Genomic DNA, 72,089 nt, shown 5'->3' with positions numbered 1-72,089 from the left:
TTACAGAAATTGATAACTCAGGCTAGAAATAAGATAGAAATATGAAACTGGTGTTGAATTGTTTACAAAATATAAAAGTTTTTGTCTGTGTTAGGTTTGTTCTGTTTTACAAAGTCTCAATTTTTTTTGTTTTAGGTTTGTAGTACGTAAGTAAGAAGCCCAATAAGCCATGCCAACCAACCAGGAGAAGGCACACTGTGTCCTGTGGTACCATGAGACACGATCACCAACCACGGTGTAGAGACAGTTCCAGACAACATTTGGGAGGACTCCACCTGATGTCAAAAGCATTAAAGCCTGGTATGAGAAGTTCAAGAACACAGGGTCTTTTGCTGACCTTCCGAGGTCTGGTCGACCAAGAACCTCAGAAGACACGGTGGAGGCTGTGCGGCAGTCTTTTCTGAGAAGTCCTAAGAAATCGGTGCGCAGGGCCTCACGTGAATTACGGATGCCAAAAAGCTCTATCCATGACATTTTACACAAACGTTTATTGTTTCGTGCTTACAAAGTGCAACTCGTTCAGGCCTTGTTGCCCGACGACGGTACACGTCGATGTGACTTTGCGGTCGAAATGCTATCACGTATTGAGGACGATAATGGTTATCTCAGAAGAATTGCCTTTTCCGACGAAGCGACATTCTTTGTCAGTGGAGTAGTGAATCGCCTTAATGTACGCATTTGGGGTTCAGAACCCACCAGGGAGGTCAGGGAGTTCACCAGAGGCAGTCCAAAGGTGAATGTTTGGTGCGCGTTATTGCACGATCGAATTATCGGGCCATTCTTCTTCGCTGAGGATACCATCACATCTGCAGTGTTCCTGGATATGTTGCAGCTGTATGCTGTTCCTCAGCTGCTTCAGTATCGCCCCGATGTCGTTTTTCAGCAAGACGGTGCACCACCTCATTGGGGTTTGGACGTCCATGCCTATCTCGATAGGATATTTCCTGGGCGATGGATTGGTCGTGATGGACCAACAGCTTGGCCTCCACGCTCTCCTGACATAACCCCATTAGACTTCTTTTTATGGGGTTATGTCAAGGATGAGGTCTACCGAACACGTGTACCAGATCTTGAAACCCTGCAGCAACGAATAACCACAGTCGTTGCATCGATCCCTCCAGTGATGTTGGCTAATGTGTGGATGGAAATTGAATATCGCCTAGATGTGCTACGTGCTACCAAGGGTGCTCATGTGGAAGTGTACTGGTGTGACCAAAACTTTTATAGTTTGTAAATAATTCAACACCAGTTTCATATTTCTATCTTATTTCTAGCCTGAGTTATCAATTTCTGTAATCAGGGGAGGACTTCTCGGACACCCTGTATTACTAAAAGTACATATGTTGTACTCCCACATAGATTTCTTCCCAGAAAAATTCGGAGCAGTCATTGGTGAACGTGGGAAACATTTCTACCAAGTTATATCTATGATGGAGAAACGATATCAGGGCTACTGGAGCAAGTCTGCTCTTGCCGATTGTTGTTGGACGGAAAATTCCCAATTTTACTCCAATTTCCCCTTTTCTCGTACAACACACACACACACACACACACACACACACACACACACGTACTGTATTATCATGATACCATTTGAAATACAGTTTTATTCTGAAGAGAATGACGTATAAGTCATGATACTCAAATAAATAATACTGTTCGTTTTCATTGATTTTATAGTTCTCACTTTTTCCTATATGAAATTTGGTATTGTCTAGCAGAACTGAGAAGTATTTTTCCGTCACAACTATTGTAGGTATTACAATGAAACTTGTCACATGTATTACTTATAAACTACAGTAGTTTTAGAGGTATATTATATTTGGGTGCCTTTAGTCGGGGCCGTACCAGGGGGTGCTACATTTGAAAAAAAAAAGGGATTTTTGGACGGGAAATTCCCAATTTTACCTTAACTTTCCCTCTTCTTACACATCATGTACACATACGCATAGTATCATTTGCAAGCTTGGCTTATTATGAAGTGAATTACATATGAACCAAGATAATCAGATGAACAGAATTGAGGCAATAGCTATTTAAGTGAAAGACCAAATAGAAAATTCAAGAATCTAACTGTTAACACTGCATAACACACATTTCTATCGATTACACTTAAATTCGAACCAATTCATCATTTTTATTTTTATTTTCGTATTCAGCATTCTCATTTGCATAAGAAAATGTACTTTTCTCTTCCGAAGTATGAAAAAAGTTAAAATTTGTTGTCCAGTGCTATCAAAGGAATAGAACAGGTGATAATCAGACGGTGCATTGTCCAGGGAATAAGGCGGATGCATTAATGTTCCCAATCCAAGAGGTAGAATGTTGTCCCGAGTCATCCTATCCAAGTGGAGCTTAGCGTTGTCCTGTAACAGGAGGACCCCTTTGCGATTCAAAAGTGCTGGCTCCAGAGTTTTGAGTTTTTCTTGAACAGCCATGCTGACAGTGCACAGTCGCCATGATGCTCTGACCAACTGGCAGCAGTTCCGAATGCACAATGCCGCGAGCAGTACTTCTTCTGGTGCAGTGCTGGTTTCGGCTATTTTTGAACCGGATCATGGGATGCTAACCAATGATGACGGCGCCGTGGAACTTCGTAAAGGACCCACTTCTCATCACATCTAAACACTCTGTCCAGAAATGATTCGTTCCTCAGACGAGACAGCAAAGAAACACAGGTGTCTATCCGAATTGTCTTCTGATCCTTAGTCAAATCATGTGGGACCCTTTGACCCAACTTGTAGTGCTTCCCAAGTTAATGGAGGTGCTGGAGAATGGTTTCTTCACCCAGACTGAATTGTAGTTCCAGTTCCTCACATGTCTGGCCACTGTTCGCCTCAACTGCTGCCTGAAGATCATTTTGTACATGCGTTGGTCTTCCGGCACGTGGTGCGTATTCGAGTGTTTCGTCATCGTCCTCAAACGTCTTAAAGCACCGCTGCACTGTCCAAGTAGTCACCACACCCTCACCAAAGGCCTATTATATCTTCTGCCCCGCTGCAACGGCGTTTGACCCCAGTTTGAACTCGTATAGCATACACGCCCTTGTGACGTTCTGTTGAGGTCCCATGTTCACTCAGTCCTTACGCAAGTTCACGGTGTAGCTGAACAGCCTCAACCAGCTATTATGTTGGATATACCAACACCAACAACTGACTTTCGCCTTATCTCCATTCGCATTCAACTCACGGTGAAAGGACCAACTGAAGACAGACCTCCACCAAAAGCAACATAACTTTCTTGGTTACCTTTATACCAGGGAAACAAGAAAGTTCGTGCCCTTTTTAACCTTCTTGGTTACCTTTATATCAGGGAAACAAGAAAGTTCGTGCCCTTTTTAACCACACCCGCGCCCATTTGGCTGCTTCGGCGACATCTGTCGCCGTAGCATGAAAGTTTTGACTGTTTGGGGAAGCTTATTCATTGGCGCATCAGCCACGGTGAATGCAATAACGCACTTGTTAGTGTGGTGTGTAAAAATCGGTCGTGATCATGCCAGTGTCAAATGAAGTTCTTAGAGCTTGTTTGCTTTACCAGTTTAAATTGGGGACAAATGGTGCAGAAGCAGCTAGAAAAATATGTGTTGCGTTCGGAGAGGGTGTAATAAGTAAACGTACCGCACAAAAATGGTTCCAGACCTTTTCAACTGGTGACGAGACCTTGCAAAATAAGCCTCGCTCTAGGAGGTCTAAATCAGTGGAAATGGACCACCTGAAGACATCTATTGAAGATGATTCCAGTCAAACATGTGAGGAACTTGCTCACCGATTCGAGGTAAGCAGGGAAACCATTCAGGCAAGTCTGCATCAGTTGAGGAAGACCTGGAAACTGGGTCAGTGGGTCCCTCACCAGCTGACCGCTACGAGCCAAGTTCTAAAGACTGAATATCTGTTCATCTTTGTTGACGAGACACAAAATCTGTCCAATTTTGGACCGTATATTAACTTGTGACGAGAAGTGGGTAATGTATGACAATAAAAAACGGTCATACCATTGGCTATCACCGAATGATCCGAAGCAGCGTTGCCAACATGTACGATAATTATCGAATCATACGATAATTTTGACACTTGTACGATGTACGATAGCTGCTGTACGATAACAGGAAAGTGTACGATAATTTAACAACAATTGGTAAGAAGCAAAGATAATCCTGGAGATATTTGAAATTTGAAAGAAATTTCATTCATGCTTGAAAAAGAATATGAATTGTGCAACATATGTGACAGGATTACTTAAAACATTACAAGAACGACCAACATCTCGAGAAGGCAAATAATGCTGGAAAATTAAAATTAATTTAATTTTTTTTATTACACTGTTAGCTACATTTTACATTTACCGTAGTTTAAAATCATAAAACCAAATGACTTGTTTACTCATGTTTATTATTACTAGGTAATTGGTTAAACGGATAACTGCAATTTTGAACACCGATACTGTATGAGATAAAACACACTGTAAAATTGATCCAAACTTTTACTAGTATTTGTACTGCAGACACGTGATCTCACCTGTAATCAAACTGGGAACTACGACCAGGTACACAGCAAACCGATTCAGAATGGGTAATTACTAGCTACTTAATGTAGATAAGGCTTCACAAGTAAATATATGAAATGTTGAAGAAATATATTTTTTGATAGACTGGTAAAGAATTAATCCTCAATCTTATTTCCTATTCAGATTGTTAAATATAGTTTTAGCTGCAAACGTTCATGTTTATTGTTGTTATTATTATTATTATTATTATTATTATTATTATTATTATTATTATTATTATTATTAATAATAATAATAATAATAATAATAATAATAATAATAATAAAGCCTGATATTGAGACTGGAAACAAAAGATACGATAATTTTACAACAAAAACGATAATTTTAAGTGCTACGTACGATAATATCTTCTGATCAGGTTGGCAACGCTGATCCGAAGCGTTTGACTGCAAAACCGAACATCCGTCAACGCAAGGTTTTGCTCTGTGTTTGGTGGACTACAAACGGTATCGTGCACTACGAATTCTTAGAACGTGGTAACACAATTACCAAAAATGTGTACTCATCACAACTGAGAACGGTAGCCACCAAACTGACCCAGAAACAGCCAGCACTAGTGAACAGAAGAGGTGTGCTCTATCACCAGGACAACGGCGCCCTCACACCGCAAAACAGACGCTGGAGATAATCTCATAACTTGGTTGGGAGCCTCTACTTCATCCTCCCTACTCCCCAGATGTCGCCCCTTCGGATTGCCATTTATTATTGGCCATGGACAACTTTATGCGTGGCAGGCAGTTCAAGACTGAGCAAGACGTCAAAAATGCAGTTGCTGAGATTTCCGAGTCTTGGGAACAAATATTCAAAAAAAAAAAAAAAAAAAACTGGCATTTACAAGCTTGTTGAGCGCTGGAAGAAGACTGTAGAAGCAAATGGAGACTATTTTGCCGAATAAATAAACCGCTAAAACGCTGTAATTGACATTTTTCTTTCATAGTGTAAAAGCGCACGAACTTTCTTGCTTCACTAGTAATTACATTAAATACATATACTAATTACATTACTAGAGTTACATTTCGTACTTTACAAAACAGCCTTTCTTGCTTTCCTGCTAGCAAATGCATCTGTGATATCACTAAAGTTTAGCTGAAGGGTCAGAGTAGACTCCATTATAAGAGTTTCCTTTTCTGATAACACAGGTCTGCATTATTTCGGTTATGTGTTGTTTTTCAACATTGGACGATGGATGTCTATGTATCTTGGTGCGCTTACTCCAAACATGATCTTAGTTTGTGTCCATCACGTCAGAATTGTTTCGATATCGCAAGTATCACAATGTGTTATATGTCTAAAAGCATCACAAATATGAGACGTATGGATAGATATTAGGACATAGAAAATATTGCGATCTGTTTGTTTATGATAACAACGAATCCTTTGCAACATAAACCGGCAGGAGCAGCACTTGCATAATTAAACGTTGTGCACACTGCAAGTGTTAGTGCTGGTGCAACCGTGTATCTCGCGTATTTCGGTGTACAAGTAGGATATCAAGACAAAACTTGGGCACCCCATTATGTTTGCCATTCATGTGTTGAAGGACTAAGACGGTGGTTAATGGAAGAACAATAGGCTTTCAGATTTCGCGTTCCGAAGGTGTGGCGCGAGCCACAAAATCACAGTGCGACGTTTATTCAACCAATGTTTACGGTTTCAATATCAAGACTAAAAGGAATATCGTCTATCCAAAGTGTCATTGGCGTCATGTCCTGTCCCTCATGGACCAGACGTGTCCGTGCTAGTGCAACTAGAACATTTGCCTAATGTAGGTGGTTCCGAAAATGAAGAATGTGAAGTCACCGACGAGAACGACTCTTTCGAACCTGGCAATCTGCTACACAACCATTTACACAATCGGAACTGAACGATGTAATTCGCGACTTACACCTCACCAAACAGGGGACAGAACTATTTGCTTCCAGGCCAAAAGAAAAGAATTTGCTCGCAACTGGAACTTCGTTGTCCTGGTTCAGGCACAGAGAACAACAATTTCTTCCAGACTTGTCGGAAGAAGGAGACTCACAAGTAAGGGACCATATGGTTGTCGCGCAAATCAGATGCAGACATACGCCATCTGATTGAGCATGAAAAGATATGGAGAACACAGAAATTTAAGGTGCTAAGGGCCATAGGGAGCAGAGCGAGGAAAGAGGAAACATTGAATGTCGGCAAAATTGAAGAAAGTCAGGAATGACGGGAAAAGTTAATTTTTTGCAAACAGGGAAAGAAAGTCAACCAAAAGAAAGTAACTAAACATAACAAGGGCATCAAGGACGAAGAAAGATCATAATCAGGATTACCACCCGGACCGCAGTGTTGCCAGCGCTGCATAACATTGATATGGAAGATATAGCACAGTATAGCAATTCATGCACAAGGAAAAATATTAGTAACACAAAAGATAATTGAAAAGACTTTGTACACGTGCGTAAAAAGGTTTAACGATAGTCGTGAGTGAATGATGTACATGAGGGAGGACAAATATAGACATGAAAGTGAAGGAGGTACGCATGATAACACAAAAACGAAAGTGTTTGGGAGCATCGTTCCATGATGATGATGATGATGATCGGTGTTCTGCCCGAAGGCAGGTTTTGACCTGAAGGTCCCTGGGCTGGATGAACCCATGTGGTTTGCTATTGCCTTCCATGGGATGATAATGACGTATAAAAACGGGAGCTACAGTTTAACGAGGGATCCGAACCTTTTGTCCCCACCGGGTGATTGGGATGGACGGTACATTGTTTCCACACATGTATGTTCTTGTTTCGGAACCCAGTGGTAACTTTCCAGCGCTCATGGTCGCTGAATTCCCCAATGTGAAAGCATATGCAAGCAGATCAGCGAATATGACCAAACGGGATTTGCAAATCTTCCTGGAAGAAGTTTTGTGGCCCGATCTTCAGGGTAAGGATCGTGTTTTGCTTTTGGTTGACTCCTGGACTCCAAACAAGGACACTCTGACACTCTTTACAACATGACAGTTCCTGACGGTGTTCAGTTCTACAAAAAGCTGATTCCTCCGAAATGTAAGGCCTTATACAGCCTGCAGATGTGTTCTTCTTTCGTCCATTCTAAAACATGATGAAGTTCATCACAGATACGTTAGTGTTCTCCAGTATTAATGTGTGGCAACGTGAGAACTTTCTCCGCCTTCAGTCATTTGTTCATTACCAGTTTTCCTCTAGGCGATTCCAAAAGATGACACGCTTTGCGTTTTTCAAATGTGGCTACTCCAATGAACATCCTGGACAGTTTGAAACACCTTCCGCATATTGCTTTGAAAAAGGACTGACAGAGGAATGCTTCAGAGACGTGTGTGACCAGCTTGCTTTCATCCCCTGTGCTCACTGCGAGAAATGTTTGTGTGTTGATCACGCATTCGTTCGTGATCTTCACGTCAACTGCAATTAAACTACAAATGGTGCGTACTGTTCTCTATTTTCCTCCATTTGTATTCACGCGGGTGTAATATTCACTCACGATTACGTTAAACCTTTTTACGTACGTGTACAGTCTTTTTAATTGTCTTTTGTGTTACTAATATTTTTCCTTGTGCATGAATTGCTATACTGTGCTATATCTTCCATATCAATGTTATGCAGCGCTGGCAACGCTGCGGTCCGGATGGCAACCCTGATTATGATCTTTCTTCGTCCTTGATGCCCTTGTTATGTTTAGTTTCTTTCTTTTGATTGATTTTCTTTCCCTGTTTGCACGAAATTAACTTTTCCCGTCATTTCTGACTTTCTCCAATTTTGCCGACATTCAATGTTTCCTCTTTCCTCGCTCTGCTCCCTATGGCCCTTAGCACCTTAAATTTCTGTGTTCTCCACATCTTTTCATGCTCAATCAGATGGCGTATGTCTGCATCTGATTTGCGCGACAACCATATGGTCCCTTACTTGTCAGTATTCTGCAATGATGTCTATGGGCTGTTTCAGACATTTAATATTTCGTACGAAAGCACTGATTGGAGACTATTGATTTATCAGTAGAAACGAAGCCTAACAGTTAGCCTGCTTCACAACAAAAACAGGTATGCGTTAATACCCATAGGACATTCTGTACACATACAAGAACGTTACAAAAATTTATCATTTGTACTCCAGAAAATGAAATATGATGATCATCAATGGGTCATGTGTGGTGATTTTAAGGTAATATCGATTATGCAACTACGCCATTAAGTCGAATATTTGTGATATTTTCCGACATATACTACATTTGATACATTGGCATTTGCAAACAAGTCTGACGTGATGGAAACAAACTAAGGTCCGTTTTGGATTAAGCGCACCAAGATACATAGGAATCCATCATCAAATGTTGAAAAACACAACCATTGCAGGCTAGTGTAATCTTTGTTGAGTCATCGATTACAGAAGGGCGCTTTTATATATGTCCTTTTTATAATTTTGAAATAGTTAAACTAGTGCTTCTATAATCAAAGTCAGTCCGCCGCTCAGGCTAATACAGTGCGTAAAGTTTTAACTTATTGCCTTGACCTTCGTTTATTATTTACAATTTAGGAAGCTAACCATTTTCATTCCATGGGCTGTGTTTGCTTTTTGTAAGCGACATTTCTGTTGGACACTGTGCTACTGCTTCCTCTTTCTTCTCAGAAGGAAAACGTTTTTTTTTAGTAGAGGAAGTAAGTTAAACTATTTTTTTCTGTATTTTGTGCAAGCATATAGCAAAAGAGTCAAAAAACTAAAAAAAACTAACAATGAAACATCATAAATAAATAAACATTAAACAATATCCAGGTAAACATGTCTTTAAAAAAAATACGGAAAAATGTAGCATTTTTTTCTGTAGCACAAGGGTTATATCATTATCTGTATTCGCTGAGCCACTGAGAAGTCCGGGCCCCCGGTTAAAAGCCCCGGCTCCCCCACCCTTCATCGGTTCTGGCAACTACTAGGCTTAAATATTCATAAATGGAAGCCACTATTTAATAATTTATTCGATAAGCTTCAGAATGGAAGATAGGCTTACCTCTTTGCAGTCAGTGACGTCAGTCTTCATGAAGAGTAGCCGTTAATTCTTGCTTTCCTGGCAAGCACATCCACTTTACAGCTTCGTCCGCAGTTAGAGAAAGCAGTGCTAGATTACTTAATCTATTTTGGCCGATTGTTCTTCTCACATTTTTTTCTTTCTATTAATTTCAATTTTGAGAACGACCTCTCCACAGAACTGACAGAGACAGGGAGCGTCGAAAACAGCAAATACGCGGTAATAAGTTCTGAAAAGCTAGACGGTGCTCTTTCCTCGCTAAGCAGTTAGCGTACGCGCCTAGCGGACCCGGGTTCGAGCCCCAGCGGGAGCTCATATGTTTCGGATTGCACGTTAATCAGTAGGTTCCTCTCACATAGTCTCACTGCTGAAAGGAAAATTAAACTCAAAATCAACTCAATCAACTCAACTGAAAAGCTAGACGGAAATGACTTACATTTCACCTATGAAAACCTTGTTGTGTCGAAAACAGAATTCTGAATATTTAACATAGATAGCCGAAAAATGGGGAGATTGGGAGAACATTGCCGAATAATACAAAAGTGAAAAGCATGTTGACCTACTAGGAGGTAGGGTAAAGGAATTGTCGCCATATCCCCCCCCATTGGGGGTTTCGCGTCATAGTATATACGTCCCTGGATGTAAACCCTCTTCTTTTCCCTTAGTCGTTTACTAATAGGCATATTCGGTCAGGGTCGTACCCACACGAGTGTTCCCCAGGGTCTGCATCACTCCGGAAATCTTCGTAACTCGACTAACATTTGTACACTTTATTAACACAAGTGTACTTCTTCTTTTACAGAGAAATGATTCTTGTACCCCTGAGATCTGATTTTACACTTTATCTGCACTCTTTGTTTTCTTGTAATAATAATAATAATAATAATAATAATAATAATAATAATAATAATAATAATAATAATAATAATAATAATAATAATAATAATAATCTAGCTCTTCCATTTTTCTGAAAAATTAAGTTGCAGTAATTAAGAATTACTTATCATCTTTTGAATACAGAGTAACAAAGGCCTAATAATACTGTACATGGACGTACTGCACCTCCTCTCCAAAAAACTTCGAACCCCTCCGTAACCACAAAATTCATAAACATATTCTTTAATATTAGAAGTCGCACACGGAGTGTGTCCACTGCAAACAATTTCCAAACCTAAACCACAGCTTGTTGTTATATCAAACTATGTCTATGTAGTATTGAACGGACATTATTGTGCAGACAAAAAGGCGATGTTACTGTAAAATACTTCATCATATATTTTCAGAAAAAAAAATGATAAAACTAGAATGTTTTTATAAGAGAAAAAGTACAGTTGAAGTGTAAGATCAAATTTTCATGCTGCATCAATCCTTGTTCTGTTAAACATGTACCGCCTTATGCAGAGTCGTTTTGACGTATGATTACCGTCATACTAATGGTCTGAATACTACAGGAACCTTATGTTAGTCGAACTCTTTAGTATGACACTAATCATGCGTGAAAATGACTCTGCATACCGCCCGTATAGTTTTAATGAAAAATGCACAAATTTATGTTGAGTTAGGAAGTTTTTGGTTGTGCAGACCCGACACACCTCCTCCCCGTGGATGTGCAGTTGAAAAGAAGCTAGACTAAGGTTTTCTGCCGTGAAACTTATTTCAACTTTTCAGGAAACAAGCACCAATGAACCTATACAGTATTCATCTGTCGGTAGCAAATATTAATAACAGATGACTTCTTCATAACGTTTTACTGCAGAGTGCTGCCACCAATGTACTTTCTGTGTACTAAACAGCTGAAATGCATATCGTCGTCATAACGTCTACAACATTATTATAACACTTTAACCCTATAAATTGTTCATACTCAGGGCGGATTAAGGGGGGCTTAGGGGGCTATACCCCGTGCCTAAAGGTGGACAGGGGCCTCCACCCTGATCGATATCTCAACTGGCTACCTAAAAAGAACCAAGAAGATACTATCATCGTCATAAAATAAAAAATAAATAAAATGAACAAACATATGAAGCATTCCCGTAACTTTTCTACTGTACTTTCACAGAAATGTACGTATTAGGTGAAGTCAGCAGAGGCCACATATTTTTCTATCCCCTGGCCTACAGATTGGTTAATTCAGTCCTGCTTATGCCCTTAAACAGTGATGACCTCAGAGGGTGGGCAAGGGTGGCGAGAGCTTCCCTAATGGCTTCTGCTCCCCCCCCCCCCGACTCCTACAATCGCGAAACATTCTAAATATGGTGTTTTATAAGTCAGTATCATAAGAAATCTCATTGTCAGATTGTACTATCCATGGCTTTACTATGTGGAAGATTAGTGCTCAAGCTTTCTTCTTTGACTGTCTGGTTATACACATATATATTCTGTTTTCTAATTTAGCGCTTCTCCCGGTAAATTTTAGTTCTTTCTTATGATTTTTAGTTTCCAACAGTGAGAATATGCAACATTTTAGATCTGATTCAACTGAAAACGGAACTTTCATTCTGCCTAGGAAACAAGAATTGTAAATTTGGTCCATTTGTTTTCTTCGCATTGGATCAACCTCGATTAGAAACAAAAGAAAGGTAAAACAATTAATTATGTTATTAATTAATTATATATATTAAATAACTCGTGTGTATTTAACCAGGTTTGAAGTTTTCAGTTACACATTTTATTTTATTTAAAGGTTCTATACCTTTTTTCTACAACATTATTCTCTGCATTCAGTATTCATAGGATGGGCTTATAACAGCTTAATTTGCGAGTACCAGAGCTAAATTTTTGAAGGAGATGTAAAAAGAATTGTACTTTCCCTTACCACAAATGATAATATTAATAGTATAAATGTATGGAATTATATTGATTAGCTCCCAATAAAATGTATTGTCAGAGTGCTGATTTTTAATTAGAAATTGGAATATGCCGTGCACTCTTAGTTATTTTGTGTAAAAGCACTGAAGTGACGTCTACCATATTGACTAGAAATGTACGAGGAGCTGCTGATAAATTCGTAGACCAACCCAGAAAGAAAGACGAAAGATGAAGTTTTAGTTATTTTAGATACTCGTCCCCTTGAGGTTCAATACACTTGTAGAGTAATCCAGTTTTTGCAGACCAGTTTAAAAAATCTATTGAATTCCTCACACCACAGTTCATAACACTACCCTTATCAGATCTAAAATGACGTCCTTTCAAGTACTATTTGAGTTGTGGAAATAAGTACCAGTAATAATTAGACGGAGCTAAATCTGGAAAATAAGGATGATGATCTAGACATTGAAATCCTAGATCATGCAATGTCAGTTGTGCTTGCAGTGTTTCATTGACAGGTGCATTCTTCTGAAGGAACATAATACTTTCTTTTTTATTTTCAAGGCGTTGCACTTCCATTTTTTTCAATTTTGACTGTAATCCAGAGATTTTGCATTAAATATCTGAACTTTGGGGTGGAAGTCTATAAGTACGACTCCATTCTTATCCCAGAAGAATGTTGCAAACACTTTTTCAGCGTACTTCTGTGTCTTGAACTTCTTATGACGAAAGGAAAATCTGTGCTGCCACTTCATTGACGGTAGATTCGTTTCAGAAACTTAGTGGTACAACCGTATTTCGTCCATTGTTATTATTCGTGAAAGAAATTGATCGGCATTACAGTCAAAATGGGAGAAGGCTTTCCTTGATGCCGTCAATCTTTCACTCTTTCGATTTATTGACAGGTTTTTGGGAACCTACTATGCCGAGAACTTGCACATGCCCAAGTCATTGTGAAGTATACTATCGACGTGTTCCAGACAAATGCCCACAATCTCTGGCACAGTTTTTGCTGAAATACTGCAATTTTCAAGAATAATGATATAAATTGAATCCACCATTTCGGGGAATCACTGGTTTTGGTTATCTTGGATGTAAAGCATCATCTATTGAGAAATTGTCACGTTTAAATTGTTACCCACTTTTTTATCACTGTATATAGAGGAAGAGTGTCCCGTAGTGTTTCACTGATTTCCTCATGAATTTACTTCTGTGACGTTCCTTGGTGGAACAAAAACTTTTATGACACTTGTGGTTGATCTCGATGTTCGTGAAATTAGCTGATTGGGCACACATAACTTCAGGGGTAATGTTCAACAAGAATTTCATTATTAATATGAAAATTTGCATTTATACATACAGAGATATGTTTTTCAAAACTGTAAATTTTATCATTCTACTTAAACCATTGGGTTGGGCTATTAGTTTTTCAGCAGTCTCTCATGACACACACACACACACACACACACATATATATATATATATATATATATATATATATATATATATATATATATATATATATATATATATATATATATATATATATATATATATATATATATATATAGGTAGATAGATATACAGGGTGTCTCACCTAACATTGCGACCTGAAATATTTCCGAAATGACAGGAAATCTGACAAATCTAGTTACGCAAAAATGTATCCATAGCAATGGCCTATAAAATTTTGTAAACAACAAGTGCCCTCAGGGGTCCCATCATAGGGCCCCAGGGGCCAACTTGAAAATTTCAAACGGGAACCCCATACTTTTACTGCACATGCAGATTCTCCGATCTTCGTTATTCTAATAGATGGCGCTGTAATCGCAAGAAATGAATATCATCGTGTGTACGTCCCCTAAATCTGCAACCTAAAATATTTCCGAAATGACAAGAATGTGACAAATCTAGTTAAGCATTAACGTACCCATATCAGGAGCCTATACAATTTTGTAAATAAGAAGTGCCCCCAGGGATCCCATCATAGGGCTCTGGGGGGAACTTGAAAGTTTTAAATTGAGTTGAGTTGGTTTTGAGTTTAACGTCTCCGTCAGCAGTGAGGCTATATGAGACGTGGACCTACTGATTAACGTGGAATTTGAACCACATTAGCTCCCACCGGGAATTGAACCCGGCTCTTCCACGCCAAAGGCGCGTACGCTAACCGCTTAGCCACGAAGGAGCTCGAAAGTTTTAAATGGAAACCCCTTATTTTTATTGCAGATTCTGATTCTGTGATAGAGAGTAAACAACTTTAACTTGAAGCACTTTTTCATTATTCTACTAGATGAAGCTGTAATAAGACAAAAAATGAATATCACGTCACCTAAAGCTGATGATAAACTAAATACCTCAATAAATACACTTGCAATTTATGTACATGTCCAATCATTTTAAAACATATATTCAACTAACATAAAAAGTAAGTCCCTTCAAATAGAAAGCATCTACGTACATTAATGGAGATTTTAATACTGCGACCGAAAATACGCAATTTTTAGTTTATGATTTTTTTTCGTTGTCCTCCTAGATAACACATAAATAGCAAAATAATAATAATATCATTGTACGTCACCTGAGGTTGATAAATGAAAAGCTGGTTCAAGAATAGAACATGTTGTGTGATGTTGGTGCTAAGACTTGCAAACAAATAAAATTAGAACACGTTTGTATTAATACATATTCTTCAAGAACTGAATTTTTTTCTGTGAACTTGTGGACACTGAGAAAGTTGATTAGCTTTCCGTTTGGACATGATGTTTTAATTAATAATCGGACATAGTCTCAAAAGAGAATTAAATTACTCATTTTTGTCATGTTGATGTAGATATGTATAATGACGATTTGATTTGAATATAGAGCATGTGATTTTACCTGAGAGATAAAAGTGAAAGTGAAACACGTATGTTTGATCGGTGAATTAATTAAAGTTTAAAAGAACATCATCATTTTGTTGTTATGGTTATGTAGATGTACATAATTATGATTTGATTTGAAACCACATGTAATTCCATCTGAGAAGTTAAAGTAAATATGAACATGTAAAGTTTATCGGTAGATATAAGAGAGCAAATGTGCTCTTATAAATTTAATGGAACAAATAACATTTGACCAGAAGACACATATGTGTCACCCATATGTCATGTTATGTAAATACTTGTGGTTGATTGTAAATTACGATCCAGCAATGTAGAAGCCATTAGATATTGGTAGCAGTAATCATTATTGCAGAGAACCTCTGAACACTCAAACTGTATTTCAACTGGTTTGTATTAAAGCTCGCAAAGTAAAGTTGTAACGCTCTCGATGATACGAAGATCTGGCAATTACCAAAGGTCATGTGCTGAAGTAAAGGTAATTTTTAACGATAAAACTCGCGTTCCACACAATTCATTTCGAGATCTACTGTCGAGTGCATCATAATACATTCGAGGAAACGGTAACTATAAAGGATTGTAACATTCAACGTCGACCGAAATCAGCGACAAACAGCTTGATTGTTGAAAATACAGCAGACAAACAGCAGTCATTTATTGAAAATACTCAACTTAGCATTCACAAATCTGCTGAACAACATCACATTAGTCACATTTCTGCGAAAACAATGAAGAAAATGAAGTTCCACGCATACAAAGTTCATTTGATACACCAGTTGAATGAAGATGTCTTTGATCGCCATGTAGAATTTTGTGAAGGTATGATGAAATACATCAATGATGATCCTACTTTTCCTAGCAGCAATGCGTTCTCTGATGAAGGCACGTTCCACCTAACTGGTTACATTACCATATATACTTCCAGGTTTTGATTTGACAGCAATCTCGTTGATCCTTTCTAACACACTCTACATCCTGAGAAGTGTAATATCTGGGCAACAGCGCCAAATATACAATAATTGGTCCATCGTTTATTTATAACAATTTGACTTCTGAACTCTGTGAGGAGATGCTTCGAAATCAAGTTGTTCCAGCAATAAGAGACACTGCAAAAGACAATTTTGCCCACAGATGGTTTCAGCAGGTTGTGCAGGACCGCACAACAGTGTAAATATGCGGCAATTTCTTACCGCAGAATTTCCTAAATAATGAATTGACACAAGAGGTGAGATTGGGTGACCCACTAGTTCTCTGTTCCCCTGATTTATCGCCATCAAATTACTTTTTATGGATTTATCTAAAAATCCAAGTATATCAACAATGCCAACCACTTTGGATAAACTTCGTCAAATGGTCATAGATGAAGTTGCACTTATTGAACTAGATGTAATCACTAATGCAATATTTGTGTTTTACCATCGAATTACTCACTGCCAGACCAAGAAAGGTGTGCAGTTTGAGCATATGCTGTGAAACATCAGTTACACTTTGTTCATCTGCCAATTTTAGACAACCAAGTCGTGAGAGGCAAGGGGACTCATGATAATCAAGTTCTTCGATTAAAAAATAAAACCGGGAAGACACTACGTGGTAGGTAAAGCTGATGTGTAGTTACGTATTCCATAACTAGGATAATAGTACATCTAGATAGCAGAAAACGAAGACAGGACAGCTTTTTTTATATTTTCTACTTTCATGTGAAACGGAATTCTCAACGAAGTTAGGGTTATGTTAAACCCAAATGTATGCCACCTCTCCCTAACAATTTAACTGAACTTTGAGAACGCATTTAATAAGCAGATGGATCTCCTGACTCTGGGATGTAAAAAAGAGTGTGCCGAGAATTAGACTATCAAACTAATGTATGTTGAATTACAAACGGCACTCATCTTGAGCAATTGCTTGGGGTCCCGGGTTCGATCCCAGCCCCCGCCAAGTGAACTTTGTGGTGGACAAACACCGTGCTCGTGGGTTTTCTCGGGGTTCTCCCGTTTCCTCCCACTTTCTTCATTCCACCATTTCACTCATCTCTCATAATCACCGTCTCCTTTAGCCTAACCGGCATAACCGTGGGACGTAAAACTCAAAGATTTCATTTTCATTTCATCTTGAGCAACTTTGACAAGGAACAACACTCATGTGTTTATGAACAAAAAATACTTTTGGGCTTTCTCTTATTTAACATAAACAGCATGGCATTTTGACTAAACACACGTGAGTTATTAACCTTTGAATTCGGGAAGATCATTTACAATAGCCCTGTATATCAATTAAGTTTCTTTGCGCTTTATACAGGTTTTGTAAATGTTCTTCTGTGAATCTCCTTTGTCATTTGTGCTTTAACGTACTAGTGTGAAATAATGATTTTAATTAATTTGTCCGCGTCATGTGATATTTAACGAACAAATTGGTCTGCTTGACCCTTACAATTCTAGGGATGATTTTTCTTTAAAAAAATACAAAAAAAAAAACTTTCCTCTCCATATCGTAATGGTCTACTACGGTCGCATTGAAATGTAAATGAAAGCAATTTTGTTTTATGCTAAGCCTTTTTATAATAAATGACACGTATTTCGTGCTTTTTAATTGCATGTATATTTCTCGAGATATTTAGTTTATCACCAATCCCAGATAGCGTACGATGATATTCCTTTCTTTGTGATTACAGCACCATCTAGGTGGATAACGAAAAGTATTTCAAGTAAAATTTGCGTAGTTTCGATCGCAAAATTCGAATCTGCAACAAAAATACGGAATTTGCATTTAAAACTTTTCAGTTGGCCCCTGAAACCCAATGAGGGGACCCGTGGGGGCACTTGTTGTTTACAGAATTTCATAGGGCCCCTGACATGGGTACATATTTACGTAACTAAATTTGTCACATTTCTTTCTTTTTCTTTCTTTTTTTTTGCCGTTTTTGAAATATTTGAGATCGCAAAGTTAGGGTACGAACATACGATGACATTCCTTTTTTTTTGATTGCAGCACCATCTATTAGAATGACAAAAAAGTGCTTCAAGTAAAATTTGTTTAGTTTTGATCGGAAAATCAAAATCTGACTAAAAAATATGGGGTTTCCATTTGAAATTTTAAAGTTGCCCCTGGGGCTCTATGATGGGACCTTCGGGGCACTTTTGTTTACAGAATTTTATAGGTCCCTGACATATGTCCATTTTTACGTAACTAGATTTATCACATTTTTTGCCATTTCGGAAATATTTGAGGTCGCAAAGTTATGGGATGTACGTACGATGGCATTCTTTTTTCTTTGCGATTACAGCACCATCTATTAGAATAATGAAAAAGTGCTTCAAATGAAAGTTGCTTAGTTTTGATCTCAGAATCAGAATCTGCTATAAAAGTAGGATGTTTCCATTTGAAATTTTTAAAAAGTCTTTCAGTTTTACATCCCACGATTATGCCGGTTAAACTAAAGGAGACGGTGATTATGAGAAATAATGAAAACCCACGAACACAGTGTTTGTCTACTACAAAGTCCACACGGCGCGAGCTGGGATCGAACCAGGAGCCCCAAGCACCGGAGGTGAACGCTCTACCATTGAGCCACTAATTTTATTAATACCTTCTTGAAAAATACAAAATGAACTCAACTAGCTGAGTCTAAACAAGAAAAGCACTAGACATAAATATAAAAATCACCAATTCTGGGTCTACAACAATAAAGGCAGAGAACTAGAAATAAATAAATGCATATTTAAATAATAATAATAATAATAATAATAATAATAATAATAATAATAATAATAATAATAATAATAATAATAAAAACAACAACGAGAGAGGAACTTTAGTTAATGACAAAAGCACTTCTAAAAACCTACTAAAAGAAATCCTTTCCTGCTGCGGAGAATAACATTTCCGGCGTGTACGTTGAAGAAAATTAAAGTGCGTGCATCCAGTAACGTGATATGCCCTGGAAATATAGTAAAGTGCTGGCTAGCAGGAAAAGCACTGTACGATGCTTATTGGGGAAAGAAATGAAAGTCCGGCAGGAGCAGATGATCAATGTGAAACTGTGCACTCGGACGACGAGTGATACGACCCACCATCACCTGCAAGGCCTTCCATATCACTGTCGCTCCCTCACATGTTGTAAACCGATGAGCCAAAGTGTCCTCAGAGCGACATATAGTACACAAAGCATCAGGTGCTCGTTGTATTGCATAAAGCCGCGCACGTGTTGGGATAAGTTGATGGACTACTTGAATCCATAACACTTGCATATAGCAAGGTAAGATTGGGTTCCAAATGTTAGCCCACACTTGCTGCCACTCTATATGTGGAAACTGTTGTACTACTCGTAACTGAGTCGGCTGAGAGGACAATGTGAAGAGAACAGAATATAATGAGCGAGCATTGTGCTGCTGAGGGACCAAAGGCACCCCGTCATAAATCCAATATCGAATAAAGATCAAAATATATTTCGGACACTGATCGGCAAATTGAATAAAAGGGGGATTGACAGTTTGAGCGTACTCCGGCCAAAAACAACTAAACCAATGGTTCGTAATAGAGTCGACGGATGAAAGACCCACGTAGGAATCTGCCATGAAGAGAGTTTGACATTTGAGACGGATATGAACTAAACCGAGACCACCGCGGGAACGTGAGAGGTAAATGGCATTTCTGGGAATGCGAAAATAGTAACCCCGCCATATGTGCCAAAGGAACAGAGATTCAAATCTTTTGGCGTAAATCTCAGGGAGGGGAAATACCCGAGCCCTATACCACAACTTAGATGCCACGTAGATATTGATAAATTGAATGCGATGCCATAAATAAAATCGACGAAAGCGGAGGGTGAAGAACAACCCTCGAATTTGCTTAAGGAGAGGTTGCCAAACTTCTTCATAATGGGGAGTGGGAAGGGACATGAATGGAATGCCTAAAATAATTAAGGATGTCACATGCGGTATAGGCTGCGTACCTGTGTTAGGAGAGGGTAACTGAAAGCCGTGAAATTGTAACACTTGAGTTTTCTTTTCATTAAACTGAAGGCCAGAGCAACGCGAGAATCGTTTGAGAACCGGAAAGACACCCTGAAGAGCACCCGAGTCGAGCCCTGTGATAGTCAGATCATCAGCGAAACAATAGATGTTTTGACAAGTAAAGAGGGTAGGGCCTGGGGAAGACACAAGCACCAAACGATGGAGGAGAGGGTCTATAACTAAAGAAAACAAAATAGAGCTTAAACTACAGCCCTGGCGCAAACCTCGCTTTAAGAGAATGAGGTCAGATAGATGTCCATTAATTTGGAGACGAAACGTAGCGGTGGTGTATAAATTCGAAATTACTTGACAGAAAGCTGCGGGAAAACCCCAAGCGTCGAGGGTTAGACGAAGGAAATTGTGATCGACACTATCATAAGCCTTCTCTAGGTCTACTGCTAACGCTCCGGCTGGGACACCGCGAGACTGAAAGTATGCAAATAGGTCTCGAAGAGTACGAAGGATGAATTGAATGTTATTCGATTCGTGCAGGGCTGCTTGATACGGACTGATAAGTTTCTGTACGATAGATCGTAATCGTTCTGTAGGAACTTTAGTAAATAATTTCAAATCAACTGGCAATAAAGAGATAGGGCGGTAATCAGCCACAACCTTCGCCTTGGACGATTTGGGTATAAGTGCGACAAGCGCAGTATTAGAATGAAAGGGCACATTAGACAACCAGGAATTAAAAAGTGTCACAAGGGTACCACGAAGAATAGGCCAGTAATGACGGTAAAAAGATACACTCAAGCCATCTATGCCGGGAGAACTACGTCCCTTAGATTTATTGAGAACCACCAAGATGTCGTCAGCCGTAATTGGGCGCAATAAAGCCTGACAAGCGTCTGCAGGCAGCCGCTGGGGAAGGGCTGATAGAAACTCAGGAGCAAAAAGAAAATCCGAATGCGATGCGCTCGTGAAGGCTATAAAGTGTTGCGTAAATTATTGTAAGATCTGTAAAGGGTCGGAAATGGTATCGCCATTGGCCAATACTAACGATTCAATACATGTAGCTCGTCGCTGTCGAAACAGGAGATCTACATGATACAAGGAAGACGATTCTTCCGGAAAACAATGATATAGATCGTCTGAAAAATACGCCTGCAACGATACTCGAGTATCGATTTGACGCATTCTACGTTTAATATCGTTAATACAAGCCAGATTAAGTAGGGAAGGCTGTGCAGCCCAGAGGTCACATAGTGCCCTATAATAAAACTCATATAGCTGACGATCGTGCTGTTGGGACAATTTCCCTCTCCATTGAAAGAAACTACGGAATTTTGGTTTACAATAAGTAGACCACCACGCAACATCCGTATGAAAATAACGTTGCATTTTACGCCAGTACTTAAAACGCTCGGTAAACTCTTCAACAGTGTCTTCTCTTAACATCACTTCGTTGTTGATCTTCCAGAAGGAACGTCCCCTTCCCGCCGGAAGAAAAAAAAGGCAGCTTAAAATGAACTAATACAGCTGCATGATTTGAGAACGATAAAGGCCGGGTATGGACAGCGAGGACAGCCTTACTTAAGCGAGCATCGACGTAAATCCTATCCAAGCGACTTTGTGTCGTAGTACAGGTGTACGTCATTGCATGCTTAGAGTGAGATGCTAGAAGAGCATCATGGAGCTGAAGAACTCTCACCAACTCAACTAAGGCATGACAGGGAGGTGATGGTGTGAGCGAATCACGGGCGTCGATCACCGCATTATAATCGCCGGCTAATAAACAATAAGTAAGACCGGGAGGTAATAACGATGAAATGACACTGGAATAAAAATCTTCCCTCTCTCGTGTTTTAAGAAAACCACTAGGGGCATATAAACAAATAATACATATACCGTTAATATAGCAACGAATGGCTCTCCCATCCGGAGATAGCATAACCCTATCATAATGTAGACCCTTTCGTACTAACATCGCGACACCAGTGTTTTTTTCAGAATTCACTATAGTATTATAGTCAGAGAGAAAGTCAAATGTATGAAAAGTTACTTTAGTTAAACAATAAACGTCTGCACGATTCCGTTCAATAAATTGTAATAATAATGCTAAATTCTGTGCAGAACTAATTCTATTAATGTTGAAAGTAATTAAAGTAAAAGCATTGATCTGCGGCATACTCCCACACAAAAACACTAACAGCAGAACAAACAAAAACTTACTTGTATCGCCCATAGAAAGACACTGCAGTAGACAAGAAATGTATAACACATAAAAACTTGAAAAAAAATCTTCACCTTGCTAAACACACAACTCAATGCAACTAAAAAACACTCGTGAACTGAAGGCGCAAAAAAGAAAAAAACAAACACACTATGCAGGCACGCTATATCTCGGAATCAGACGTAGCACGGCCTTTGAGGCTGTGATCACGTGACTTGGACTGTATCGCACCTTGAGAACCACCAACAACAGTTGTATGTTCTTTCTTCTTTGTAGTCGATCTAGATACCCTTCGGTGTTTTTGTTGGGAAGCCGGATCAACGGCAATCATCGTAGCACTGGGTGATATAACTGAATTGCTAAGAGGATCAAGACCCTGTGAGGGGGGGGTTCACTTGGACACATGGGCACATCTGCATTCTTGAGATTCTCCGAATGTATCGTAGAGACCAGAGACGACTCGGAGGGCTGTTGCTCAGACACCAAGATTTTTTTATCCTCCAATACTGACGACATGGTTGGTAATGGTAAAGGCGCGACGGAACTCGTTGGTAAAGCAGGAAACTGAGATTCATCGGGAACACTGTTATCCTTTGCAAACCCAGTCTTAGATAAACTTGGTTCGTCACTTACGTGATCGGAAGAAGCCGGAAGCGGATTAGATCGCCATACCTTCCCCAATTCAGTCATAATCACTGGCGGCGGGGTCGGTTTCCACCCATAGCACTATTTTTCTTCTTCAAATGACAATTAGACACGGTATGAGACGTGCTCTCGCAAAAAAAAAAAAACAAGTAATTGGCTGACCTTCATATGAAACATTCACTTTGTAACCGTGAACGATCAATCTAGAAGGAATATGCTCAGTTAGCTCAATATGTATGACCCGCACACCACTGTCAATGCCTGTAGGAAACGGTGCCGCCCAATACTGTCGTTCTACTCGCCTTACCAATCCATAGGCACGAAAATGTTCTTCCAATAATTGCACTGGAGCTTCCAATGGAAAATCATAAACTCTCACCAATTTCACAGGATCCTCGGCCGGTAAAATTCGTACTGTGCTTACGTTACCGTCCATGTGATTAAAGGTCACAGTCTCAGGCACTGTCGAGGCAAACTGGTCATAATCTTTGATTGATTTAAACTTAATATAAATACTAAAAGTTTCTTCATGAAATTGAAGAGCACAAATCTGGTCAAACAGACTAGGAAACTTCTCCAACAGCCATTGGTACACTTGACTGGAATTAGGTCGAGAACTTCGATAACGCTTATCAAACATTAATTTGTATTGTAATTCTTTCTTATAAGACATGACGCTCAAATTCTCTAGACACAGAAATTGGAATCACCACAAATGTTAAACGTACGAGCCTAAATAGGCAAAAAAAAAAGATGCCACTAAGTTCACCACACTACCAATGTGTGAAAATCGTATGAATTATGCTCCCAGCAGGCTTTGCGACCTGAACTGCTCGAAAGCACGAGCACGAATGGGCCACAGTGCCACCTTTGAAATTTTTAAATTGTCTCGTGGGGCCCTATGAGGGACCCCTGGAGGCACTTATTGTTTACAGAATTTTATAGGCCTCTGGCATTGGTACATTTTTGCGTAACTGGATTTGTCACATTTCGTATCATTTCTGAAATATTTCAAGTCGCAAAGTTAGGTGAGACCTCTGTATATATATATATATATATATATATATATATATATATATATATATATATATATATATATATACCGGGTGATTCAATAGGAACGTACCAGGCCTATATCGCAGCTAATATTGCACGTAGGGCCTTCAAGCAAAAAATTACATTACCAAATCTTATGTGTAGAATACAATAAAAATAGTAGCGAGACCAGTGGCGTCTCGTGAATACCTCCAACGGGGGACAACTTCAAAATTTGCAATGGAAAGTGGTATAACTGTTGGAATCGTTCGAAAGGACTTTAAATGTAAGGCAACTTTCAGAGGACAAACTTTGTTATATCCTTTCTCATTTAGCCGCTAGAGGCATCCTTGCAGACTTGTATCTGACTACCCGTAGCAGTCCTTTATCTCAGCTAATAATGCACATAGAGCCGTCAAACAAACACTTGAACTACCAAATGATATGTGTAGAATACAATAAAAATAGTGGCGACACCATTGGCGTATCGTGAATATCTCCAACGGGGATCATCTGCAAAATTTGGCATGGAAACAGGGATTTGTTGTGCCTCCATTGAAACAAACACACAATGGGAGAAACGTCGAGAGGAAACACCTTGGCATATTTCTTCCTCGCACCATCTGACTTTCACCTAGTAATGCGACCGTGTTGCTGCCAACGAGGAAGAAATATGCCAAGGTGTTTCCTCTCGACGTTTCTACCATTGTGCGCTTGTTTCAATGGAGGGACCGAACCAGGGACCCCAAGCACCGGAGGTGAACGCTCTACCACTGAGCCACCGCGCCCTCTTTATTCCACCGAAGATGGCTCTGTGTGGTTAGGGGTAGGTAATTAAAGAAATACCTAATATATAGCACCTCTTGATTGTAATATTACCGCTTCTTTATTTGTTCGAGCGAGCCCCTACACAACCAAGGGTGACGAAAAGAGTAGGAAAAGTGTATATCGATTCCAGTGGCGGATCCAGCACGGACTCCTGGGGAAAGGGCGGTGAAGTGAGAGATTCTTTTGATGATGTGAAGCTGTCACAAATTACTACTTAACTAAACTAAACATAATAGTGGGGTGAACCGAAACCCAGTCAGTTCAAACTGATGTAAAAGTTTAATTTCTGGCTTCATAGTAAAGCTTTGGTTCCAAATGAGAATTTCAGTCCGAGTGGTCAGTGATCAAATCTCGGAGGGGATTTTGGTATAAAGGTTATGACCCCCGTATGGGAAAAGGCAAAAATATTAAAATGCTTGAAACTTTCAAAGTTTTCGTCAATTTTAAAGAAATTTTTGGCTTCATATGAAAGTGTTGGTTCCAAATGACAATTTCAGTAAGAGTAGACTATGGCCAAATTTCGGGGAGCTCTTCAGTGTAGGCTAATATGGCCCCCTTATGGGAAAAGGCAAAAATATTAAAATGTTTATAACTTTCGAATTTTTCGTCTATTTTAAAGAAATGTTTGGCTTCATATTAAAGTGTCGGTTCCAAATGACAAGTTCAGTCCGAGTGGACAATGATCAAATCTAGGAAGGGGGCTTTTCAGTATAGGGGGCTACGGCTCCCTTATGGGAAAAGGCAAAAATATGAAAATGCTCATAACTTTCGAACTTTTCTTCTATTTTAAAGAAATTATTGGCTTTATATTAAAGTCTTTGTTTCAAATGAAAATTTCAGTCCGAGTGGACAATGATCAAATCTCTGAGGGGTCTTCAGTGTAGGGGCTTCGGCTTCTTTATGGGACAAGATTCACGTAGTTGATATTGCAAAATTGTTTTGTATACGTGAGTGGAAACTTGCACCATTTGGTTAATTTTATCTTTTGTATTTTGCAGATTGAAGTTCCAATCAATAGTTACTTCGCAAAGCTAAAAGAAGACACTTACTAGTTTCATTAAAATGAAGTGTCTTTTATGAGAAGTTGTCATGGAGCAGACGAACGAACATTCACCAAAACGTTGGTTGAGTCGGACGGTTGAAACTCGTTAAGCTCGCTTCAATTATTACTATTATTATTATTATTATTATTATTAGTAGTAGTAGTAGCAGTAGTAGTAGTAGTAGTAGTAGTAGTAGTAGTAGTAGTAGTAGTAGTAAGTGATAGTGGTTGTTTTTGTCTCGTACTAATAGTATTTCCTGAGTAAGCCCCCAAAGTTTTTCGAGAGGAACTTTTGCGCTTCATTACCCAAAACTGCAACACGCTTTACTAAACGTTATACATTCGAAAGTCTTATACTAAGTTGAGCTAACAAGGAGAAAGCAGACTTTAGCAAATTATCTTCGGGGTCATTTATCGCGAGGTAGTAATGCACATTTAAAGTGTTAAAATTACAAACTGATAGAGCGCAATGAGCTAAAATAACGGAGAAAAACCGTCTTAAAGTTATCTACTCGAAGCGTATATCGTACTGCGCGCAAAGTTACTAAGTAACAGCATGGCAGAGTAAGAAAAGTGTGTGACTCGTATGCAAAGGGTCCATGGTTCAACTCCAGTTCGAGTAAAGTTTTGTTTTGTTTTTTGCTATAACCATTAAAGTAGCCATTTGTAACTGTTAATAAAATATTAATTCACCATATGTTTATAATGAATAAAACAATAGAAATTTTCAAATCACTTGCAAAATCTTTCAATGCTCTATGTTAACTAGCAAGAAAATTTAATCTATTCCGGAAACATACTGATATCACGAGTTATATTATGGTTACGACAGTCGTTGTGTAATAAATATTCTTGACGCTTCGCGTCTATTTCTGTTGAGAGTGCGAATTACAAAGGAGTAGAGGGACAAATCCCCTTTGCTAATACTGGATGTTGCTATAACCAAAGGAGATTTTTCCCTCATTCCCTTTGTAATTCGCACACTGTCAACAGATGTAGACACGAAGCGTCAAGAACATTTTTACACAGCAACTGCGATAACAATAATGTTTACGGAATAGATTAAATGATGTTCCTAGTTAACACGGAACATCGAAAGATTTTACAAGTGATTGAAAATGTGTATTGTTTTAATTAATTATAAACATACGGTGAATTAATATTTTACTTATAGTCGCAAATGGCTACTTTATTGGTTGAAGCGAAAAAACGCAAAACAAATTTTTATTCGAACGGGAATCGAACCTGGGACCTTCTGCACTTCACTCGTATATTCTTCTCACTCTGCCACGCCGTCACTTTGTAAATTTGCGCGTCGTACGATATATGCGGCAAGTAGAAAACTTTAAGAGGTTTTTCTCCGTTAATTTAGACCATTGCGCTCTCCCAGTTTGTAATATTAACTCTTTGAATGTGCACTACCACCTTGCAAAAAATGACCCCGAAGTTAATTTACTAAAGTCTGCCTTCTACTTGTTAGTTATTTTACTTTATTATTTAACGAATATATTAAAAATATATTTGTCAGCAGGAATGTGTGCTAGAATTTATTTAGTGAGCGGTCAAAAGCTATTTGGAGGGCCCGACTTCAATATTTGGATAAATTATAATACAATTTTTAAAAATAACCCCTAAATTAGGCTAAATTTACAGAAAAGTTGGGATTTCAGAGGGGTCCGAACCCCTTGGACCCACCCCTAAATGCGTCCTTGTTTGTCAGTAACGTTTCCTAATTTTGAAACCCTCAAGAACTTCGAATATATAAAGGAAAACAAGTTATTTTCGATAAAATATCACTTCAAGAAGATGCGACATTTTTATTGCAATGGTGGTACCCCATGTTAACAAGAGCAAGAATTCCTTCCCTTTGGTTGTCTGACATTGTGCTTTATCGAAAGGTTAAATTTGTAAAATATTACTCCTGCAGATAGCAATACTGAATATAACTCCACAGAAATGCTTGCTGAACTTACGTTTATAGCTACCCTTTGGCGATTTTCCCTCAAGGTCAATCGAGTGATAACTCAGTTCCGTCTCTGTTCTTAAGCCGTGTTCGTATTCCTTCGAACAGTTTTAACGTATTTGTTTCCAAGCACCATAGAAACAGACAATCAGGGCAAATCATAGCATACAATATATTTAAGCAAGCATATTTGTCGTAAAATTATTACACACATTACCCAAAGACTCTTATTATTATTAACTATCGAAACTACCTATCGAAAGAATAAATTATCATCACGATCATAATGAAAAGCATGCCTCGTAATACAACATACTTCTTTCGCGTAAGAAATCGAAACTCAGTTGGACAGAGCAACTAGTCTGTACGAATTAGGTTGTTATTTCGTGCCCAGTACGAGTAATTCCCTAAACAATCTATCAATTTTATCTATATTTAGAGGTGGCGTATCTACACCAACATCATCCAACTCGGATATAGCATCTGAGGCTACACTGAGAGAAATGCATACTCCAGTCGGCATGTAAATGCTATTTTTACCAGGTTACGCGCGTCACCTCATTAAGTAATGTTGTTTCATCCGTAGTACTGTCTACACCACCGTCCAGCGAAAATTTTGTATTGTAGGACCACCATTTCAAATCTAGAATTAACGCCATACCCATTCCGACGGTGGTAACTTACGTATATAATGTTGTTACCACCTTCCTACGATTGTTCCCTCCTGCTTCTTTCTAAATCTGTGACTCCCTATCTTACGAGAGTAATAGTTTTCAACACGAAACCAATCATGTGAATAAAATTATCCAATCACAGCGAGTCTAGTTCGACGCCGAACTCCAGACTTGGCATGGTGTTCCCACTTGCTGTACTTTTATACATGAAATTACATTACTTAAGGAGCGCACCCGCGTAAATACGATGTATCCACACGGAAATCCTAGTCCTTTTTTTCTCAGTGTACCTTATCTGTACCTACACCTTCGGCCATGTTTAACATATAGTACGAACAGCAAGGTTATTAACATAAACTAATTCTATATTTAAAAAGCCTCAAACTGGTTAGATTGCCTTCAAGCCAATTACGTAATGTATCATAAACGCCCCACCAGAAGTCAAGGAAGACACTGAACCAATAATTAGATCATTTAATAACAAGCAATACTTCCCTGCATACTAGCAGCAGCGTATACGACACATATATAAGGGCACGTTATTAGATTGGATATCCCCTTTAGGCAGATATAGTAGAACCCAGATGCTTTTCAAAATCAAATTATTGTCCTCATTTAAAAGGTATACCAGTGAACAATTTATTGACGAGATAATAAGGAACAAGTAAACACAAAATACATATACAGTGTGTCTCACGTAACTTTGTGACATGAAATATTTCCGAAATTAAAAAAAATGACAAATCTAGTTAACCAAGAATGTACCCATGCCAGGGACCTATAAAGTTCTGTAAACAAGTGCCCCCAGGGGTCCCATCATAGGACCCCAGGGGCCAACTTCAAAATTTCAAATAGAGACCACTATTTTTATTGCAGATTCTGATTCTGCAATCAAAACTAAACAACTTATACTTGTAGCACTTTTTCGTTATTCTAATAGATGGCTCTGTAATCGCAAAAAAGAATATCATCGTACGTAGGTCCCTTAACTTTGCGACCTCAAATATTTCCGAAATGACAAAAAGATGTGACAAATCTAGTTACGTAAGAATGTACACATGTCAATGGCCTATAATATTCTGTAAAGAACAAGTATCCCCTGTTAACCCAACATACGGCCCCAGGGTTCAAATTGAAACTTTCAAATGGAGACCCCCTATTTTTATTGCACACACTGATTCTGCGATCAAAACTATGCAACTTTTACTTGAAGCTTTTTTTCGTTATTCTAATAGATGGCGCTATAGTAGCAAAAAATAATGTCTTCGTACGCACGTAGGTCACCTAAGGCTTATGATAAACTAAATACCTCGGGAAATATACTTGCAATTTAAGTACGTGCCCAATCATTTTAATAGTTCTATTCAACTAACATAAAATGAAGTTGCCTTCATTTTCCCAAAATTCCAAATAGAAATCTCTACATTAATACAGATTCGGATGCTACTACTGGAAATACGCAACTTTAAGCATTTTTTTCGTTGTCCTCCTAGATAACACAGAAATCGCAATAATAATAATAATAATATCATTGTACGCCACCTTAGCTTGAAAAATGAAAAAGCTGGTTCAAGAACTGGACATGCTAGGTAATGTTGGTGCTAAGACTTGCAAACAAATAAAATTAGAACACTTTTGTAATAATATTCTTCAAGAACTGAGATTTTTTTTCTGGGAGCTTGTGGACACTAAACAAGTTGATTAGCTCTAGCTCTCCGTTGGGACATAAGTTTCAAGTTTCAAGTTTCAATTAATAATCCGACATAGTGTCAAAAGAGAATTAAGTTATTAATTTTTGCCATGTTTATGTAGATATGTATAATGACGATTTGATTTGAATATAAGACCATATGATTTTATCTGAGAGGTAAAAGTGAAAGTGAACACGTAAGTTAGATCGGAGAATTTATTAAAGTTTAAAAGGACATCATCATGTTGTTGTTATGGTTATGTAAATGTGCGTAGTTACGATTTATTTGAAACTGCATGTAATTCCATCTGACAAGTGAAAGTATGAACATGTAAAATTGATCCGTAGATCTAATAAAGCAAATGTGTTCTTATAAATTTAGTGGAACAAATAACATTTGACCAGAAGACACATAAGTGTCACCCCTATGTCCGTTCTGTAAATACTTAAGGTTGATTGTAAATTACAGTTCAGCAATGTAGAAGCCATTAGATATTGGAAGCAGTAAGTATTATTACAGAGAACCTCTGAACACTCAAGCTGTATTTAACTGTATTTCAACTGGTTTGTATTAGAGCTCTCAAAGTAAAGTTCTAACGCGCTTGATGATACGAGGATGAGGCAATCACCAGAGGTTACGTGCTGAAGTAAGGGTAGTATTTAACGAAAAATTCGCATTCCACACAATCAAGATTTCGAGAGCTACTGTCGAGTGCATCGTAAGACATGTCGAGGAAACGGTAACTATAAAGGATTATAACATTCCTGTTCGACCGAAATGGGCGACAAACAGCTTAATGTTGCAGTCATTTGTTGAAAATACTAAACTTAGCATTCATAAAGCTGCTGAACAACATGACATTTGTCACATGTCTACGAAGTCGTGAGAGGCAAGGGGACTTACGATAATCAAGTTCTTCGATTAAAAAAAAAAAAAAAAAAATGAAGACACTACGTGGTTGGTAAAGCTGATGTGTAGTTACGCATTCCGTAACTAGGATAACAGTAAATCTACATAGCAGAAAACGAAGAAACGACAACCTTTTTTTTATTTTTTACTTTCATGTGAAACGGAATTCTCAACGAAGTTAGGGTTATGTTAAACCCAAATGTATGCCACCTCTCCCTAACATTTTAACTGAACTTTGAGAACGCATTTAAGAAGCAGATGGACCACCTGATTCTGGGATGTAAAAAAGAGTGTGCCAAGAATTAGACTATCAAACTGATGTATGTTGAATTACAAACGGCACTCATCTTGAGCAACTTTGACAATGAACATAACTTGCATGTGTTTGTAAACAAAAAAAAAAAAAAAAAAAAAGAGTTTTCTCTCAAATAACATAAGATGCATGCTATTGTAACTAAACAAACGTCAGCTATTAACCTTTGAAATCGGGAAGATCATTTACAATATCCCGGCATATCAATTAAATTTCTTTACGCTTTATCCAGGTTTTGCTTTGTTCTGTGAAATCTCCTTTGTCATTTGTGCTTTTACGTACTAGTGTGAAATGATTTTACTTAATCTGCCGTGTCACCTGATATTTAAGAAACACATTGGTCTATTTGACCTTCACAATTCTAGGGAAGATGTTTCTTGTTACAAAACACAAAAAAACTTTCCTTTGCATATAGTAATGGTCTACCATGGTCGCATTGAAATGTAAATGAAAGCAATTTCGTCTTATGCTAAGCCTCTTTAAAATATTGGTCACGTATTTCGTGCTTTTAATTGCATGTGTATTCGTCGAAATATTTAGTTTATCAGTCCCAGGTAGCGTACGATGATGTTCCTTTTTGTCTATTATAGAGCCATCTATTAAAATAGCCAAAAATACTTCAAATAAAATTTGCGTATTTTCGACCGCAAAATTAGAAACTGCAACAAAAATAGGGAGTCCCCACTTAAATTTTTCAAGTTGGACCCTTGGGCCCTATGCTCGGACCCCTGGGGCCACTTATCGTTTACAGAATTTTATAGGCCAATGACATGTGTACATTCTTACGTAACTAGATTTGTCACAGTTTTTGCTATTTAGGAAATATTTGAGGTCGCAAGCTACGTATGACAAGATAGCCCCCCCCCCCCGACTTTAGAAAATTGAAACTATGACTAGATCATTCGTTTGTACTACGTTTGTATCGTTTGCACCGAAAATATTTTTGTTTGTACCATTTTCCTTATAGCGTTAATTGGAGCCAAGTTAGCCCCCCCCCCTTAACACAGCACAAAAAATTGAAATAAACCATTCGAAAGCAAATCGTTTGTACCGTTCGTACCGAAAAAAGTTTTGTTTGTACCCTGATAGTTTTCGAGAAAGAGGGAATGACATTTGTGGGGGCTATCTTGGAAAGAATCACTTGTTTTCAATTCTGAATACATTTTCCCTGGTTTTCAATGATTTTGACAGATCTACGAAAGTAAGATTTAACCGGTTCGATTACTAGTCCAAAATTGACGCTAACTATTCCCCTTTCCTTCAGTTCGAATAATAGTTACATTAATGTCCACATTTGGCGCTTCTTTCTTTTTTCCCCAATTCCTTTCTCAACTCATTACAAAGGGGAGACAAGAAGTAAGAGAACATGGACAACGACAACCTTGTGATTGTAATGAAAAGTGAGATCTGATATGAAAATAAGCTCTAAGGAAATTCTGGAGATTCAGAATTTTTGCGTATAGTGTTTTCGGGCCTTATACAGAATCGTTTTGACGTATGATTAGCGTGATACTAAGGGTTTGACTAAAGCATGATTATTAGAATATCTGATTAGCACGTAGCAGTTGACTAATTTAATCACATGTGACTAATTAATTTAGAGCAGAGGTTACCCTGATTTAGTCACATAAACTTACATTATGAGAATACAAAGACAATTAATTAGTTACCTGTCTGTTTTCTTTTCTTACCTTTCACCCCCATGGGGTGAGTTACCTATGAAACAACTATTTAGCCGAGTCCTCTGCAATAGCAGAACTGTTTCTTAAAGTGAACAGTGAGAGATGAGTAGAAATTTTTCAGTTTCCAGAGGAATTCATACAACTGGTCGATAAATTATCTACCCTTATAATTATAACATAATTCTTCTGTTGTCGCTAATATTAATTGACTTTTTTCTTATTCCCCTCTTAAATATATCACTCAGAAATGAATATGTTAATTACAATTCGATTTTCTAACTATTTATAACGTATTGTGGTATTAAACCACAAAGAAAAATTTCCAATTTCGTATTTCATATATTTTAATTTTCAGACTACGCATGCGTAGGTCTAGATTTCCGTTGTTGCCACATTTATTTTGGGAATATTGAAGTTATATTAGTTAATGATACCCAAATCAGTTTATTATCTGAATTCTATGCAGACTCTGAGTACAGAAAAACACAGCCTTCTTAGTACAGAACTAATACGACATTAACTAAACGTGTGGATAACACTTGATTAAGGAATTCTCTCTGAACACCGTACTTAGTGTTTAGTGTGGATTAAATACTGTAGTGTAGTTTGTGTTTTAATGATTTGTGTAGTGCTGTAAAGAGGAAAAAACAAAAATGCCTGCAATATGGAAATGTAAATCAAATAAAACAAGGAAGTTTAGGAAAAATAATTCTAGAAAATGTAGAGGGCTGATTTCCAGCTAATTTCTAAAGAATTCTTGTATGATTTTGGTGATGGTGACAATCATTAAAACAAAATACATTTTGCACAGGAAAGCTTTTAAACTTTTAACTAATTACTAGCTGAACCTGCGCTGTCTATTCAGCGCATCGTTCTGTTATGACCACGAATCTCCTTTCCACTGTGCCTGTCTCCTTACTCACACAAGTAAAGGATAGGAGACTTACAAAGGAAGTGAATTGTTACGTGTTGTTCGTGTTTGTAGCAAATTTGTAGAAGTAACAAAATATCAAATGGAAATATTTTTTCTACTAAATCCATATCCGTCGAAGTACGCCTCATAGCTCTCTAGAGGCCTGTGAAGCTGCCAGCATACAATAGGTTCTGCCATTAAGACTTAAGCAGAGCCTGCAATGTCCGTCAAATCTGCATACGCAACTTCTCTACTGGTTACCTAACACCGTAGTTTCGGTCTGTAACAATGTTAATCTTATGGGCTCAAAAGGGCCCCTAAAGTGTTGAATAACGACACGGTTTTTAAAAATTTGAATGAAAATTGGACAATCTACACAAAACTTGGAATCTACTAGTAAAAACGTAACGTTCCTAGCACTTGTGGTTTTCGAGATCTCATTGTCGAAAGGATTGCGGACAAACATATAAACTTAGTATTTTAATATATAGACTAGCTGAACCTGCGCTCTCTACAACGCGCATCATTTGCATATGAGCATGAATCTCTTTCTCCTTCTTCACAACATCTGTACAGTCCCTTTACAGACGAAAGTGAAAGACAAGAAAGAAAGATTTTAAAAAATCGGCAAGGAGTATCACAAAGGGAAGATTTTTTTTCGATTTTTTTCTCAATATCTTTCACCGTTTGCAAAATTTAAGCCTACTTCCTGTTGGAGTTTCTAAATTATGTATGACCAGTGTTTTCTTTCTTCTTACATGCGGATGTAATAAGAAAATATGTTATATACCTAATCTATATTATAAAATTGAAAGTGACTATGTTTGTGACTTTTAATCTCTTGAACCGCCCAACCGATCTCGATCAAATATCCAACGTAGATGCGGTTCTAGCCTGGCAGTATTCTTAGCTATTTATTTTGACAGTACAACTTAGGGGGAGAGGGAGGGGACATAGAAAAAATAAATAAAACTTAACTCTTGAACCACCCGACCGATCTTCATCAAATTTTCAATGTAGATGAGGTTCAAGACTGGGTTGACTTTTATCATTTCACTTTGAGGGAGCAACGTCGGGGAGGGGATGGAGGGGGAGATATACAAAAATCAATAAATACAAAAATAAAAGTGACTACGTTCGTGAATTAATTACTTTTGATTCACCTAATCGATCTCAGTCAAATTTTCAACATATATGAAGTTCAAACCTAGGAAGTTTTGTATCATCTCACTTTTACAGTAGATCTTAGGGGAGGGGAAAGGGAGGAGGGGAAATATATGAAAATGAATAAAACCTAATAACTCTTGAACCACCCGACCGATCTCAATCAAGCTTTCAACATAGACAAGGTTCGGGACTGGGATGTTTCCTTCATTTCATTTTTACAGTACAACGAAGGGGAGGGGGGAATGTATGTAAAAATGTAAAAATAAAAGTGACTGTCTTAGTGACTTCACTCTTGAACCACCTAACCGATCTCGATCAAATTTCCAACATAGATGAGGTTCCGGCCTGAGATGGTATTTATCTATTCACTTTGATGTTAGAACTTAGGGGATGAGGTAGAAGGGGAAGATATATAAAAATAAATAAAACTTAATAACTCTTGAACCACCGGACCGATCTCGATCAAATTTTTAACCTATACGAAGTTCGAACATATGATTTTTGTCATATCACTTTGACGATGTAGCTTAAAGGAGGGGAAAGACGTTTACAAATGGGCGAAAATGGCCGATATTAGTGTCGAATCTATAGTTTTTGAGGTCACTGAGATGAACAGTGACACTTCTGATGCCATTTAAATCCAAATTGAGCCCTGCAAAAATTGTGGGAGGGGAGGTATTATATATATATATATATATATATATATATATATATATATATATATATATATATAATAAAAATTACAAATATCAATGTTGAATTCATAATTTTCAGGGTCGCTGAGATGAACAATGACACTTCCGATGGCGTGGCCCGCAACATGGGAGAAGAGGGGATATATAGAAATCGTCGGAAATGACCAATATGAAGGAGCGCGTTAATAATAGTAAAAAGTGACTGACTAACGCAACATGTTACTGTTTTTTTTTTAATTTAACCCAGCGAAGCGGGTAATTGATGCTAGTTAATTATAATGTCAGTTATATATGGTGTTCATTGGTCAAAACACTCCAAAAATAAAGATTCATCTTGGACTGAAGAAATGGATATCCTTCCTTTTTCAGTATTATTTGGCCAGGAAACATACGCCTGAGACATATCCAACCCGTATACACCACAATATGATGTCGGAATGCATAATGTGTAGCATATGATGCTTTAGTTTTTTTTTTTAACTTCAACACTCCCAGTGTACCCGTAAAAATGCAATAAAGAAATAATGGTCATGCTTTTAAAATATTCAATTAGAACTGGACAATCTGTGCAAAATTTGTAATCGATCAGTGGAAACGTCTTCTTTCTAGAGCCTGTACTTTCCGAGATCTCATTGCCGAAAGGATTGGCCACAAACATATAAACGCCCACAAACATATAGTAATATAACTCCAAAAATGCCAGCACAATTCGTTAGCATTGATTTTGAAGATGGCTTATTAAAATACAAAGTCTTTGAGCAATAGCTTTAAAACATAAACTTTATAAAAAAACGATGTATTTAAATAATAATTTATTTAAAGTACACATACTTTAAAATATTGTCTTTGATAAACGTGAAATCACAAATAACCGTAAGTCGGAGGTTTGAAATCCAATGTTAGAGGTTGGAGTTGAGGCGTTTTAATAGAACTCAACTAAGAATTCAGGATCGATCATTGATCCATAGGTCTGAGAACGATTACTAACGCTCTGCGAGCACCTAATTGCATTTTTGTTCATTTAGGGAGGATTGTTCTGCTACAGACAATCGACATCCCCAAGCAGTCCGTATTGCTGACTCAAGTGGGAGCCCGTTGCCATCATCATCTAATCGTTTCTTCATCTTTTTTTGTGGAGGGCCAGTGCTTGCACTGACCGACATCGCCGCGAGGATGTATTGCTGCCTCAAGTGAGAGCCACAGTGGTCTACCTCTAGCACCTCCTTCATGCTATTGCCTCGAAACACTTTCATTTGAGTAGCATACTCTCCTAGGTTAAATCATCATCATGCCCCCCTCCCCGACGGGAGCGAAGGGTACAGCGTCGAAACCAGGTCACTCTGCTGGTACGAAGAACACTAAAGCAGGTACCTCTAAGCAGATTGAATCTCGATCTCGCTTACGATATCCAATTAGGCACTGCGAGGAATCGGACGCTAAGAAACCAAGGCACTATAGCTCTGATGGAGAATGTTCCAATGCCTCAGTGACTGCGAGAAACACCGAGATGGACTGAGCTCATGCGCCATCCTCTCCTGCTTTGCCAGGTAACCGAGACACCATGTAAAATTTAATCTTAAAGAACTTCTATACCAAGTACTGGAATGCACGCGCCATCTTCATGCAAATCAATAAATATGTTCCGCGCGCTGATGTCCACCAAATCATACCTACTAGGGATGGAATCATATTGAAATCTCCTAACCCTATCTTCCATATTCATGTTAGAAACAAAGCTACCTTTGAAATTTTTGAGCCGCAGGCTGTGTTGACACCTCTCAATCCGAGCCAACGGAAAACACCTCCGCCACCTCGTCGTCCACCACTTCTATCAGTAGCTATCCGAGGCATTGAACCCGAACTCACTGACGATGAGATCTTTGATGAGTTGCGATACGAAGGCCTGGAAATAAAAAAATGTATTAGAATTCGTAACAACAGTGGCCCTACCTACCTTGTGCGTGTTCTGACCGACCAGCTGCAAATGATTGATTATCTTTTAGTTAACGGTGCCTACGTATATCGCCGCCGAGACTATCACCTCTCATATCAATCATGCATCTGCCCAATATATACCATAATCTCAATATGCACCACACAAGCCTAAACTTCCACCACAATATCTGGCTCTGGTAAAAGGATTACGGTAGTTCGTACGTGAATATACCCACACTGAAAATCGAGAGGCACTTAGACATCACCGAGCACTCCAGCGCACTGTTCACAATTATGTTAAAACCTTTAAATTAAGAAAATGGATCAAAATTTGCAATTCTCTCTCAGAAACCTCTCACCCTACACGATATTGGAAACGGCTGAACGCTCTTTCTGGCAAATATACAAAAATTTCATACTCGCTCATCATTAATGACTCACCTCTACACTCCGATATGGACAAAGCAAACGCTTTCAACACCTATCTAGAAGACATCTTTACAGCGCTCGTTCCCGAACATCCTGTACGCAACCACCCAGTGAATCGGTTCGACTTTTCTTCACCCCATCTTCAGCCAAACAGTACTCATCCGCTCAATACATCGCGTCCTCTTACAAAGCCCATCACTCCAGAAGATATCAGCACAGCCATTGCACCAAAACGTAATACCGCACCAGGCACTAATAACATCTCATATCGACATATCAAGGAAAGTCCATACGCAGTATTATATATTGTTCTCTCATCTTTACATTCATCCTCCGCACTGGCTATATACCATTACAGTAGAAGACTTAAAAGTTACTCATGTTTCTCAAACCCAAAAAACCCGCTGACTGTGTCTCCTCCTATCGACCCATACAATTGACTCTAGTATTCAGCAAAATCTTAGAAAAGATTCTAGTACACCGTCTTCATACACATCTTACCAGATATAACTTATTACCACCACATCAAGCAGGTTTTCGTCGCAATTATCAGTTATTCCGCCTTCTTAACTACATTACAAATCACTATAATACTTCCCGGCCATCTTGTTTAACTCTCTTTGATCTTGAAAAAGTTTTCACAAGGTTTGGCATCATGGCCTTGTACATAAACTTCTTAACTTTCGTTTTTCTCGAACTTATATCAGATTCATATATAATTTCCTGTTCTATCGCCTAGCATATGTTACCATTAATTATACCTTCTCTCATCCAATATTTCTTCATTCTGGTGTACCTCAGGGGTCGTCTCTTTCACCATTATTGTATCTTCTGTAAGTAGCTGACTTTCCAACTCTGCCCGATAATATACATGTTTTTCAATACGGAGATGACACCGCCTTTTTAGCGCTGGTCAAAACCATCCATCAACTGAGTCTTTCCATGCAATTCGCCATAGATTAATTTGTCCATTGGTGTAAAGTGTGGTGCCTAAAGATCAACGCTTTCAAGACAGAAACCATTGTTTTCCTACCGCCTAAAAAGCACACAAAAGTACAGAGAAATCCCAAACTACTTCATTTCACAGTCAGCGACACACGTCTTCCACTCAACAAAACAGTAACATATTTAGGACTTATCTTAGACTCACATCTCACCTGGAAGGCTCATTTACAGCACATCACCACCAAAGCTCATAATCGTCTTAATTTCCTTAAACGTCTTACAGGCACTACTTGGGGTCTCAGTCCAACTACTGTACTCAATACCTATAAAGTTTTTCTACGTCCGGTCATCACATATGCTCATCTAGCCTGGATTGCCGCACCCCTCTCATTCTACAATAAACTGAAGATATTGGAACGACATGCACTCCGCATTACCTACAGAATCAAACTACTCAGTCCGACATAGGAATTTTATCAACGTATGACCTTTCTACATATTCTTTTCCATCTTGAGTGTCTCCGTCTTAAGTACATCGCCACTCGTCTTGAGAATCGCCACAAACTCCTCATCGATACAACGACAGTGTAACCAATTTGAGGTCCAGTCTCTGTTCGTGGTTCTGTCCTCCGTGCTCCTGCCAGTAAGTATTCTGCTGAGACCTAAACTTACCTGGATAGGACGATTAAAGACCTCTCCAAGAAGGGGTTACAAATTGTTTCTAAATCGCTCGTCGGTCTCAATGATGATATGAGCATTAGGCGCCGAGAGGTTCGGATAGCTAGTATTTCCATAAATGATTAAAGAAAGCACTTAATTCAGTTCCATATAACTGCAGAATGTATACTGTGCATAATAATAAGTCAGGAAGAAACACTGAGAAGGTTTGTGGCTCACTGAAATTTTCTCACCAAAAAGCAATGTTTTAAATATATATATATATATATATATATATATATATATATATATAATGAGAGACTTCTTTGTCCAGTTGCGTGGGAAAGAAGCAATTCCCACCTAAGGAAGAACTTATTTGCGTCGCAGAATAAAGTATAAATCGAAAAAATAATCACTGTTTTTACGAAATATATAGAGCGTCCACAAAAAGAAAAAAAAAAATACTTCTATAACCTGGTGGCGGTTATAACAGCACACATTGACTTTCCACTTCGTGCCCCTAATCTCTATACATAATTAAAGCTGCTTTTTACATTCCATCATTATACTCTTCCTCCCAATCATCACCATCTCCCCGTAGCCACAGAATTGAAGTCCGACGACATCCCACCCTTCATGGATCCATCATTCGCATAGTAACTCCTCTGTAACTAATTTGGGCTCCCACTGTCTTTTCATCAATGAATGGAGTAGCTCCCAAGAGAGAAGAATAACATGCATGTGTCCACTAACATAACCTGTATTTTATTTGCTGTGTATCATGTTCATGACCTCCATCATCACTTCATGATTGTGATCCAAAGATCACGATGTCCCTCCCAAAAGTGTGAAAATAAATAATAAATAAACAAAAATGCAAGTTATAATCTTCCTTTGCTGTTTCATCATTTCCTTCCTCTTTATCCTTAACCATCCACATTTCAGTATTCAAATATCTCATAGACCAACTCCCACTGTTCTTCCTATCAGTTCCCTTTCACCTACCTCCCCATAGAGGGCGTAACCCTCGCACGTGTGGCTAGCAAAAAAAGAAAAACGTTTTTATAGCTTTTGTAGCATTTTAATAGATTCTATTCTTTTCTATTCTATGTTTTCTCTTTTCGTTTTTTCTTTTAACTTTTCAGGTTTCCTGTCTTCATATGCTTTCTAAAATTGATAAATAAATGAAGAAGTAAGCAAATATATAATAAATAAATAAAAGAACACGACACGAGAAATATTAAAAGTCATGCTGAAACATTTCCTCAACTTGTTGGAGTTTTCTAAAGCCTGACAAAAGGGAGAGAAAAATAATGAATAAAAAAGTAATGGAGAGAAAAGACAGAAGCAAGTTCATCTGCCATAAATAAGTCTCAAAGAATGGAAAAGGCAGGGGAAAGTGGATTTGAAAAGATTATATATAACAGAAGATCCTTTCTCGGTATCAATTGCCATTTTTGTTCTATAGTGATTAAGGGCACGGTGGCTCACTGGTAGAGCTCTTACCTCTGGTGAGTAGGGTCCCTGGTTCAATACCCGGCCAAGTAAATTTGTGGTGGAGACAACATCGTTTCCATAGACGTTCTCGGCGCACTCCCGTTTCCTGGCACATTCTCATCCCACCAATGCTTTCTTTATCATTCACTTGCTTTAATCGTGCGTCTTCCTTAACCTAAAGAGCATAAACGTGGGACGTTAAACTGAAAGAAAGATTTCTATCGTGACTTACGTGAAAACAGGAATTAGTTTATTTCCATCTTTTCCGTCTTAAATACCCCCTCCCCCTCTATGAACGAACCCGATTCCTATCTGTTGACTCGCTACGTTCTGATCAAAATTGACAGTGATCAATCAAGTTGTTCTTCAGATGTTTTGCCTCACTGGTAGACAAACAGACACACAGGCAAAGCAAATATGAAACAGAAAAAGTATTGATAAACCAGAGTTTCTCAAAGTGCGTTCCGCGGAACCCAGGGGATCCGCAAACCATTTCTAGGGGTTCCATATAAACATTGAGGACATTTCAGCTTACTCACGAAAAACGTTTAAGCCGGCTGTTCGAACTAAGAAATGAGGTAAGAGTTTTCATTGTCAATCACCATTTCGAACTGGAAGAATGTTGGAATCAACAGTGGCTGTTTAGGCTTGCCAATCCGTGAAAATAAATGAGGCCAATCTGTCCTTTCAAGGAAAGAACGCAAATGTATGTACAGCAGAGGACAAAATAGCAACTTTTAAGGGAAAGTTACAGTTCTGGAGTACAAATATCAATATGTGAATATAATGTGTTTCCGGCATTGAAAGATTTTCATGAGGAGAACGGAGGGAATCTCGGAGAATTCGATGACATTAGACCCTGGCCGGTGAACGATGATTTCTGACAGCTTTGTACAGCGGTGGACACTTCTAAATGGTACAGCCATATGGAGATTTACGGCTAAGGTGTACCATTTAGAAGTGTCCACCGCTGTACAAGGCCACGGCAAGCAAGTAGAAGACAGCAGGTCAACAAACCTTAGGCTCATAATCTGTCGCGTCTCCATGGTAACCACCGCACATTGCCAAACTTTCATTCACCCTCTCCCACCCTCAACGAGGAAGCAGACGATTCTCCCCCTGCGCGAGAAGCACATGGCAACACCGCACTTCTCAGTCGTCTTCGCGAGCTTAGCTGTCAGAAATCATCGTTTGCCGGCCAGGGTATAATAAAGAATTTATTGAACAGTTGGAGAATTTGCAGCACACTGTAAATCAGTATTTTGCGAAAAAGGAAACTGAATAGCATTAAAATCAGTGGGTCGAAAACCCATAGACCTATGACATCCATGGAAAGCCTCCTCCCTTTACCTTTGACGAATACGAGAAGCTAATAAATAAGGGAACCCACATTATGCTTTATTTCTTGCTTAATTATGCTTTATATTTTTCAGCGTTATGCTTTATTATGCTTTATTGTTAATTTCAATCACTGTTTAACATAAATCGTGTATAATGTATAATATTTACTATACATTAAATATTCTAAATATCTTGATCTATTTATTAGTATTTTATGCAACCAGTTTCCTTCATATTTAATGAACTTTCTACTTAATGCACTTATAAAGAGATACGCTTTACTTGAGTCAGTCTTTTTATCACTTGTGTGCCCCTTAGAGATGCATATATGCAAAAAGAGAAAGTAAAAGATGCCACCAAAAGTGCTCAAGTTCAAGAGGTACACATGCGGAGCTCTTGTGCATTTTCTGTACATTTCGAATCATCATACATAACTGCACAGTTACATTTAGAATAAAACTAATGTTTATTCATTGTTGGCGGAAAGTTTTCTTCTTGTTTTCCTTTTTTTCTTTTCTCCACTTCAAAGGAATACACCGAAAGGTTTACAGAAATAAAAAATAAGCTTTTCATTGTTGCATTGTAATGTTCTCACAGGTTTTACACTGTAAATATTAGTTAAAAATATTAATACAGTATGTTAAACTTGCAGTTAAACAGAATTTTCCAAGAATTGTGCTATATATTTTAAATTATGCTTTATGCTTTATTTTCCAAAATTATGGATTATTATGCTTTTAAAATTAGTTCCTTCTGGATCCTTAGACAACCACAAGCTGAAGGTACCAACCATATGTGTAAATTGCTGTTATGCCTTTATGCTTTTTATGCTTTTGGGTTGCCCTACTAATAAACTTTACGTCCAATTCGTCTCTTCAAGTTCAGTTCAAGAAGCTGCCGTGGATAGACTTCTGGTGCCAGTCGAGAAAAGAATATTCGGGTTTATCGATGAAAGCTATTGGGGTGCTCATTCCTTTCGTAAGCATCTATCTATGTGAAACTGTGTTTTCTGTGTATGCGTCCACACACACATACACACACACACAAAAAAAAATGGTTATGGAACCAGGTATGAGACTGCAGCTTTCCGCCATAAAACCCGATATTAAAGAACTCTGCAGGCGCAAAAAGCAAACCCACTCCTCGCACTGAGGTCTCAACATATGTGGTGTGTTTTGTATGAAAAAATGATTCTCATGTCACATTAAGTTTCTTGCCACATTTCAGAAATTAGGTTTCCATAAACACTTCAAAATATTAAATTACTGTAAATATGACTATTTTTACGCTTTTTTATGCACATGAACACATGTTCATAAAAAAGTGATCATATTTACGGTAATTTAATATTTTGAAGTGCTTTTGTCGTGTGTATATAAAATTTCATATTTAAAGTGATGTTTTTTAATGAAGTGTTTACAAAAACCTAGATTTTCATGTGCACATGAAACAGTTTAAAAGTGATCATGTTTACAGTATTTTTTTTTTTTTTTTTTTTTTTGCATTACGTAATAATACCAAATCTAAGAAAAGTGCTTTTCTGTTCAGTGATAGTGCATAATAAATTGCATTACTATTATAAACTGTCGAATAATTTAATACTATTTTCATGGGTTTCGCCATTTTATTTTGGACGTGAAAGGGTGCCATGAATAAAAAAAAATTGAAAAACACTGTGAAATTGTGACAGAAAAAAACTATCATCTTAGCCTGAAAGTACCAAGTTCACTCACTGGCCTGCAGATGGCAGGTATGTATCCACTAGAAATAAAGCTCACCATAAGATAGAGACCTCTAGTTTTGTAATTTGTAAAGACAAGATTATCTCACTATGAAATTTACCGTGGAAGTTATGATAGTCTGCTAATATTTAATACTTCCTAATGCCTAACTAATTGTTAAAAATATGATTGGATAACACTAAAAAAAATGAATGCTATTATACACAGTTAGACGCCAGCTTTAATTTCTTGAGAGAAGCAAGTGAAGGGAAGAAATATTTTGGGAGATCAACTATTGTTCTTTTTAAATAGGAAATAATAGATTTTTTTATTACTTGACCTACAATACATGTCTTGGTGGACAGTCGAGGAGCGCATGATATCACCAGAGGTCAGCACCCGTGTCCCTTTCTTGTGTCATCACTGATTACATCAGTCTAGCACAAGTAAAACAAAATGTAATAGAAATAATCAAATGAACGATCCATAGTTTGTTACGTGTCTTCCCATCTAAAATTAGTTTCTAACAAAAGCCCACATACATTCTGTGATTGGGGAAAACTAGTAGTTGTCAAAGGCTCCATATAAATGGCTCTCGCAACATAAGATAAAGAATTAGGCCATTCAGTGAAAGTAAAAAGTTTACTATTTCTGGGCAATTCTCTGGAAAGTGGTCCATTCTCAGTAAATTTTCAAAATTACTTTGAAACTGTGATGTTTATGTTTTTCTATTAAGAAATAGTTTAACTATATACTGAGATATTTAAAATTTTTCTGTAAATATATATTTCTTAAGTTTTGACTACATAAACATTATTTGTTCTACACCATGCTCAATGCTTTTCACATATCCCAATTTTCAAATAATTTTCGAACTAAATTCTAAATCTATAATTATATGAACAATTGCAAAAAATATGAAGTGGACCTTTGGCAAAAATTTGACAATTTTGTTTTAATTAATGTTTGACTCTGGTAGGCAAAAATCGTAGTTTTCTGTCCCCGTGCGTAACGGAAAACATGTATTTTTAGTGTTTCCTTTGTAATTGTAGAAGATAAAGTATTGAAACTTTTGCCCCAATTCTCCTTATTTATTTAATGAGGTATAAAGATGTTGTCCCTTGCGTAACACATTTACAGTAGGGATAGCCATTTCTTTTCGAAAAATACTTCTTCGAAAAATGAATTTTTCGAAAACGAAAAATGAATAACGAAAAATTTTTCGAAAAAACGAAAAACGAAATTTTTTTCGGAAAACTAAAACCGAAAAATTTTTCGAAAAAACGAAAAACAAAAAATTTTTCAAAAAAACGAAAAAGAATTTTTTCGAAAAACGACAAATTTTTAGAAAATACGATTTTTTTCGAAAAAACGGAACATTTTCTGAAAATCAAAAAAACGAATTTTTTCGGAAAAACGAAAATGATTTTTTTGAAAAACGAAAAACGAATTTTTTTAGAAAAAACGAAAAAATTTCGAAAAAACGAAAACCGAAAAAATTCAAAAAGCGAAAAACAAAAAAAAATGAAATTTCCGAAAATCGAAAAACAGATTTTTCGAAAGAGGCCATTCCTAATTTACAGATTTATGCAAGAAAGTGAATAAAATCAAGTTTTAAGATTTCAATAAGTGTTTATTGTTATTAAGGCTAAACATTCAAGAATAACCTTTTATATTAATTCAAAGAAACATGAATTTGCTGAGAGAAACTAAACCAAATATAACTAAACATAACTAAAGTGTATTCAACGTAAGAACCACACCTGAGATAAACAAAACAGTTTGTATTACTCCGCGTCAAGCATGTGCTTCACGGCGAGATTTCTGCTTCGGTCAGCTGTTCTTTTTCCATGCGTTCCTCGATCTCAAAAGCAAGATATATCTCGGTTATAAAGCAAGCATAGCTAGAAGGTAATTTCGGGGGAGGGGTGTCCGAGGTTCCTCCCCCGGAAAATGTTTGGGCGAAAAACGCGATTTTTGGCTTATTTTTAACAACTTTTCCAAATTTCGGGAGGGGGGTGTTCGGAACCACCTCCTGGCTACGCTACTGAATGGAATTAAGTAATAGCACTAAGTAAATGTTATTATCAACTTAAAGAAATAAATGATAAAATAATTATGAATTACTAATGTTAATCTGAGGTTTCTTCTGAATCGCTCAACACAGTAACTTGCCGGTCTTCATCAGAAGATTCATCAGATTCGTTGTTTATGTTAATTACAAGGCGATCCACCAAGGTGTCAGAAAGTCCGTCCAGCCTCCACATTTTCTCTTCTTCCTTCAGCACATGACGAATATTGTTTTTCCACACATCTGATGTCACTTGAGTCAAGGCAGTTTCAAGCAGCAGCCGAACGTCACGTAACTTAAACGTGGTATTATTTCTGGCTACAAAACCCTTAACAAACGCCCACACAGTTTCTATCGGGTTCAAATTGCTGTGGTAGGGGGGCAGTCTCTCAATAATTATCCCAGTCCGTTTTGCGATGCTGTCTACTACATGTAGGTTTTCGTTGTTGAGAGCAATGTTTTGAGCTTTATTCAGTAGTTCCACTTTAACATCGGACTCTGAGAAGGCACTTTCTTTGCTGTTAACCACTCAATTATTTCTTGTTATCGCCATGAGGAGTTTGGACGTCGTTCAAGCATTACACTATGGTATGAAGCACTATCCATTACAACAACACACCCGGGATCAAGTTCAGGCAATATTGTTTCAAACCACTCACGAAAAACGTCACCATTCATGTCATCATGGTAATCACCAGCGCGCTTAGATTCAAAGATATGAGCACCACCATCTACAAATCCACTATCACTGCCTATACGAACAACTATCAGTCTTTTTCCTTCGCCCGTAGGATTTTTTAGGCCGGTTGATTTTCCAGACAAAACGCCTGTTTTCTATAACATACAGTTGTGTCCACTGGCGGATCCACGTGGGGGGCGGAGGGGGCGACCGCCCCCTCCAACGGTCTTTTAATTCCAGCTTTTATCGTTCGGAAATACAAATATTGTCTTTTCCCGGCCAATGCAATCAGTGTGACAAGCCTAGCAGAATCGAATCATGTATACTTCCTGTCCCTAGTTCCTTGAGACGGTCAACATAAGCCGCAAACGAGCAAGAATGATTCATTCGTTGAACGAACAGCTGTAGGAAGAAGTAAATACGGCTCACTTTTTGAACTAAAAATGTATATTTTAAAATTGTGTCCTAGAAAAAAAAAAAAAGATGTGGGGAATTCAAAACCTTTACCTTTCCCTTCAATTACCTTTACCTTGAATAAAGAGAAATATACACTATTCAGCGCTCCTTACCGTAAAGGTCTCTGAATCTGAGATGAGACTTTTCGGTTGGTTGATTGATTGATGTGTATTTACGTTGTTTGTCAAAAGCTGTGCTTTACAACGAGAACTAGAGTTTAAAGTTGGATCTGAACCACTGTAGTGCGTTCGATGTTCACTCACCGGTTATCAAACCACAGAACCTCATGCATCAAAGGTCAAAGATACGTTCGCTAGCTACTACATCAACAAAGAATTGGGACTTTTGGGGTTCAACACGGAAACTTTCATTGTGACTTTTAGTGGCATTTCATCTTTTCTTGGGAAATAATACAGGCTACAAGCTGTTATTGTAATCATATATAAAAGAAGTCGTCCTGATCTTCGCACAGGTGAAACCGCTTAAGCTAGAAACTTGAAATTCGGAAAGTAGATAAGATTCGTGATCTAGGGTATCACTAAGGAAGGAATTTCTTGGGAAATTCAAAGAAAGGAAGGGGGAATGGGGTGAAAATTATCTTAATAAGATGATCATCTCTCCGAATCCCTTAAGATTAGAGACTTGAAATTTGGATTTGGATTTCTCATTTAGAATAATTTGACACGCGTTTCAACATTTTTTTATACTTTAGTAAAATGGAGAAAAGAGGGCGGGGATTGCAATCATTATAATAAGTTATCTAAGAATCTTTAAAGGTTAGAAACATGGTATATTTCAGCGTTTTTTGTTATTATTATTATTATTATTATTATTATTATTATTATTATTATTATTATTATTATTATTATTATTATTATTATTATTATTATTATTATTATTATTATAAGATGCCAATATCTCGGGATCCCTTACGACTAGAAACCTGAAAGTTGCTAGTTTGATTATTCATTTAAAATTATGAAACATGCATTTGAGCTTTTTTTTTTTTTTTTTTTTTTTTTTTTTTTTTTTTTTTTTTTGTTGCCACTTTACGTAGAAGGGCAAAACAAGAGGTGGAAGGTTCACTAAAATGCCTTGCGAGGTGTTTGAATTTCGTAACAAGAGTTTTAGCTCAATCCAGTTCTATATGAAAGAGACAGAAGGGAGAACGCGAAATATTGTGCCACAGTACCGGTAGCATTTAGAAGCATTTGCTATATTCTGCGAAGCCGTATTCCGAACAAATCGGGGGTCTGGGAGCGAAATCCCACCTAGGCAAAGGCTACTATAATATAATTTTATTGTTGTTGTAAACATAACTATAATTATATATGTTTCTAAATGCTGCTTTTAAGAAATTACCTAATAGAGCCAATTTCCAACCCCTGTTCCTAATCTTGTCTAATGCTTTTTTTCTTTACATACTCAATTATACCACTGCAAAAGTGGAGTAGACAAAATACCCTATACGGTGCTCATGGTCCCAGGTTCGATTCCTGGTGAGCGCACGTTTGAACGAAAAAGGTGGTTCGAATTCCACTATAATCAATAAGTGCACGTCTCCTTAAGCGGTCATGTCATTACCGTGGAGCATTAAGCTCAAGCAACAAATCAAAATACAAATAGAGGTCTACACTTTTGTAATAGTGTCCTATATTTATCTTTTTGTTTTCTCCTGTTTAAGTGAAAAAATCCTGAAAATCCCAGAAATCGAATTCCTTACACATTCACCTTTAAATGCATCAATTGAGTACAGTTGGGAGTTTTTCTTGCGAAATAAACAATTCCACGGACACTTAACGCCAAGGTTTATCAGTGACTCCCCAACTTCTCGTGAATCCTAGGTTCTATACCAATCATAGAAATTTTTTCTTCACTTTTGATACATCAGAAGGTTTTGGTACGAGTTATGTAGCCGCAATCTTAACGCGCACTTAAGAAAATGTCAACAATGTTGAGAAACTGAAATCATGGTGAAATATTGAGTTTTGCAAAACGAAACGTAACGGAAATCCAACATGTTGCCCTCAGGATATGTTTTTCGCATAGCGCCAGATATCAAAGATAATGTCCCTCTCAGAGAGACACTAAAAAAATGTCATGGATAGGGGTCGACGACCGGAACATACCCTCGCATTCTATTGGATAATGAAATTGATAGATTTATGTCAAGATTCATGTTTTCTTGCTATCACTTTAGTGAAACAAAGAGAAGCTACATTTATACATACAGAGGAGAAATGGAAGAGGCTTCGTGGCAGATAACAGATGGCAGATAAATACAATCGTCAATATAGTACTTTCTTTTGTGTAAGTACTGTGCAAGACAGCTCATCTGATATAAAATTGTGGTGACTAAGTGTGAAGTGAATCATGACACCACCACGCCTCCGAAACGGAAGTATGTATTTAATTTAAATCTAGAGAAAGAACATACTTTCTTTAAATTAAAAAAAAAACTTACAAATTCGGGTCACAAAATATACTCTGGGAATCAGGTTTACAACCCCCCTTCCAGCCCGTATTCATGTGTGTCCCATTTCTGTAAAGTAAAATTGTGGTCACCTTGAGGCTACGCTAATCTTCCAGGAAGCGAACCGCCTCCTCCAAACGATACTTCTGGATCCGCTAGTGGTTGTGTCTACCCATACATTGGATGTAGTGTGACCTTCGTTCACCCAGGTTTCGTCTAAGTAATACATGGTTCTATTTTCCGCTCTGTGTTTACGAATATTTCTCAAATATCGTCGAAGCCATAATGTAATGTCTTCTCTATCTAAAATAACGTTCACTTTATTTCTCTTGAGAAACTGAAAACCAATATCCAACAACAATATGTAGAACGTAGTTCGTTTGAAACTAGGCAACATAGGGTCATTATTTACAAAACTCAAAATTTTGTTTAGTGTAGGTGGTTCATTTCTTAGAAAGAAATCATGCACTTTGCTCCAAATAGCACATTTCACAAAGTCATCCGCCTTCACTAATTCTGTTTTCAGTCTGTTTTTCTTTTTACCCGGTGTTTTCAACAACCCCGTTTCTTGGAACTCTTTACGTACGTTCACAACACTCGACTCAGAGACACCAGTATATTCTGCCGTTAATTTCACTATGTCATTCACTAACACAGTAGGATTGTTTTCCAGCAGTTTATTGAACACGTTTAAAACAATTGGTTTTTCCCCGCTCTTCAATGGTTTTCCTTTTGGATGTTTCATAACTTGACACTAAACAGAAGCACTACATGTAGCCGCCATGTTTTCAAATTGTAAGGTGACTGTTGGGAGCGGGACTTAAAATGACTGTTGCAATCTCTGCGTTTCTTAAGGACAACCATTACACTTTTTTAAAAACGGTTTTTCTTTATTATGGTTGTTAAGAGCAATTCAAAATATATTAAATTTGTACCGAAACATATTATACAAATGTTTATTCTCTACTACATTTACTATCTACCTCTCTCTCAAGTGTTTAACATTTGTTGTTATAGATACTTATCGGTTTGCATGTTAGCAACACTGTGACGATTGTTTTTTTCCCGATAACAGAAGGTAAAAATCACAGAATATGGCATATATTTTGTCAGTAATTTGTAGTAGTATATATTGCTCCGTGAATTAATATTTTATTCGTCTCGTCTAACAAATGGGTGAAGTTAATTATACGAAACAATGTGAAAAAATAGTTAATCTCTTTAACCAATTACAAATTAGCAATTACGTCAATCACGGAACTATATTTATAACTCCAGCCAATTACATTTCATTGTAGTACATCATGTGTTTATCCCAGGTGTGTTTCTTACATTGAATGCACTTTACCAACAATGTCTACGTTAAGTTACATAGAAACATTTCCCACGAGGCTTAGCAACAAATTATTATGATAAATTACACTTTTTCTTTTCATTAGAAAGGTACATGTAGATATCTAAGTTGATTTGACAGACTTGTAGGGGAGTTGCTTCAAAACTCTAGTTCTTTTTTAAACGTATATTGGTTCTGGAAATTTATAGTACATTCTTTCACCCTTTACCAGCAAATTAGGTGCTCGAAGTATATTTAAAACTTGATCAGATGAGACATAAGATCTCTTCTTTTCATCAAAACAAAACTTTGTACAACTATTGTCCATGCATTTCAGAATTGTTACTCTAATGTCCTCGTCTTCTTCTACATCACTATTAGACACACATACATACCGATATTTAATCCTACTTCTGGAAGAACCACAATCAAATTTCAATAGGAGAAATGCAACTGCTCTGATATTGTCCACTCTGAGCTCGAGGGTTGGACGGTTGCAATAACATTATGAAAATCGTCTTCAAAGTTGTATTCTGAATTAATGTCGCTCTTTTCACTTGATGAATATGTCATTCTGTACAATGGCACTTTTTTCGTTTTCGTTGAATGAATCTGACTTGAACTATATTTTTCTTCTTGATATTTTAGAGTGTTTCCTCTTCTAAATGGCCAACAACGAAACAATGCGGAATGAGTTTCGTAAAAGTAACGTGAGAGGAAAAGTTTTAGTCTTGTAACTTGCCTATAACGTTGCATTCTCACTTTATTTTTCAGTCTCACCTTGTCCTTCTTTTTAAGTTTAAATTTTCTAGTCCTTTCAGCGCCACTCATTGCTTTTGTTGATCGATTCAGTTCGTCACTGGCAGAAATTTGTTGTGCGGTCGAAGAGAACAGACGTGTTTTGGATTAGCTCTGAGTGATCAGTGTTTCCAACTCAATGGGAATTAGAATTCAGCAGTGGCGCGCTAATAGTTCGAAGTTTCGATAAAGTTTCGAAGGAAGAACTTGTAACAACGGAGAAATATAGAAGTGGGAAGGCGATCTGCCTAGCAATTGTGCTGATAGCGCTGTTGATAGGTAACATTGAAACAAATCCAGGGCCAGTGAACAGAGCTCTTGAACAGAAAATAGAAGACATCCTTCAAAAGTTAAATAGCATGGAACCGAACGTGAACAAAATTGGATTAATTGATGCAAAAATAAACAAATTACAGTCAAAGTTTGATGACCTTTCAAAGGAAGTGAAAGATCTTGAGGCAAAAGTGGCTCACTTGCAGGACAAGAACAATGATTTGCGACAGAAAATTGATGAACTTGAAATGAAGCGTGACTATAACGAAAATCAATGCAAGAGAAACAATCTTATCTTCCGAAATGTGCAGGTCAAAAGTGAAGGCTTGCGACCATCATAGAAAGACTGTGAGGCGGCTGTGAAAGATATTATAGAAAAAAAGTTTGAGATTAAAATAGAACATGATGACATAGAACGTGCACATCTCTTAGGTAGGGGCAGTAACCAGTCGGATATAGTCGTTAAATTTCTGCGGTATAAAAAGAAAGCAGAAATTTTGGAGGCGAAATCCAAGTTGCAGGGATCCCATATGTCAGTTTTCAGAAAAAGTGCTTGCTGAAAGACAATTATTGTCTGAAAAACTACAAGAGGCAAGGAAGAAAGGAAAGTACGCAGTGTTAGTGTTTAATAAACTGAAGATTGAAGGGAATATCTATAGTGCTGACGCAACAAGTAACACAGTTTTTAAAATTTTCCGCGAAAGTCGTAGCAGTGATGAAAATAACAAGAGAAGTGAATTTAGTGCTAGTGTTAGTGCTTGTAATAATTCTGTGGTGTGTACCAGTAACGAAGATAAAGGCGAGAGTGTGGACAGAGAAAAAGTGAGTGTGGTTAGCAACACTGAAAACAGCTTTCCAGAGAAAGCCAAAGGCGGAAAACACGGAATGTGGATGACCCCTCGGGTACAAAAGGAAGGCCGTGTAAGGCGGGGCAGGGAAAGAACGGGATCCTGGCACTAGGGGTGAAGCTCAAGCGCTAAAATAAATGGCCGGGAAGACTGCCATCAGAGACAACAGAAGCCAACACGTCCACTAAGTAACTATTCTTTTGGTAGAACCAGTGACGCATCAAAATCAAATCATTAAAACCAAACATTTTCTTTGTGCTTTCAAAATGTCAGTGACGTGCGTACTAAAGCCAGTTGTTTTAATAATGGTGTTTTATCTAACTTTTATGACTTTATTAGCTTTGCAGAAACTTCTTTAACGACAAATAATTCTGACTCAGAATTCTTTGATGACAGGTATGTGGTCTGAAGGCAAGATAGAAATATTAAACTACAAAAAAGGCAAAGGGTGGGGGCGTATTGTTTGATGCGCTTAAAAAATGTAATATTCAAAAAGTAAATAGCTAGGAAACCAACTTTGAAAGTGTAATTGTCAAGCTGGTTTTGAACTCAATTACTGTGTATATTTGTACTGTTTACATAGAGCCTGATTCATCACTTCATATATATGAACAGTTTTTTTTTAATTTGTAGAATCAAATTGTCCTGTGGGTTGCACAATTCTTTGTATAGGGGTTCTGAATCTACGACAAATAAACAGTTCAAATTTCGATTTAATGACGTCATCAGCTAAATGTAAAAGTCTTGATAATTTTATGTCTCTCTTTAATTTGATTTCAATCAATAATATTACTAATAGCAATGGCCGAACCTTAGATCTTGTTCTCACAAATCTCTCAAAAGTAACAGTTCAAAGAGAATGCGATCCGCTGGTAATAGAAGATAGACATCATCCTCCCCTTCTTATTCAGTTTACAGTATTGTATTCAACCAAACTTAAAACAGTGCCGAACATAGTAGGTTATAATTTTAGGAAAACAGATTTTGAAAAACTTAACCGAAATTTATTAGCTGTGGATTGGGGGATGCTGCAGAATATTAAGGATGTCAATCAAGCTGGGATCTATTTTATGAAGTATTGTATTTGGTGACTGCATTCCCCGTAAAAGAGCAACTAATAAAATCTACCCTACATGGTTTATCCCGAATATTATTAATAAAATTAAACGTAAAACGTATCATCGTAAAGAAAGTCGTCTCAGTGTAGGCAACATAAAGTACCATGAAGGGCAATTCCGTCAACTGCGTAGGGAAATTAAAGCAGCAATAAGTGCTGCTTATAAAGAGTTTTTAAGCAGCACGGAAGAGAAACTAAACAATTATCCGAAATTATTCTGGTCCTTTATTAAAAACAAATCGCGTCACTTGCCTTCTGATCACATACAGTACAATGGTCACGACCTTACTGATGATAGGGACATAGCTAAAGTATTCGGGCAACATTTTAGTTCTGTCTATGGCTCCTTAAGAGCGGACTATGACGTATCGAGCATGCCTCTAAATGATCGTTCCAGTGCTCTTCTTGATATATTTTCACTGCCTCTCATATCCGAAAAAGAAATAAAAGAAGCAGTAAGGAAGTTGAAATCGAAAACAGCAAGTGGCCCAGATAGGATGCCAACGTACATTGTGAAAGGCTGTTCAGATATATTCTTACAACCTCTGAATATTATATTTAATTTATCTATAAAACATGTACCTTTCCTGAAAAATGGAAGCAGTCAGCTGTGTGTCTAATACCCAAAACGAACTCAGCTAGTAACATTGAACAGGTACGACCAATTTCTATCTTATCTGCGTTTGCCAAGGTGTATGAATATATATTGCATAAGCGAATAATGGATCATGTTAAACCTGCATTATCTGTCAGTCAACATGGATTTCTGAAGGGAAGATCTACTGTATCAAATCTAGCACTAATAGCAGACTACATTTCGATGGAACTTGACAAGCAAGGACAAGTAGATGTCATATATACTGATTTTTCTAAAGCATTTGACGTCATTGACCACGACACTCATTTAAGCAAACTGGCATCCTTTAACTTCTCGAAATCAACTCTGCAATACTTTGCTTCCTACCTTCAAAATCGTAAACAAATTGTACTGTATCGAAATCATAATTCTCAAATCTTTCATGCAACATGTGGAGTCCCACAAGTCTCGAATCTGGGACCTCTACTTTTGATTTTGGCGGTAAATGATCTTCCTGAGTGCTTTCAATTTTCTAGAAATATACTCTCTGCTGATGACCTTAAAATATTCAACAGAATTAAAACAATTCAGGATTGTTTAGAACTTCAGAGTGACTTACAAAATCTTGAAATTTGGTGTAAAACAATAAATTTAAGTTAAATGTTCGTAAATCCAGTTATTTAACATTCACTAGAAAAGAAAAATATATTCAATATAATTATTCAATATTAGGGGAAAACTGAAAAAGCTTGATTTTATAAGGGATTCGGGAGTTATTTTTTATTCAAAATTATCCTTTATTCAACATATTGAAACTATTTGCAAAGATGCCTACAAAAATCTTGGATATATTTATCGAGTCAGTAAAGATTTCCAAAATGACCAAACTTTAATTGTGCTGCATTATGCATACGTCAGGTCAAAATTAGAATATTGTAGTAATATATGGCACCCTAATATACAGAAATACTCATTCTTGATTGAGCGTACTCAAAATAAGTTTTTAAGGCTTTATACACTTAACAAAATTCTATCCAAAATTTGAAAGCTACATTAACCTTGTTGAAAATTTTAAATTTTAAACATTAGAACTGAGGAGAAGAAATTTTGACTTATTTTTTTTTTTTTTTTTTTTTTACACAAACTCTTTCATGGCAAAATAGACTGTCCTGATCTTATAGAACAAATATGTATCCAAGTACCATCCACTAAATTGCGCACGGCTTTGAAAAATACATTTTTTGTATGACAGCGAAAACAAACGTCTTAAGCAGATCTCCTATATGGAGAGTTAGTGCAACCTACAACAGGTTAGCTAAAGAAAACTTTAACCTTGATGTACTGGCAATGGATGTAAGTAGCTTTAAGAAGTCTATTAATTCTGTAAGCCGAATGTAATTATTACCAATAGTTTTATTAATCTATATAATCTGTATAACGTAACACTGTAATTAGGCCTGTGCCTGTTGTGTTATATGTCAATAAATCAAAATATTACTTGGAAACAGACTTACTTGCCTGTGAATCATATTACTTATTTAAAAAGCTCGCACTAAAGTAAATCTTCACTGTGAAATAACAAAGAATCATACCAAATAACCAAAAACTAACTGTTTCTCTCCAATTCACTTTTCCTTATTTCACCTGAGAATGGTAGTCTTCGAACGCTGAACATTTGGTAGGTAGCACAGAGGATCGAGCAGCTCGAAAGTTGTACAACATTGTGTGGTCTGAATGCCACTAATCAGTTCTCAGACAAGTAGCCCAAAGACATGGTAATGACACTAAGTGAGTTGCCAAGGAAACCAAGTCGATTTTGATACGTTGGAATGTAATTTAATTCATTTACATTAAATTATGGATCCAAATTTTTTATGATTGTGAATGTCCAAATATTAACGTTAATATATCAATCTCTTTAGTAAGGATATTGCATAATAACAGTCTTAGAACAACCAAGCAATTGCATGGTTACTCTTTTGTCCCGTGCGTAATGATGAATCAAAAAATAAAACATAATGTGGCTCATTAAATTCTATTTTCCAATTTAAAAACATAATGCACACTAAGGAGAACGAATGTAGAACATAAGTGATGACATATAAAATTAAAATGCTGCCACAATCACAGAGAATATCCAATGAAATAGAGATTGTCAAATGAGCATTTTGTGTGAGTCCCGTATGTAACGCTTAATTTTGTCTTATAACTCAAATTTGCAATTGTTTTGAGTGTTTCATTTTATTTAACTTTGTACTAATAATTTCTCCCCTAATTTTGACTTACTTTTTTATTTGATTTCAAAATATATTTCTGTTTAAAAAAGCTGTTTTTGTGTACAAATATTTTGTGCGTAACGCTGAGAATCGCCCTTCTAAGTCACTCTTGGGACTAAATACAGTGGTCGAAGTGAGACGGTATGCGGTGGTATGTCATACTGCCTCTGATTAGTTCGTGATGGAGGCATACCGCCTCTGGTTTTTCAGCGATCAAGACATATTGTCACTGGAGAGTAGATAATAAATACCTTTAATAAATCCATTTTTATACACAATAATTGACGAATAGCTTTGCACACAAAAAATGTTTTATTTATGTAGGAATAATTTCTAAGATGACAATACCAACATTATTGTTATCCTTTTCCTATCTTTTGTTTTAAAAATTAGCTGCCTTCAAACAAGTTCATATATAGGGTTCCCACATTCTGGAAAATCAGGGAAAGCCAAGGAATGTCAGGGAAATGAAAACGCGTCAGAGAAATCACGCATTTTGCGTAAAATGTCATGGAAAGACAGGGAACGTAAATGTGCAAGTGAAACATTTCTTTTCTTTTCGATCTAAAATGGCTTCCTCTCTATATCAGTTGTACAGATTGATACGTGAAGAAGACAACAATGATACAGCATTCCCAGTGATGACAATGATGTAGTATTGCTATTTCGTGCTGAGGCAGTGAGGTACTGGGTGTGTGTGTGTTTATTTGTGTGTGAGACAGGGAGGGGGGATAATTGATCAGGTAAAAACAGAAATTGAAATATGACTTGTCATCTTCGTGGACATCGGTATTAAGACAAAGAAACTACTGAAAGAACCGAAAGCATCAGGTAAAGATAAACTAGCTTTCAGGCTTGACAGTCGAAACTTTTCGCTGGACACAATCAAGAAGATTGTGGGAAGGGGCATCAATGTTAATTACTTATGCATTCTGAAGTACTAACTGGTACGTGCTATGCCAGCTTTGGACCCCAGGTTACAAAATAACAATCTAGAACTTGCTCAGACTAGGGTGAAACGCATCCTACAAACTCAGCTTGGACATAACAGAATATTTTATTCTGCAGTTGAGAAAGAAAAGCGTCAATTTATGTCTTTCTGTACTGAAATTTAGGAGTTTCTTAACTCCAAAGAATACGAAGAGAAGATGGGCAACATCAGGTTAGATGATTTCTTTGCAAGGGTAATGTCTAAGAAACAAGAATATTCTGACTTGAGCCATGCTGTGAAAATGTTTAGTTTCATCCCTCAGCAATGCTTCAGTGGAGGGTGGGTTTTTAGTCAATAAGAAATTTGTTGTAGAAAAACAAACAAACAAAAAAAAAATTCTCTGGTAGCATGATGCAATTATATACTACGGAGGTGTAGAATCTGTTTCTGTTGATCAATGCTTCTCCCAGTTGGTTCAGCTCGCAGACGCTATGATGAATACCTTAAACAGTAACGAATCAAAAGTCCAGAGGAAAGTAAAATCAAAAGTGAAGAAATAAAACTAAGTGCTGAAGTTAAGAAATTGAAAGCAAAGGAGAAACAAATGGAATGATCTTAAAAACAAGGGCAAGGCGCTCCCTTAGAACAAATTTAAGAACCGAAAGCAAAACAAAATTCTGTTTATAAATGTAAATGTGAGGATTAACATGTCTCAGAGTTGGCAATATTAGAATTAATAGTGGGCCACGGTTGCTTAATGGCAGAGCGTTCACTTCTGGTGCCTGGAGTCCTTGGTTCGATCAAAGATCCCACCAGGTGAACTTCCTGGTGGACAAATATCGTGCGCGTGGGTTTTCTAAGGGTTTTCCCGTTTCCTTCCGCTTTCTTAATTCCACCCATTATCTTCGTTCATTTCTCATCATTACCGTCTTCTTTATCCTAGACGGCAGAACCGTGGAACGTAAAACTTAAAGATTTCATTTCATTTCATTTTAGGACTGATAGGAGAGTTGGCAACACATTCTTCACTGAATTTTAGTAGTATTGGAGCGTCTTGTGCACTTGAATCGAACCTCGGGGATTCTGATTAAACTGATACTCTATGTATTTTCTTGTCATTTGTGGTCGGACAAGTCATTACGAGGGTAAAGATTTATTGAAAGACCGTTAGGTGGACAGACTGGTACATGGAAAGGTTGACCGTTAGGAGGGTTCCTTGAAAAGGTTGAATGACATGTATCTTTTATTCTTTCGTTTTCATTAAAGAAAACTCAGGGGAAATATATTCCGAAATATTTTTTTTTAAAAATCAATGTTAATTACTTATTGTTTTGCTTCCATACGAAGCTGATAAGAACACCTATGCTGTGATCAAATTATTTTGGGGATCGCTTTAAAATAAAGCTCAGAGGAATTATATTCCGAAAATACTAAAAAGTGTGATTATATTAATTTTCAGAGATCGTTTCTTAATAGTTTATTTTCTCGTAATTACTCGTCGAACAATCGCTGATTGTTATCCAATATTAATTGTTCTTTCGTATTATTTATAATAATATTCGTTGTTATAAATGAGAAAGAATAAACTTCATTCAAGCGGGACATATTTTTATTTTTAATTTCAGTGATTGTATGCATAGCATAGTCGTTGTTAAGTACTTGTGGAAGCTCTTGATACTGATGCATATACAGAGCATGGTTTATGTACGTGTTTCGCTGTTCAACTAAAGAGACGAACTGAACTTTTAGCGCGCCTTTTGGAAACCAGCTGGGTTGGAGTGAAAGATGGCTTTGTCGGGTAATGACCATACAGGTACATGTTAGAACATGAACACAAATACAAACGAAGACGGACGCCGGGCCAGGTAGACATCACAGAATGCCGACAGAGTAATGAAACAAGTTTCGTGCCGGGGTGGGTGAACATAAGATGTTGTTTACTGAGAATAGAAAAGAAGATTAAGGTTGCGGTAGATAAACATAACACAATACCGACAGAGTAATAAAAACAAGTTTGATGTGGTAAATGAACATCACACAATGTCGGTGTGTACTACAAAGGAAAGATTGGGGTTGAGGTAGATAAATTATCACAGAAAACCGACAGGTAATCAAAAAGAAGTTTGAAGGTGTGGTAGGTGCACATGACCCATTGTCAGTGGAGAATACAAAAGAAGTTTGGCACCACGAATCGTAGAACACGACGCGATACTGAACACAAATACAAAAGAACTGATGATCCTGTTAAACATCAGGTTTTACTGATCCTAAATACAAAAGAATATTAAAATAATAACGGATGATCCTATTAAAACTAGACGGCACTGAACGCGAATACAAAGGAAGATTGTCACATAGATGGACGAACATGATGTGATACCGAATGCGAATACAAATGAACTTTGGTAGTATGAAGGATATTGATAATAGAATATTAGTTGTAATCCTTGTGTTTTACGATATGCGATTGGCTGGTAGATGTTGTGTTTACGCGAATACCAATAATGATGGAATGTTGTAATAGAAGATGTAAATGACAACATAAATTACATTGATTTTCTTTTATATACATGTAATCTATTTATTTGCACAAGGGCCATGTAAATATTTTTTGTACGTAGATGAGAAGTAATTGATTGGTACGCGATATAAATAACATTATTGACGGAACATTGCTGTAAGATGTGAAGGACCATAGCACAATGTGAAAAACAATAATGATGTTGTTTTAAAAGAATGTTTTGATCAGGCGAATGATATATGAGATCATAAATGAAATATAAGTACATGTTTTCTCCGCTCCTATAGCTATGAAAATTGTATAGAGTAATGGGAAAGTAAATGTGAAAATATTTTAATTGTTGTAAGGGGAATGTTTGAAAAAATGTTTTAAAGTACCACGTAATATGATGTAGTTGGTAAAGTTTTCCTTATATATGAGGAATGAAGAAAAGACTGGCATACCATCATCATGGAGTAGTTTGACAGTCAGGTACAATGAGAAATTGAGCTCTGCAAGAAAAGAGAAAGGGATTCTTCGTTTGAGTTTGTCGAATGCCCACAAGAAGAAAAAGTTTAAACATTTAAGAGAATCTCCGGACATGTTTATAGACAACGATACCTGTTATTTTTTCTCCAGCTTTTCTACATATATTATTATAGACGCAGAAATTATAAATTTGAGAGAGGAGTCAATATTGATTCCTACATCACCTGTTGGATCAAGAACCTCACGATCATTAATACCACCACCACCAGCATCCGCACATGTACCACGGCCATCTTCAGCAGTCGCAGCAGCAGCAGGAACATCACAACAAAGTTTTCAAGTTTCAGCGATAAAGTGGACCCTAGTTCAAAAAGAAAGATCACCTTCCCCTGATTTATTTAATGAAGAAGAGGAAGAAAAAATTCAGCGATTATTTGACGAATTGAATGAAATTAAACCAATCTCTCCAGAAGCGAGTGTTTCTCCAGATAGCTCATCAGGTGAATCACCATTGGATTTTCCAGTTTCACCCCAAAAGTATCCATTAGATTTGTCCGTGCGGTCCAAAGGAAAAGAGTGCATGTGTAAGTGTAAATGTGACTTTGTAGATGAAAACTGCGTTAAAGGCAGTGATTTAAACTGGAAAGCAAAGGGTGTTTTACTGTGCCAAGGGTGTTGTATGAATTATTTTAATCAAATTATTGCAATCAATTCGGGCACAGGTGTCTTTTTGTGAACACATTAACACTTGAGTCAGAAACCTGGTGCATTATGGTAAATAAAACATGTAAGATATGATGTCTATGTGAGACCGCATTTTAATAGTGAAATATTTGAACACTTTTTTGATGAAAAATATGAACAGTTATTAAGTAATCTTGAATATATTGAGTATTTGGTAAATTTCTGCTCGAGAAAGACCAAAGTTGTAATGTGTAATTTTTGCTGTATATAATATCATGATTTGCATGTTTTGTATCCTTTCTTCTGTGTATATGTATATTATTTTTCTATAGTTGTATTGTTGTGTGTGTATACTAGTATATATTGTTTTCTATAGTTATGTGTATTATTATGTTTGTATAATTGTATATATTATGTTTATACTCATATGTATTATTATGTTTGTATATTTGTATACATATTATTCTTTTTTGTGTGTTTGCTTAAATCTATTATGTCTTTATATGGCATGTTTTTTTCTGTGTATATGTATATTATTTTTCTATAGTTGTATTTGGTTCACAAGGTTCACTTGGCGGGGGCTGGGATCGAACCCGGGACCCCTGCACCAGATTTTTTCACATAAGTGCATCATAAAGTGCAGAGTTATTTTTATGTACGGTAATTATAAAATTCAGAAAGTTTTTTTTTGCACATACGCGAATTACAAAATGCAGAAACTTATTTTTTCGCATACATGCATCATAACATCCAGAAAGTTATTTTTTCATATTATAAGTGCAGAAAATTTTTCTTCATATACACATGTTAATGGACACAAGTCTCATTGCAAGAAATATTTTTCCACAGAATATTTAAGTATGATAATGTAAAACGTATTTACACATAAGAAATTAAAAAAAATATGTGTAACGAAACAATAATAAAAACAAGTAATATATAAAGTGATAAAAATTTCATTTAAGAATTTCAATAGGATATATTTTACTTAGAAATACAATTGTGATTTAAAAATGTTAACTTTCCTTGAAACATTGTTTAATAGAATCATTATTTTGCTTACAAATACAATTGTGATTTTAAATTAACATTCCTTGAAATGTTTTAATACAATCAATATTTATAATATTATATGTACAATTACATGTTGGCGAATTTAATGCTGAAAGCCTTTTATCATATGTTACCGTTAACTTACACACTTTGTTTATATTATTTTGTAATTGAATAGCCAGAAGAGTTTTTATTTTCTATTATTATTTACAAGTTCAAAAATGCATATTATATTGCAAATCTTTTTGTAAGAACAACTCTGTAATTAACAGAGTGTAGTCTTTGTTTAATAATATGTCATATATTGTATATGTAAATGTCCAATCATTAATTTCAGTATCACTATGCACTGATACAAATTCTTCATATAAGTCATCAAAAGTTTCCATATTAACCATAGCACGAATTGTGTTATAGCATATCATAGCCTAAAGTAATGCATTTATGTTCATCTAAAATACTACGATTTTCAAAACAACCATAACACAAAAGTTGATGTTTTGGCTTCCATCTGGCAATACACAGTAACACACATTTTTAATTCACAGAAAAAGAAGTACACCGATATTCGCAATGATCGTACATATTTAGGGAAACAACATTGATACACACACTGATGATTGTAGAAAAATACTTATCCTGTTTAAGATACGATTCTCTTAAATCAGAAATATGATAATCATTAAATGTAATCTCCTGATACGTTAGGTTAAATTTCTTTATAAGATATGGAATAATGTTTGCATCTATATATTTCACATAAGTTTTTATATATCTTTTTAATATTTGTTCACGTGTTGATTTCTTAATTAGGAAATTGCACACAATAGTAATAAATTTTTCATCACTTTCACTTACACATTTGTGCACGGTTTCATTCTCACTGCGAATTGCACAACTCTCACAAAGTGATGGTTCAGAAAGTTTATAACTTTCTAGTAATTGTTTTACACAAACTTCACTTACTTCATTAGGAGTACAATCACACTTCACATCATTGAATATCATAATGTCATTAGATATTTTATTTTGATCTACTATTTCCTCTTCAAAGGGCATTTCATTTGGATATCTGAAATATCGTCTATGCACAGCATCACGTATCTTGTGTGGGATAAATAATCTAAAATGTATCACTTTCTTCTTCAGGAATGTCACGATCGTTTGAATGGACAAGAATAATTTTCTTTTGTTTTTCAAGTTCAAAACGTTTTTCTCTTGGTGAAATATACTTAAACTTTACACGCTTACTTTGCGATAAGGAAAGATTATTTTGAATTTCCCCTTTCACTTTTTTATTATGAGAAGTAGAATATGTTCTTACATGTTTAACATTATGCAAGTCTTTATTTATTTTTCGCTTTGCGCCTGCTGAAATAGCTAGCTTTCGACTGTACATTTTAACACCGTGTTAATCACTTTATTTGTACTAGTACAAGCACACGCATGTTCAGGATTCATAGTCCGAAGGGTGCGCTAAGAAGAATGCGCACAAAGTAAGTATGAATATATTAAAAGTTTTTCCAATGCAATATTTGTTTACGTATTGAATTATATTCCATGTATTTTAAGTACAAGAAAATATTTGATCCGTCCGAATAACATCACTTTTATTTTCATTCTGATTGAATATGATAATTTATGAATCACATTAATTATATACGTGGTCTTATGAATATATACTGTGAACAAACGTAGATTTTTATTCATACAAACGTAAATCTAATGTAACAATTCAGTATTTGGAAGTTACAGCACTATATCCATGAGTAATGAGTCATAAGGCAGTACATATACACAAAGTAAAGAAATATCGAAGAAACAATTCTGACATATACATGTAACAGTAGATATTTGCGTCTTATGTTGTGGATGAAAGTAACATTAACTATTGCGAACATTTTGATCTCATCACTAACGCTTACCTTGTGCTCAAGCTTTACCGCACTCACACAACATACGATATAATCATAAATTAACTGGGTTTTAATAGAAAACGAGATATCAAATATAGCATTTCCAACTAGTTGGTTCTGATGTTAGTAATTCAGTTAGTCTTTTGGGTGAATATGTAAATTCTTTCTTGCTTACTGCCAAAGCGAAGAAAAGAAAAATACATTAAAGAGTATTATGTACATGCAGGCATACAACTAAATCAAGACGATATTGGAACGAACCAAGGTATGAGGTATATTGCAAAAATAATCTAAAATTCATTGTACGGAAAATGGACACAACGATCAGATTTACTGCAGACAAAATTTTTGACTTACTGTTAGCGCAAAACGACATGCAAACAGCACTTCCCTATTGGTGGTGAACATTTGATTGTCACATACAACGACATCGCTAAGGAAAATAAACCATTAAAGTTTGAAATGAATTGGATAAGGCACTGGCAATACTAAAGCTTTATAACGTATAAACAAGTTGACTTAGTGCATTATTACAAGGAGAATATTATATGTCTGCAAAGTACAAACTTACAATTGGGTTTTACTAAACAAACTAATGAAGTTCAAGCAGGTTGACATGTTATCGTTTCATTACAAGAATGTAATATCGTTATCGCATAACGAAAATACACAAAGAATTATGCAAGTTGAACTCGTTGATTTGATGTATCGATTTGGTTATGCTCTCCTCGAGGTGGTGCACTATACATGGATAAGATTAGTTGAAAATTATCATTCCAAGGGGATACGTGTACCCATCTAAAATATCAACATTTATTGATCGAACTATAGAGAAACTTTAAAGGTGGACAGGATATTATTATTTAGCATGATTTCACAGACCTTTATCGAGCAGGATTCTTTTCAATGGTAAGATAAAAGAAGTAGACTTGTAAAAAGTCCAATCAAATTTGATATTTGTAGGTAAGACCTATGAACTTAAAACTATCATGACAAATGAAATACAATGTATGGTATGGGTGCACCATAGTTTGAAATACTAAAGACTACATTTCGTAATTATACATACTTCGGGCTAAAAGGGATGGAAATAAGTATTAAGTCATCGAGTGAAAATGAAATTGAAGACCCTCAACTCTATATCCGAGCACTTTTTGATTTTGTAGTACGACACTCGTTAAGAGATGTTGATAAGAACATCGTTCTAGGAATAACAATTCAGAGCACTATCCCAAAGTTTAACAAACCTCTATATATCTCTTAGAGACGCAAATCGGAATTAAATCCGGAAGTCCTTCCCGTGACAGAGAACACGTTGAGTTCCAATGAGGATTATTTATATGGAGGTAGTGTAACTTTTAAGGTGCATTATGTTAACCACCGCGAAGGAAGATGTAAGAATCAAACCCGGAATAACGGAGTTTTTGGAAGAAAAAGTAGTTCCCATGGAGAAGAATCTTTATTTTAGGAATGGCAAGGCTTGACCAATCTCCTCGCCAAATGTATGAGATGAAGAACAATCCAAAACATTGGTTAAAACAAACAAGAAAACTAACCAATAACTTGGAAATAAATGCAGTAGATCAAAACGTGTGTACTCTCGAAGATGTAAAAATTTTGAACAGTACCTCGCTCCCAAGTATCAACTTGTTTTAAAGAATAGCAAACAGATATTCAGCTTATATGAGGACAAACATTGCCTATTGGTCGCCAGCGTAGGTAATATTTTGGGAACAGAAGGATTTTGTAAATCATTGTTTGCAAAACTGCAGTAAATCTAGGATTTATTATTTTTAGTGAACATCATACCAGCATCTATTTAGGAAAATTGTTCATTCTTACATTATGAAACTTTTAAGAGCCACCAACAGCACCTCAAGATTTATAAACACCTATCTGTCATAATAATAATAATAATAATAATAATAATAATAATAATAATAATAATAATAATAATAATAGTAATAATAATTTACCAAAGGAACATCTAATATTTTAAACTAGTTTGTACACAGTTTTAACTTTGTAATGGCGTTAATCCGTTCTTCTTCTTCTGCAACATTTACCAATTCCCCTCTTCATTATCAGAAGAAATGTTTTAGTATTATTGCACTGCACTACACTACACAGTAACTATTTTAAACTTTCTGAGACAATTACAACAGTAAGATTCAGTTTTCGTCAGTTTTACGTTCACAAAAAATCAAGTCATACCAATCCTTTTTACACTTTGTATGTGTAACACTCACATACAGGCACAAAACACAACAACCATCATCCAATGAAACACAGTTCCCTCAATTGTTGGATTTCTTCAATCGTGAAAACAGTTCATAGTTTTAAATACATTGGTTTCTATTCTGAATTAAGAACTTCTTAAAATCTTTTTTGCAAGAATATTTCTCAGTTTAGTAAATGCATCATTATGAATTGCTTCATCATATATATAAACAAATTGTTCTAATTTATTAAAAGTACGATCATACATCTTCTGAAACTGAAGCACAATTTCATGTCCATATCAGTTATAATGTTTATCCCATTTGTCTTCAATATATTTTTTTCTAAGAGAATGCGGTCATGGTTTATTGTGTCCTCTTGTACATCCACTGCAAAGAAGCAAGCTTCTTTTAGCCTGTCACATTTGAAGCGTGTTTATTAGATATTGAATGCTTGTGTGAATGTTATTGCAGTAACAGTTGCATACATCTTCAACAGTATCTCCATTAGATATTTTGACTTCTAATCTTCAGCACCCACCAAAAGAAGTAGAAGACTCCACTATCGAAACAGTTTTTGAAAATATTGTCTTCTTTTTTATGTATATGTGTAAAACAGTACGTAGATAAATTAGCATTGCGTTTAAACTATACAGTCACACATATATTTATCCTTAACTATGGTATAGTTTCTAGTGACCCCAGTGTAGTACTTTCACTGGTCCTTTTATTGTTTTATTTGGAACGCCCATTTAAAACAGGTTTGAACAACCAATGTTTAATAAATAGGAAAACATTTGACCCTGAAACTCACAGTTTTACTTTGTATTACCACTACATTATTTTATGATTATGGGGTGTACTTGTATTCTCATGTTCAGTTTAAGACTACTTTTCTAAGATATGCAATACATACTTCTCATCAGAATACTAACATTATTGGTTTCACAGGTTTGAAATACTGTTCTCCGTATCCACCTAACTATTTTTCAATGTATATGCCGTCAGAGGTTGAATTTCCCGTACATGCTGAACCAGTAATGTTATATTTTAATTTGTTCTCGTTTTAATAAAGAGTACCTCAGATATAGTGTAATATAAAACATTTTAAAAAGTCAGAGGAGAGGCCTTTTTAATTCTTGTCTACTAGATTCTCCTACTCTTAGTTCTTTGCATTCGTCATATCCCCAATTTGAACATCCTAAGCTGCACCTATTCATCATTTTCTTTCTTTTGACAATACTTAGGTCATCCTTTCGGTTATTTTTCTACTTTGACCATCCTACATTTAACCCTTAATGGTTCACTCCATTTTCTATCTCCTTCCGGCATTGCTTGCAAAGCAACATATCCATAGACTACTTTTCGCGTAAATTCAGCAGAGTTCTTACCAGGTGGCTATAGTTGTTCTACTACCGCGGAAGGTATGTACACATATAATCACAGCGAACAATACTTAAAAATAATACTGTTCAAACGCAATAGGCAAGATCAGATGGTAACAAAAATCTTGTTAAGGGTTAAGGACCACGATAATGTTTGTTGGCATTGCATACTGTATGTAGGTTCTTGCCTTTAGTGCTTGTGGTTCCGGATTCATCTTCCAGCTGGTCCCAACGATCGTAGGTTCAAACCAACTATTTTACCTTCACTGTAAAAATATGCAAATTTTCATGTACACTGGATAAATCTCCGAATGCTAATATTGCTCAGAGCACAAGATACTGTGACTTTCATGCCCAACAGTCTTAGATGTTAAAACTCGAAGAAAAAATAACTAATTCCTATCAATATTTTAGTAAAGTGTGCAAATTATAAAGTTTCCAACATCACCCTTCATTCCTCCTACTTATGTCTGAATAATTGTTTCATGAAATTGGAATTTATTTTTACGGATAAAGTCTGGTATATCTAATATTTATCTGTTTTCTTTTCTGGAACATATATGCTGCACCTTCAAAGAACAAATAATTATTCAAATACCTTTATATGTATATGTAATAGGTTACACATCTCTGATGTGATGGATTATGGTTCGATTCCCCACACTCATGTCTTCCTTTCATTTCATTAATCCACTTGCCTTAAAGAGAGTTCTTCATACCCGCTAGAAAGAAAGATTTCAGTTCAAGTATAACTTCTGAGTTCAAGTTCTTGAGAACTTTCTAGAGATGCAAGCAAGCCGGCTTTTTTGAATCGATGGGTTTTTTACATAAAAAGCCGGCTTTTTTGGGAAAAAACGAGAATTTTGGAAATTTTGGCTTTTTTCATTTTCATGATTTTTCTATCTAAAATAGCTTTCTTATAGCATGTTCTATAGTTAGATAAGAACTCCATGACTTAAATGCCATATTTCGCTCTGAATTCACCATCAAGATGGATGGAGCACATGTTTTATGAATTTAAGCTAACATGAAGAATGTAGTATTGGAGGGGTATGGAATGGGGTAGGGTAGGGTAGGGGTAGGGTATGAAATATTCTGAAGTAAAAATACTACATAAAATTTTGCTAGTTATTTGTGTATTTTTAGAAGAAGTTTTTACTTTTAGGGTTGGCTCGTTTACACCAGCTGTTTTTTTTAAATAACTGGTTTAAACCAAAAAACTAAAAAAAAAACGAAAAATGCGAATCGTGTGAACTTCATGGTGACGTTTCCAAATGTCAATCCGTCTTATTTCCTTTTCACCTTTTAATCAAGGTATCCCATGTTCATTTCTCGGTTGAACCACAATCCTTCTTTCATGTGTAAACAAGTAGTTGTTCGGATGTCACTTTAAACGAAAGTCTTCTTCTTGATAACCTCGGTACTACGTAAGGATGTTAAGCCTAAACACACGAAACGAAATAAAACTATATATTTCTGCATGCTTGAATGCCTGTTGTTTTATAAAGAAGGCAAGGTTGCTTAAATATATTGATAGAAATTGGCTAAATTTATCGATTGCCTATGTAGCTTCCAACATTAGCTTGGATTGGACTTTCAATGATATATATATACTAAATTTGTAATTTAATACCTCAGTTTTAGCGTACTGATTATGATACGTTGACCTTTATATTTTACATGCAAAGCAATAACAGGATTTTCCAGTTATTGTTTTACATTTAAAATAATGAGGGGATTTTCCCGATGGCTATGGCAGGAGATTCTCAATTTAAGAAATTTAGTGACCGGACTTCTTTAAGCTTATGGGACCTCTTCCAGCATAACCCCGCTGTTGCATAATAACACCAAGGCGAAAGAAACTTATTTCTGTGAATATGTAATATAAATACATAAAGTAAAATATCTAAATCAAAAAACCTGGTTTAAACCCCGAAAAAAACCTGGTTTTAACTTCCCCAAAAATGGGTTTTTGGCATTTCCAGAAACAACCATGGTTCTTGCCAATTCTGCTTACTTTTGTATAGAGCAAATTAAAAAACTTTTTTGTTATATACATTGGTTAATCCTTTGGAATTCATAATGTAAAAATGTTGAAGTAAAATTGTTTGAAATATCTTTTCGAAATTCATGGTTTATTTTCGAGGTTTTACATTATTATCGGCATCAAACACTAATTAAATGACTTTTTGTGTTATAGAGAAGCGAAACAAAGTTTGCTTTACCAATTTAAAGCAGAATTTTGATAAAAAGTCCAAAATTTCCCAAGCAAAAAAACGAAGCAGAAACAACCGAGTTTTTTCAAAAAAGCCGGTTTTTTTCCGAGCCCTTTCATCTCTAGAGCTTTGATCTTGTTGGTATTCAATAGCTTTAGCTATATGACGCTCAATGTATGTCAAGCCTAACTCTTGAAGTGCTTACTTATCACTTATTTAGTGTTCAACACAGAAAAGATCCTAATATTTTTTTTAGTTTTCCAAAGAATTGTTGACAAATCTATCAGAACGTTAGCCATAACTCAGTATTGCTTTGAGGAATTCAATCCCTATTAAATATCAAGACCAACATGTTGCGAAAGAAATAAATTATGTGAACTATCAAATTGTTGTAGAGAAATAATAAAGTATTTTAAAGATAGGAACATGTTTTGCAAAACCATGGAGCTTACTGAATTCAATACTGAATTCAAACGTTTTGCAGACTGCCATGGCTCACAAGGGAACATCTTATATTGATAGTAGCGTTGCCCAATCAAACAATGTGCAATCGATAGAGAAGTGAAGAAAAGTGAGAAATCCAAAGTTTTACGGGCCGACACGCAGAAACACAGGAGATACAGAGGAAAGAAGGATCTAGAATAATATGAAGATAGTAATGCAAAAAATACACTGATATAGAAAGCACTTCAAAATGATTAAAGTACTCAAAATGATATTTACACAACAGTATAGTAAACAAACATTGTACCCACAGACATGCTCAATAACATCATATGTAATGAAGTGTTGTCAACAGAGCACAAAATGAAGTTTTGTTAAATGGCACGGAACACAAATTATAACATCTAGAGAATCTAATTAGAAGTAGAGCCATACCTGTGAAGTCGTGATGTACAGTGTTGGCAACGTTTGAAGTGATCCTATATGAATTACTATATGAATATCGGATGTAGAAGAGAACATACAGTACACGATTCTAACTAGTTAAAACCAAAATATGAGACTACAAACAATAATATAATCACTGAAGTACGAAAATAAGGGACGAATCACATTGTCGAAGCAGGTTTGCCCAAAGGGAAAATCAGAATTATATCAAACACAACACACAAAACTGAAATGATGCATGCTCTTGGATTGACAATTGATTAGCAGGCTCGCGTTTCTGATGCACGTAATATTGTATCATCTCAGACATTATTGGTATTCAATTTTTCAGTGTTGCTATTAATAAAGGCTCCGCAGTATGTTAGTAATGT

The sequence above is a fragment of the Thermobia domestica genome, chromosome 17 (assembly GCF_964235325.1).
Source record: "Thermobia domestica chromosome 17, izTheDome1.hap1.1, whole genome shotgun sequence".
Taxonomy (NCBI): domain Eukaryota; kingdom Metazoa; phylum Arthropoda; class Insecta; order Zygentoma; family Lepismatidae; genus Thermobia; species Thermobia domestica.
This window is presented reverse-complemented; position numbering follows the sequence as displayed.